The sequence below is a fragment of the Lycium ferocissimum genome, chromosome 10 (genome assembly GCF_029784015.1).
Source record: "Lycium ferocissimum isolate CSIRO_LF1 chromosome 10, AGI_CSIRO_Lferr_CH_V1, whole genome shotgun sequence".
NCBI lineage: Eukaryota > Viridiplantae > Streptophyta > Magnoliopsida > Solanales > Solanaceae > Lycium > Lycium ferocissimum.
In genome coordinates this window covers 16813253-16885341 of record NC_081351.1, presented here as the reverse complement: position 1 = coordinate 16885341, position 72089 = coordinate 16813253, and the positions used below count along the sequence as shown (strand labels likewise).

Genomic DNA, 72089 nt, shown 5'->3' with positions numbered 1-72089 from the left:
TTTAACGCAGTATTTTACTGCGTTAAGGATTTAACCGTAGCGGCGCGGTTAAGTCCTTTAACGCGGTAAAATACTGCGTTATAGGACCCGGCAAAAAAAAAATTCTATGACGCAGTATTTTCTTTGCGTTATAGAAGCAGTTAAAAAAAAAAAAATTGGTCAACCTTTTTTTTTTTTTTTTTGCAACACTTAATGTTTTTTTCCTTCATATTTTGACCAACGATTAGTCGTGTGTCAAGATTCCGAAAAGTCAATCTTTTATCTAGAACCTGATATTTTTTTCTGCGTACAATAATGTAGGCTCAATACATCAAGGATACGTAAATGTTCAGATCGTTATTGTAGGGTTTGAAAAGGTGCCCGAAGTAAGTTTTGTTTGAAAAATTTAGGTTAAGTATTCTATATACATAGACGTCCATTTTTGTTTGAGGACTTGTTGTCATTGGCTTAAAGTTTTCAATATTTAGGGTTTAAATTTAAGTGTGTTATTTTTTAAAGCGTAATTTTATTTCGAATATACGTGATTTTTTGCGCTCGGACGTCCGATTCACGCAATTTTTTTTTTTTTTGCAACATATTCGAAATAAAGTTACGCATTAAAAAATAACACACTTAAGGAACACTTAGTGTTTTTTTTTTTTTTTTTTGCATAAAAAGATCGCAACATCTTATTATTTTTAATAAATCTTTTTTTTTTTTGCAACATCTAGTGTTTTTTCCCATACTTTGACCAACGATTAGTCTTGTATCAAGTCTCCGAAATGTCAATATTTTATATAGAACCTGATATTTTTTTCTGCGTACAATAATGTAGGCTGAACACATCAAGGATACGTAAACGTTCGGATCGTCATTTTAGGGGTTGAAAAGGTACCCGAAGTAAGTTTTGTTTGAAACTTTAGATTTTAGTGTTTTATTTTTTAAGGTTTTAATTTAAGCGTGTTTTTTTTTTAATCAAGACATAACTTTATTTTGAATATAAATCTAATTCAATTAGATAAAAAAGTATTTAGAAAATATAGAAAGAAAAACTTGTTGTGAAATGGTCAAACTTTAGATGGTCATAACTTTGCGGGTTTTTTTATTACATTTAAAATTGTTTTTATTACATAACTTTGCGGTTGGATGTCCGTTTTACGTGATTTTTTTTTTTGACCTTCCGTATTTTTTTCGAGATCTACGCCGATAAATGGCCGCAAGGCGGTTTGGCCGAGCCGATTTTTATAAAAACACCTGCTATCCTATTCAATTTTAATTTGCCCCCAAATTGGCTTGAAGTTTTTAGTTTTCTTTACTTATAATATGATGATACGCAATAGATTTCAACGTAAAAATCCTGGGGCAATGTAGCTGTGAATGTCAATTTCACTTTTGTGGTTTCAATTTTTCAAAATAAAGCTGACTAATTTTCTCGACATATAAAGTTGACTAAAATAAGCTTCGGACACCTTTTCAACTCCTAAAATGACGATCCGAATGTTTACATATCCTTAATGTGTTGAGGCTACATTATTGTACACAGAAAAAAATATCAGATTATATATAAAATATTGACTTTTCGGAGTATTCATACACGGCTAATCGTTGGTCAAAGTATGAAAAAAAAACACACTAAGTTTTGCAACAAAAAAAAAAAAAAAAAAAAAAAAGTTGACCAATTTTTTTTTTTTTACTGCTTCTATAAAGCAGTAAAATACTGCATTATAGAAAAAAAAAATTACCGAGTCCTACAACGCAGTATTTTATTGCGTTAAAGGACTTAACCGCGCCGTTACGATTAAGTCCTTTAACGCAGTAAAATACTGCGTTAAAGGTATTTTATCACAGTTTTTTTTTCTTGGAATATTTTGGTTCAACCCCATTTTTTTGGGGGTATTTTAGTTCTGGACTCGACACAAGAGGCTACTTCTCACATGTACAGAATCACTCTCGACCCCTTCAAACGCTATCCTATTCCTCCTAGTAAGGCTACACCCAAGGTCATAATCCCTAGTCTAAGTAGTGGCATATTCCCACCACGTAAGTAGCACACAATGTAGCTCTAAATTTTGTTGATAGTGAATTTTTGCAAAGGTAGACACCCTGTATGCCAAAGTATAGACTAATTTTCAAATTACATTACCTAAAATTTTATAACAATAATAGGTTTCAATCATGAAGCTATGCTACAATATTTCATTGAGCAAACAAAATCTTGTTATGAGTAAAATATGCCACATACCCCAAGCTCTGAACCCGCACACAAAGCTTGTCTCTGGTTCCAGTAGATTTCTTCTCGGTGATAAAGTTCAAGAATTCATCTATATTTACTATTCTACTTTCATTAGCATCCATTAACTTAATAAGGAAGCACGTTATCCCCTCATTCTTGCATATTTCTGCTTCCAAATCATACAACTTGGTAATTCTTTGAACACCGACAAAGCAGTGGATGACAGCATTAATCTAAGAAACAGAGATGGGAAAATGAAAATTCGGAAAAGGCTCAAATATGTCATTCAACTATCGAAAATGGCTCATTTATGCCACTCGTCAATAGTTTGGCTCAGTTATGCCATCGAACTATAGGAAATGGCTCATTTATGCCATCGAACTATAGGAAATGACTCATTTATGCCACTCATCAATAGTTTGACTCATTTATACCATCGTCCGTTACCAAAATGACTCATCCATGTCATTTTTTATTAACGCTGGTTTTCTAATACCAGATATGACATGTGGCCTCCAATTAGAGGTTTACGTCATTTAATTAAACCAGTCCAATTTTAAATAATAAATTAATAAAAAATTCGACCTATACACCTTATCCACCCACAATCATAATCTAGTTGGAGGCCACGTGTCATATATGGTATTGTAAAATCAGCTTTAATGAAATATGGCATAGATGAGTCATTTAGGTAACGGGCGATGGCATAAATGAGTCAAACTATTGATGAGCGGCATAAATGAGCCATTTTTTATAGTTTGATGGCATAAATGAGCTATTTCCTATAGTTTGATGGCATATATGAGCCAAACTATTGACAAGTGACATAAATGAGCCATTTCCGATAGTTGAATGGCATATTTGAGCCTTTTCCGATGAAAATTTAGTATTTCACAAAATATATTTGCCCGGGAAAAAAAAACTTTTACATATAAATATGGGTAAAGGTGTAAATATATCCCTCAACTTTACGATCTAGAGTTGATATACCCTCGTTAAAAAAAGTATATGTACCCTTATCGTTACAAAATAGTGCAAATATACCCCTGCCCTTACACAAATAGTGCAAATATACTCTTTTCGCTAACGGAAACTTTTTTTTTAAAAATCATTTAGCTTATCTTTTAATTAAAAAAATGTCATGTGGCTTAAAAAAATAGTCTACTAATTTTTTTAGTAGACATATTTTTCTATCACAACATGGTAAATTTATTTTCTGGTGGGTTAGGTCTGGTTCGTTTAAAAAATATATCTCTGTGGCTTTTAAAAAAAAATAAGTCTACCCATTTTTTTAAACGAATCAAACCCGACCCACCAGGGAAAAAAAACCTATCACGTTGCTTTAGAAAAATATTTCTACCCATTTTTTTAAACGAATCAAGCCCAATGTCGACAGCCCGCAATGAATATCGGCAAGCCTCCAAAACCCAAAACAAAAAAGAATTGAAGAGAATAATTAAAATAAAGTACTACTATATAAAATAAAAAAGTGACTACTAAAATTGAAGAGAATAATAAAAATAAAGTACTACTATAAAATAATTGTGTGACTTCTAAAAATTAAGTGCCACACAGGTGAATGACCACGTTTCGGAAAAAGAATCCATTTTAACCATTTCCATAATAACTATTAACGCACTAGGTCGGCCAATAGTGCAAAAATTACTCAAGTTTCTAAAATAATGAAAAAAAATCATTTTACAACACAACAATATACCCAGTGTAATTCATGTGTAAATAGTTTTGTTCAACTAAACAGTTCTAAGCAGGTTTGAAAAGGAAATACAATAGTCCCTCCTATTCAAAATAAGTGTCCACTTAGCCTTTAGCACAACCCTTAAGAAAATATTAACTCGTAAAAGAAAATAGGTATTTTGACTAAACTACCCTTAATTAAATACTACTCCCTTCGTCCATAATAAGTGTCACCTTACCCAAAAACACGCATATTAATGTGAAGTTTACTAAATTATCCCTAAAAATAAATTACCTTTTTCCTCTTGATTAGAGCATGCACAACTAGTAAACCTTACCAATCATCATTTAGATGTTACTTTAACTTGTCAGTTTTTATCTAAAGGTAGAGTTGGGAAAACTAGCCAATTTATGTCTTGGTTTCCTAAGGTGACACTTATTATGGGACCAATTTTTTTTTTTTTTTTGTGCTAAGATGACACTTATTATGGAACGGAAGGGATACCTAGTTAATATAGTTTCTTAATTACCTAAAAAAACTCTGATTTTCAAATAAAGTAGGATAAATTTTTTTTATTTTTTTTTTAAAAGTGAATAATTCTCATGGCCAAACGGGTCCTAAAGAAAAGAAAAAATAAGAGGAAATTAGTTAAAAGGGGTCTTTACAAAATGAATAGAGAATAGAATTATATGACCCTCTGTATACATGGGCGATCCTGAAATAGCCAGAGGCGATCTTTTATAATTTCTAGTGGATCATTTAATCAATTCGCCTAACAACAACAAATACGAAAAACACAATTTACAAGAATCTATAAAAAAAAAAATAGAAAATGTTGTATCCCTACTTAGGAGGTAGAATGAATGCAGACCATACCCCTACCTTAGGAGGTAAAGAGGTTGTTTCTAATAAACCCTCGGCACAAGGAAAAGCAACTCAAAGCTGCATAAAAAGCAAAGGCAAAATACTAAAAAAGCATGAAAAAACTGTCTGTAAAAAAGAGAAGCTGTAACTACCGCAAATTAATACGACTATCGAAGTACAAAAAACAATAGATTGTAGCAAAAATCGATGGACAAGAAACTACAAGAATAATAGTACAACTACTAGTTTGGAAGGGTTAGCAGGACAACGCAAATAAAAAATAAAAAATAAAAAAAAACAAAAAAAAACCTCAATTTACAAGAATCTATACAAAAATGTACAAAATGTTGTGCCTTCCCTTGGGTAAGAATGAGGCTATGCAGGGACGGTATTTCTTGCATTTTGCAACCCAAAGAATCCCAAGAATCAGCATTAAGTATAACCAAAGCAGCTTGTGAAACTTTCCAAGGGAAAACATTTTTACCTGCCTTTATAAGCTCTTTACGTGCCTTAATTACAGCCTTATGAACTCTCTCAGTAACCTTGTCAACTACAACGCCCTTATTAGAAGAACTGGTGAATTGGTTTGCGCGATTATAAAACTCTTATTGAATTTATAAAATATTTTTTTAATAACTGAATATTTAAAATATTTAAATCCTTTTTAGTCTTCAAATTCTAATGAATTAGATTATGCTCACTAAGTTTTTTTTCCCTTTAATTTTGTAACAATTACGCTTTTTTAATCTTCTAGTAACACATGAATTTTATATTATAATATAATCTTTACAGACGTAACATAGTTTAAACGTAGTTTTACTTTATTCATCTAATATATGCTTGAAATATTAAATATAGTTTGTCCTTGTTCATCTAATATATTAAGCATCTATTTAACTTCTCTTATCTACCTTTCAAGAGTTATATTTTAGTTATTTCTCCAAAAACCTTTAAAAAGAAAAATGCATCAACAATAATGTCTACTATAAAAGTAATAAGGAAAGGGAAGAAAAGCCCATAACCATTCTTTGTATTAATTTTTGCCTTATCTTTTTTCTTCCTTTTCCCTTTTTTTCCCTTTTCCTTTCTCTTCTTTTTCTTCTTCTTCTTCTTCTTCTTCTTCTTCTTCTTCTTCTTTCTTTCTTGCTTCGTCGCTCATTTAATATTTACCTTTTCTTCTTCTTCTTCTTTCACTGGAACATGACATTCTTTATAACTCACAGCTTTACTCTAAAGCTACTCTTTTCCATCCTCAAGATTATCCTAACTGTACTAAAATTTCATAAAATCTAGAAAAATTGTTCATTTCTTTTAAAACATTTTTCTATGAATTCAATACACGACATCATCAAAAAAGGAGAGAGAATTAAAATAGCGAGAGAATTGAAAAATAGAATAGAATTTGCAAGCTTCTGTTTCATTGAGAATCCTTGCCAATTGAAAATTTTATCATTTACTAATTTTTTTCATTGAAAAGATGTAATTATTCAGTAAAGCTAATTGTAAAATAACATCTTTACTTACTACTGTTGATATATTACTCCACTGTAGCAATTAATAGCTAAGCAACAAAAGCATGCTTACATAAGCTATAAAAATACAAGATAGAGGGATGAGAAGTACAAATTGTATAAAAGAAAAAATAGAAAACAGTTTGTATAAAAAAATTTAGAACTCGGAAAAACATGCATGCTTTCAATTCAAGAAAGTTCATACCTATTAGAGATCAAAAAAGAAAGAAGAAGAGAATAACACAAATAGAAATCATGATAATCTGAAGAAGAAAAAAATATTAGTATAGTAGTCATAAAAGAAAGAAAATGAGATTAACGCAAAATGAGATTAATGCAAATAGAAATCATAATAATCCACCAAAAATCAATAGTATAACAAAGTTGGAGAATTTTCCGTATAAATTAATTACTTACCTTTTATCCAATCTGCAAAAAAATCACAGCCATGATAAAGTATAACAATATAATGTTCTAGAAATTTTTTTTAAAAAAAAAAAAAAGGAAAAATAGAAATAGAGAGGCTAGAAGGACTCACCTGGTGTAAAATGAATGATAAAAGTGTTTTAATAACTTCTGGGTTTATACCAAATCGACCGTAGAGAGAGTTCATTAGTATCTTGTAGATATATACCATAGCTGCATCATCCTTTATCTTTGCTTCTTGTCTTCTAGCGAAGATGTCTGATACATGGGTTAGGATTGATTAAATTTGTGTTACTTATCATACGGTTGTTAATATTTTTTGAAGAGAAGTAATAATAAGATGTAATTTAAGCTTAAAAAACCGAAACTTTAAATTACCATTTATGGCTTATTAGTAGATTTTGATCGTGGGCTGATTGATGGTTTATGTGGCTTTTTTGCAAACTAGCAATACATGCCCGTGCGATGCACAGGCCGAACATGTCTAATCATTTTAATTATCCAGTCTTTAAGGTTTGTATTTTGAAATAACTTTCAAAAATATTGCAATTTTATTATATATAGCAACATATACAAAATGTATTTTATGTACCATCACTTTAGTTATAATTAAAAAATGGAGTTGATGGAATTAAGTCTTTGAGATGGAAAGAGTCGGACTTTTTCCTCATTATCATGACAATGAAAGTTGTTCATCGATGTAAAAGAAAATTAGTAATAATATGAGGGAAAATTAATATTTTGATGCTAAAAAATTTCTTTTAAATTCTTTAATATTTTATATGTATACCAACAGATTGATATCCATTTCAGTTAAGTAACTGTTCAGATCCAAACACAAGAACCATTGTCGTATATATTGGATTTTTTAAAAGCAAAACTAATAAAATATTTTTATTAAATTAATTAAAAAATATATTATAATTTTTATGTTAACAAGTATAGATAAAACAAATTGTTACAAAGAAATCAAAATTAGAAAGATATATGTTATATTAATCACCAAATTTTAATTTTGAAATGAAAATATAAAGAAAACAGTAACCAAAGACTGTAAAGGAGAGTAAATAAGTAAAGTATTGACAATGAAGGAAAACGGGGATAAAAGTTACTCCCTCCCTTCACTTTTACTTGTCGACGTTAACATATCAAGAAAAAAAATTCTTCTTTTTATTTTACACTTCATATTAATTATTCATTTTCAAATCATTTTCTGAGGCTATTGAGACTATACACCAATAAATATGGATATTATGATAAAATATAGTATACTTTATTTATTAATTCTCAAAGAACGTGAAAAGTCAAAAGTGAACAAGTTATGTGTAGGAGAATTAAAATAAGTGTTGGTACAAATTTGCATTGCTATTGTACGTCATCTATTCACGTTTAAAGTATTGACAGAGAAGAAAAACGGAGATAAAAGTTACTCCCTCGTTTTATTTTTACTTGTCCACGTTAACATATTAAGAGAAAGAAACTAATATGGTAATTATTAATTAGTATGAAACTTCAATTATGTGGATTGTGTACAAAGATAACGACTATGCATATATTACAGGCATATATATTTGTACACATGTCATCCTTTTTCTTGTATTCCTTTATTTATCAAGGCGACTATCAAGCTAAGCAACGCAAGAAGAGTGGGGAGAATCATGCAGAAGGGGCTGGCCATTAATTTTCATGGAATTAATGAGTGAATATTTGTGTGTTCTTATTATTAATTTTACCTTTTAATTACTCATTTTCAAATTATTTTCGAAGGCTATTGAGACTTACACCAATAAATATGAATATTATGGTAAAATATATACTTTCTCTGTCTCATATTACTTGTCACTTTTCCTTTTGCACGCCCGTTAAGAAATCAGAAGTAAAAGATGTATTTTACTATCTTACCCCTGTCTCTTTCCAATAAATACATTCTAATCAAAATTGACTATTTTCTAGAACATTTATTACTAAGGGTAAGATAGGAAAGATTTAATTAATTTAATCTTGGTTTTGTAAATGAACAAGAAATTTGGACATATATTTTTAGTAATGTGGCCAAGTAATATGGGACGGAGAGGATAAGATGTAAAACATTTAATTAATTTTATTTTGGTTTAGTAAATGAACAAGTAATTTGGACATATATTTTTAGTAATATTGAGTACTTCATTTATGAATAAGTAAAAGTGCACGGACGAAATAAATATATGTCAGACAATTAAAATTGAAATGCTTACTTGTATACATGAGCAGAGAATAAATATTCAGTAAAAAAATAGTTTAGTAATGTGGCCAAGTAATATGGAATGAAGGGAATACTTCATTTATTAATTCCTAAAAAACTTGAAAAGTCAAAAGTCAACTAGTATAAGTGCACGGAGGAAATAAATGTGTTGGAGAATTAAATTTGAAGTGCATACGTGTATATATGAGAAGAGATAAATATTCAGTATTATGACATATGACCACGTGGGATAAAAAAAGTAGTTGGTTAAAATGTACAAATTATATAGCTTGTGATACAAATTTTTGTTCTTTGTGTTAGTCCTCTCTTCATACTTAGATATATTAGAAATAGAAAAGAAGAAAAATATAGAATAGAAACATAGACATATATTTTTAGTAATGTGGCCAAGTAATATGGACGAAGGGAGCACTTCATTTTTATTAATTCTTAAAGAACGTGAAAAGTCAAGTATAGTAATGTGACCAAGTAATATGGGACGAAGAGAGTACTTCATTTATTAATTTTAAAGAACGTGAAAAGTCAACTAATGTGGCCAAGAAATATGGGACGGAAGGAGTACTTCATTTATTAATTCTTAAATAACGTGAAAAGTCAAAAGTGAACAAGTAAAAGTGCACGGAGAAAATAAATATGTGTCGGATAATTAAAATTAAAGTGCATACATACATACATGGGAAGAAAATAAATATTCAGCAAAAACGTGAAAGTCAAAAGTGAATAAGTAAAAGTACACGGAGGAAATAAATATGTATCGGAGAATTAAATTTGAAGTGCACACATGTATACATGAGAAGAGAATAAATATTCAGTACTATGGCATATACTCACGTGAGATTTATTAATTCTTAAAGAATGTGAAAAGTCAAAAGTGAACAAATTAAAGTGCACCAAGGAAATAAATTTGTATAGGAGAATTAAAATTGAACTGCATATGTCTATACATGAGAAGAGAATAAATATTCAGCTAGAACACGAAAAGTCAAAAGTGAACAAGTAAAAGTGCACGGAGGAAATAAATGTGTCGGAGAATTAAATTTGAAGTATATACGTCTATACATGAGAAGGGAATAAATATTAAGTACTATGACATATGTCTATGTGGGATATAAAAATAGTTGGTTAAACTGTACAATTTATATAACTTATGGTACAAGCATTCATTGCGTGTATAATTTTTAAAGCCCATGGTACAACCATGGGAAGCTGTGTTCGTCCCTTTACCACATTTATATATAATAGAAAAGTTACTGCTTTGTGGGGTGAATGATACATTTATTGTAGGAGGCTTTTATTAGTCCATAAGTTAGTGTAGTAGAAATGAAGGAAAAGATGCAACAATAAATGAGAAAAAAAAAAAAAAAAAAAAGATAAATGTCAATGGAGGCCTGATAACGTCCAAATTCACTCCTCAAAGAGAAAGTGTATACGGTCGTATGCAATATAATTTACCCAATTATGAGTTGGGGTCGATCTCACATAGAACAATATACTAGGCGAGTAAGAAAGTAAGGAATTTTCACCAACTAAGCTAAAGACAAAGGATAGATAATATTTTTATTTTTGAGAAAATTATAACTAATGCGGAAATGTAAACTAACCTAGAAAGCAAGTAAAATGATCAATGGTCACAAGCATGGATAATAGGAGATTACACTCAAGTAATGATCCCAACATATTTTACGATATTACAACTAAGAACGAGGTTATGTTAATAGATAATGATTTCTAAAATCTCATTGAAAGTTTCTCAACCAAATCAATGAATTTCACTTTAAGCTTTCTCAAGCCTTAAAGTGTAATATTAGGCACAATCAATATAATCCCAAGTGACTTTCCTCTCTCGAGCTCAAGTCATTAGATGAGGGTTATGCCCTAAATCCTTGTTAACTAATCTTTCCCAAATTGACTTTCCTCTCTCGAGCTCAAATCAAATTAAATGGGCGAGTCCTACGGTTAGCTAATCCCTTTGGAAACATTCAAGAACGAGATTAATTAAAGAAACAATAACCCACTTCATTAGGAATAAATATCATTCAATACATAAGCAAAACAAGAGTTTCAAACCAAACTTTAATCAAGAATATTTTCATAAACAAGATTCAAGTAATGGAATAGAAAGCTACACACTTAGATAATCAATACATAGCAAGGAAAAGAAGAAATGAGTAAAGGATTAAGAAATTTCTTATCAAGATCTTCAAATCTTCAATCCCAAAGTGTGGGTGCAAAAACCTAGCTCTCCAAGCTTGATGAAAATGGCCAAAGATGAAAATGATATGCCCCAAGTCTCTCTTTTGTAGCTCCTCAACTTTCCCAAGTCAAAAATATGACAAAATAAACCCCAAAGTTTCAGTTTTGCAAAACTGTCCAGTTTGGCCTCTTTTTGACTTTATTTTCACTTGGTTTCTTCCGATCACTTCTAAATCACATAAAACTGAATAGAGCACCAATATTATACAAAAACACCCCTACGTGCGCAACGTGCGTCTCGCATGTTGAGTCGCAAGACAAACATGCGAGACGCGAAGCATGCTCAGCAGCCGCATGTTATGCTCTTGACTTCAGGCTTCCCAGATTTCAGACAAGGTTTGCGTTAACACTGTTGTCTCGCAAGTTCAACATGCGAGTCGCATGTTGATCTCGCAAATTGCGCAACCTTTCATTCTCTATTCTTCAGTGGCCTGTCATGCTATGCGGTGGAATTGTAGATCCGTAGACATGACATGCGGCTCGTATGTTGTGCAAAGTGTGTCCTTGACCTATTTTGCTTCATTTTGCTCCGTTATGCTTTCGAATATCTTTTCCTACAAAATGACAAAAACACACGAAAAGTAACACCAAAAGTGCTTGAAGAGTTACAAAAACTTAAGAAATTAGCATCGAATATCCCGTAATTTCACGGCACATCAACACCCCCAACTTAAAGTCTTTGCTTGTCCTCAAGCAAATCAAAACCAAAATCTCAATGAGGATCCACTTTAAGCACAAAAACATGACTTTGATTGGTACAAATAATTAGGCTATAAACATGTGAAACTTCAACCAAATAACTCTCTCATTTCAAAATACAATTTCAAGAATACAATGGAGTTTCAAAACAATCAAGCGACAACACTCAAGCCTCAATAAGTGACTCAAAACTACTGGCTTATTAGATATGCTCATTTGACTCAACTTGAAATTTTTCAACATCATCAATCTATCGTAATCCATATGCCCTCACAAGAAAAAAAAAAGTCCCAAAATCACTATATTCGCAACAACAACAACACAAGGGACATATACACAAAGTCACTCACACTCAACAAAGAAATTCTAGTGCTAACAAATATCACATCATAAGCTTGCCCTTATTTTCAATCATCACTAACTCAAGAACATTCGGTTGGAGATCACATAGGGACTTTTAAGCTTGTAATGTAGGCTTAGGGAAGGGTAGGATAAGTATTTGGGATACAAGTGACTACGCCCTCCTTGAACACTACACAAAACCTTTTGTCCACTTTCCTCTTCATTTCAAATCCTCCTTCCTTTGCATACTAGTTTCCCCAACTATTCCAACTTCTTTTTGTGCAACCATTTTCTTGATTTCTAATTTTTTTTTCTTCACAAAGATACATTTTTTTGCACAAAAGTTTGCAACCTTTTTGTATTTTTCAAATTTTCTTCATTTCTTTTGACTTTTTCACAGCATCAATCTTCACCACTTTTCAAGCAACACTAACACCCCCAACTGAGGCTTTTGGCCTCAAATTCACAATTTAACGTTCAAGGAGGGAAAGGTTCAAAAGAGAGTTTCATCAAGAAGAGTAAAGGCTTGTAATGTGGCAATCAAAGAAAATGTCATAGGCTCAAATGAGGTTATTAGTGATATTATTTATGCAATGGTAGGCTAGAAAGGCTAAAGAGGCTTTTTCAAAAATCACAAAGATAGCCCAAGATCATCTCTCCAACCAACATAATCAAAATTAGCATTGAAAGACTACCCGAGCAAGTTCTAGATGATAAAAGTAAGCATAAGAATTATTCAACAAACACTCACCACACATGGCATATGAACTAGTCAAGATGGAGCAATTTCACTTCCTAAGCAAGAACAACTAGAGCAATATCTCATAATCCAAAGTAAACCTAACTAGTAGGTAAAGAGTCACCAAATGAGCCAAAAAGTTGTCACAAAGGTCATTCTTTCCTATGCACCTTGCTTTTTAACTTTCACAAAAAATTTGGAGGGTATTCGCATTTCAACATTTCACATGCAAGAGACTAACTCTATTAGTACCAAACAAGCCAAGAGTTTCCATATTTTCCTCAAAGGAGCACCTACACCTAAACTACAAGACTAATGAAAGAAGCTAAGAAAGAAAATAAAATAACAAGAGTGACTAATCCACAACATGCCAAAAGAACAAAATTTTCAGAAGTTTGAGCAAGTTCCATTTGTAACGTGTATCCATAGCCACACCAACAGTCACAAAATAAGCCCGACAAGGGCACACAATCAAGCATAACCAAAATATAATGTGCTACCACATGTCACCCCCAACTAAAAACATTGCAGCGTCCTCACTGCACAATGACCAAAAAAAAAAAAAATGGATTTTGCAAAAACTGTGCAATTTTGCAAAAACTGTACAGTTTTACAAAAATTGTGCAAAATGATCCGATTAACGGTGCTACAATTTTCGGCGACTCTTTGGTTTAAGGCTATCGGAATCCGACTCCGCTCAAAACAACTCCAAAAATTCGAAACTTTGCAGATTAGTCAAAAACCATAAACTAAACTATTCTAAAAAATAAAATTTCAAAAACGATTTAAAATTTTTAAAATGATGGGTTGCCTCCCACCAAGCGCTTAAGTTAACGTCGCGGCACGACGGTTACCTTTACCACTTTTCCTCCATTTGGAAGATATGAATTTGCGCCCCAACTTTGAATCAAGATTCCGGTGATGCTCGTGAGGCGATGGTAGGAAAGCAAAGAGGCCAACTCTCGGGTGTCGCATTTTGCACTTCTTGGCCCGTAAGTGAGGCATGCCATTTTGTTTTCTTGGCATAGCAAACTTCAAAATGAAAACGCTTTCTTCTTCATCTCCAAAATTCTCCATAGGCTTGAGTTGTTCAACTTCCATATCATCAACCAAGCACAATGTTGAAAAATGGTTGGAATGTGGTCCAATGCGCTTCAATTTCAAATTCGCTTCATTTTTGACATCCTCACCCAAAAATGAACTAGAGACTTCACAAACCATTTCATGAACTTTTTAATGCAACTCGAGTATCATTTCTTCAATCTCGGCATCTTGCATTATTTTTGGATTGGTCGGTTGGCAATTCACCATTAGCTCATGAAAATCAATCTTGACCTCTTCTTCATTGGAAACCAACTCAAAATTACAATCCATGGCCCTTTGATATTGAGCATTACATGCTTCAATCTTTGCATTCAATTCGGCCTCCAATTTCCGGATAGCAATTTCAAGTAGCTCCACTTCTTGACTTTGCTCAACATGTCTTTTTAGAAATTCTTCCATCATCCGTGAAATGCCTTCACGGTGATCTCCATAGGCTTCAAGTTGTTGAGCTTGATCCATTAGCCAATCTTGGCTTGGCTCAAAATTTCCATTTTGTCAAGTTTTTCTTCATTGTGAGAGTCGTCCAACTCTTGTAAAAATCCATCCATGGTGAGATACACCTTTCGGATAGTTTCATCATCTCCATGTTGAACTTCTTCCCACAATTTGGTCAAGACTTGCCCATATTTTTCATTCCTACCCATTATGCTTTTCAAAATTTCCTCAACTTCTTCTTTTGAGAATTGGATTTCTTCTTCAAGATTTTGCTCTTCTTCTTCTTCAAGTTGAACCATTTCTTCAATTTCACAACTTTCGTTGTGGTCACAAGAATTTTCGAGCTCATCTTTTTAAACTTGAAATCTCTTCTTCAACCATTTCATTTTGAGGAGTCGACACTTCCATGACAATTGAGGAATTGGCATCCTCAAATGAATCATTCATTTTTTTCATAGCTTCTCCATTTTCTAAAATGGATTGTTGAACGAGTTTTCGCTCTTCCTCCATCTTAGCTTCCCGATCTAAGTATGTTTGGAGCATTGCCATGATGCCTTCAAATCCGGCACTTTGTCCTTCACTTGCCATGTCATTGTCCCTGTCAAACTCAAAAGCACAACTAGCATTTTCGTTAGAACAACTTAGGGGAGGGGGAGCAAAATAATTGGGACAATCACCCCAATGTCCAACTTGACCACCACATATATTAAAAATACTCTCATCATAGGATTGAGACGGTGCACACATCTCTCTCCCGGGAGCAATTTCACAGTCTTGCCAAAAGTGGGGTCCTCCACAATATGGACCAAAGCAAGCAAGCTTAAAATCCTAAACTAACCCAAATACGCCAAATTTTTTCCCGGCAACGGCGCCAAAATTGATAACGTCCAAATTCACTCCTCAAAGAGAAAGTGTACACGGTCGTATGCAATATAATTTACCCAACTATGAGTCGGGCTCGATCCCACAGAGAACAATATACTAGGCGAGTAAGAAAGTAAGGAACTTTCACCAACTAAGCTAAAGCCAAACGATAGATAATATTTTGGTTTTTGAGAAAATTATAACTAATGCGGAAATGTAAACTAACCTAGAAAGCAAGTAAAATGATCAATGGCCACAAGCATGGATAATAGGATATTACACTCAAGTAACAATCCAACGTATTTTACGATATTACAACTAAAAACGAGGTTATGTTAATAGATAATGATTTCTAAAATCTCATTGAAAGTTTCTCAATCAAATCAATGAATTTCACTTTAAGCTTTCTCAAGCCTTAAAGTGTGATATTAGGCACAATCAATATAATCCCAAGTGACTTTCCTCTCTCGAGCTCAAGTCATTAGATGAGGGTTATGCCCCAAATCCTTGTTAACTAATCTTCTCCAAATTGACTTTCCTCTCTCGAGCTCAAATCAAATTAAATGGGTGAGTCCTAGGGTTATCTAATCCCTTTGGAAACATTCAAAAACGAGATTAATTAAAGAAACAATAACCCACTTCATTAGGAATAAATATCATTGAATACATAAGCAAAACAAGAGTTTCAAACCAAACTTTAATCAAGAATATTTTCATAAACAAGATTCAAGTAATGGAATAGAAAGCTACACACTTAGATAATCAATACATAGCAAGGAAAAGAAGAAATGAGTAAAGGATTAAGAAATTTCTTATCAAGATCTTCAAATCTTCAATCCCAAAGTGTGGGTGCAAAAACCTAGCTCTCCAAGCTTGATGAAAATGGCCAAAGATGAAAATGATATGCCCCAAGTCTCTCTTTTGTAGCTCCTCAACTTTCCCAAGTCAAAAATATGACAAAATAAACCCCAAAGTTTTAGTTTTGCAAATCTGTCCCGTTTTGCAAAACTGTCCAGTTTTGACAGTTTTGCAAAACTGTCCAGTTTGGCCTCTTTTTGACTTTATTTTCACTTGGTTTCTTCCGATCACTTCTAAATCACATGAAACTGAATGGAGCACCAATATTATACAAAAACACCCCTGCGTGCGCAATGTGCGTCTCGCATGTTGAGTCGCAAGACAAACATGCGAGACGCGAAGCATGCTCAGCAGCCGCATGTTATGCTCTTGACTTCAGGCTTCCGCATTTCAGACAAGGTTTGCGTTAACACTATTGTCTTGCAAGTTCAACATGCGAGTCGCATGTTGATCTCGCAAATTGCGCAACCTTTCATTCTCTATTCTTCAGTGGCCTGTCATGCTATGCGGTGGAATTGTAGATCCGCAGACATGACATGCGGCTCGCATGTTGTGCAAAGTGTGTCCTTGGCCTATTTTGCTTCATTTTGCTCCGTTATGCTTTCCGAATATCTTTTCCTACAAAATGACAAAAACACGCGAATAGGAACACCAAAAGTGCTTGAAGAGTTAAAAAAGCTTAAGAAATTAGCATCGAATATCCCGTAATTTCACGGCACATCAAGGCCGTAGAGAGGTATCACATAGGATTGTCTATGCCTAACTTTATATTATATATAGATTAGGGTTTTGTAGCACATTTTCGTGTTCACGAGCCTTAATTGCAGCTTTATTACCCTTTAATTTAGAGGAATTAGGGTTTTGTTGCTGAAATTGAAAAGTAGGCTTTTGTTGCAGATTTTCGTGTTTGCCAGCCTTAAATGCAGCCTCATTATTACCCTTTGGGAAAATCTGTTGAGACTGTGAAATTGAAAGTTAGGGTTAGGGTTTTGTTGAATTAAGGAAATTAGGGTTTTTTTAATTTCATCACCAAGATACATATATTTCTTTTTTATTATTCCCTTGTTTATATTACCATGGGGGATTTTTTGGAAATATAAATCATTATTTCATACTCTCAGTTCCAATCTACGTGTTTATTCGTATGCTCTTTAAATATTTTAAGTTATTAATTATTGTGACTTATAGTACTTTTTATGTAGTTTCTACATATGTAAATTAATTTATAAAAAATTTAAAGATTGTATGTTCGAATTCACGATCAAAATAAAAAAGCTTGATTCTTAAAATTCGAACTATATCACATAAATTAGAACAGAGAGAAATTATATTAATTTCTAATATGAAAATAAAAATTTGATAAAACATATTCACAGTTAAAAACACGAAAATTAATAGCAAAGTGGTGCTGGAGTTCAAAACTTTTACAAGTAAAATTTCATTTCACTGTGCAGAAATTCGAACTTTACCTTTGAAACTCGAGCACATTGTACTAGAGTGTAATCATTAAATTATACAAGCGCCACCCACTAATTGATCCTTCCTCTTACTTTACTAAGTGTTACTCTAATTTATGTTTTAAATAAATTTTACTATTATATTGCATACCTTCAGACTCCGTATAGTTTCAATTCCGCTAGTGTTAACCAGGGCCGGCTGGAGGGGAAGCACCTAAAGCTAGGGGTACTCACGGTTCGGTTTGAATCAGTTTTTATTTAAAAAACAACCAAACCAATTAAGTCGGTTATTCAAATTATCAAATCAAAACAAACCAAACTATATCGGTTTTTACTATTCGGTTTTTATCGGTTTTTTTAATTTTTGTCGGCTTTATAAAATTCATTGTAGTCACTATTTGAAATCAAACTCATCTGAAATAGAAAACTGGATATTGCCACAAAAGCTTGCCATACCTTTACTAGTTATTATCTTTCTAAAAATAAAAACTTGCCACATCTTTACTATGGAAAAATGCCAAAGTAGCTAACAGTACTAGTGACTCACTGGTCTATAGATATAATACTCCTTGTCAGAGCTTGCTACAAACATGAAAATATGCCAAAGTAATTTTTTCAAAGCACGGTCCAAGAGTATAAAAACATAATATAAATTGTATTTTTTTCATAAAAAAAAAAATTAAAATACACACACATATATATACAAATATAATTGTTAAAATATGTATACATAAAGTCGGTTTGGTTCGGTTTTCTCCGATTATTTTAGACTTGAAACCAAAATCAAACCAAATACAGTCGGTTTTTAAATTTAAAAACCAAACCAAATCAAACGAAATAAATGTCGGGTTTTCTTCCGTTTTGGTTTGGTTACCGGTTTGGTTCGATTTTTCGGTTTTTTGTGTTCAGCCCTACCTAAAGCCATTGCTTTAGGCCCCATATTTTGGGGGGTCCCATTTCCTAGTACTACTAGTATGTGTATAACAGCAGTTCAGTATTTTACTTTTTCATTTGAAACTATACAAAAGTTTATAAAAAAGGAGAGAAATTTCTTGGAATAGTAATTGATTGTTACTGTCGAAAAATATTTAGATAATGAGAGTAACTCTGGTAGATCCTCACCTCACCTCTACATTCGATGTGGGAGTAAATTATGCTTCTCTTTTTTCCTTTTTACAAGAAAGCTGTACTCTTACCTTTTTCCTGTGTGTCCAAGTAAGCTATGCTATTATCTTGTCAAATACAGGGCATGTAGTGTATTGAATATCATAAATGGCATATTTTTTTTAATTATTGCAAGCATTGTAGCAAACAACTTGATGCAGTGAAATTTTGTTTTTATATAGGGCTTGTTTGGAAAGCCACCCAGGTAATTAGAATTGGGTGTAATTACACAGTTTGGTCTGTTTGTTTGACCAGGTAATTATACAGTTAGGTTAGAATTTGGTGTAATTGAGAGGGTATAATTACACTTTCCAATTCTCAAGGGAGGGCTGAGAATTGGATGTAATTACACCCTGTAATTACAGGATTACTTTTTAGTCTATTTCTTTTTAATTTTATTGTAATTTCTTTTCCTTTTTAATTTATTTTTTATTTCTATTATTTAATTTCTTTTTTATTTTAATTTCTTTTATTTTTTATTTCTATTATTTAATTTCTTTTTTATTTTTACTTTTTAATTATTTGTAATTTTAAAATATATTTTTATTTTTATAGAATTTATATTTCATTTCCTTTCTTCTCATTCCCAACCTTTGCTTTTTATGGTTCCATGTAATTGCTCATATTTTTTTAGTTTTTATTTTATTCATTAACTGTGTTAATATTCTAATTTTTTAAACTATATCTTTTAATATTAGAAAGAATGAGTCATTAACAAATTTGGCATATAATAAGTGACGTTATTAAAGTAGAATTTCGTTGTGAATGAGGTTATAGACTTATATTTTCCCTTTCTTTTGAATTATAGGAGTGTTTACTTACGTTACATTGAAACTTACTTATGTAACGTTGCAATTTGACATAAGAGTATTATGTTAAAAAAAAAAATTCTTTTGGATTTTGAATTTAGGTTATATTTTCAATATTTTCTTTAGTACTATTGGCTTGTTATTTTCACTTTGTATGTTATTTATTTTTCACTTACAGTTGATAGAATTATTGTCAAACATTTAAATAGTGTTATAGCATTATATTTATAGATATTCTTTTTTTATCAAACATCCAATCCCATGATGTTCTCACAAAAAAGGTATGCTTTTAAGTTTTATAATCAATTAAAATTAAAATATTATTAATTTTGAAACTATATATCAATTATTTTTTACAATATTAGTTACAAATATATGATTATTAATTAACATATTTTCAAAAAACAAATGTATTATTAAATAACTAATTTAATATCATTTATAAAGGCGCATATTTTTTAAATATTAATTTTAAATTTTTTATAATTAAATTTTATTTTTAAATTAAACTAACTATGTAATTACACTATTGCAACCAAACAGCACGCTTGTAATTACACTGTAATTATATTAAATTACAATATTGTGTAATTACTAGGCTGTGTAATTACTATTGTAGTAATTACACCAATTCCAATTACCAGGTGGCTTTCCAAACAGGCTGATAAAGTTATTATTCTAAGTTCTCCTATTCTAATTTTCTATTGTCTGTTTTAAATATAAAATTTGTCAGTTTTATATTTTTACTTCATAAGTACATGTTGCCTATACTATTTTTTTTAAATCTAAAAGCAATAATATCTCAAAAGAATTAAATGGATTGAAATTATATTATCAATTTGAAAGGAAAATATTAGAAGAAATCTATTATTAAAAAGTGCAATAGCTTATCATCTCAAAAGCTACATAAATATACTTCATATATATTTTTGTGTGAGCGCACGCATGGGGGTTGTACACAAACAGTTTTAAGAATTAGGGCCTATTCTTAAAAAATTGACTTTCGGCCTGCAAATTTGTTGAGCCGCACCTGATGGTAACACTTAGTGTTCAACACGTTTGACATAAAACGGAGATAAAAATTCGCATCATCGGAACTGGGTTTCATCATGGCCTACCAAGGAAACATCGCAATGGAAAAAGAATCGCTGAAAATGAGTGAAGCTCACTTTACCTCCCTTAACATATTGGGTTTGCGAAATAATACCCCCCTCACATCTTGGATGGGAAAATAAACCCTCTTGATTTTAATCAATGGCTAGAAATGAGTTTACTTATTTCATATACTTTTAAAATGTCAAAAACGACCTTCAATTAATATGAACTATAACATGTACTCCTTTAAATGCCTAAAATTTAAGCAATAACATTGTATAAAAATTAAATTTTGTACCTCTTATTCGATTTCCATATCATTCTTACATATCATAAACGTAATAATTTCCAAAAAAAAAAAATCATATAAAAAATAACTATCAATTTATGATAGACTTTTGTACGTCTTGCAGATCAAGAATGAAAAATTATCAAAATAATATTCATCAATATTGTATATAAATGTGTAATTTTTTTTAACAATCCTAAAAATTTGAGCTTATAAAATAATAGCTGGTCATCTCTTGTATTATGAAATAAAAACCTTTTTGAGTTAACATTTTCAGGTAATTTTATAGAAATTCAAGTATCATATTAGTTATTAACTATATTTATATTATAGATTATAGTTTTTTAATCAAAGTATTACCACTAAATAGCATACAAAATAATTAGACTTTGAGTATGTAAGTATAATATGAAAATAGAAAAATGCTTTACAAAAATTTAGTTATTATAGTAAAATTTAAATACTGATAATAATATAAATAACGAGATATATCAAGACATTTTTAAAATTTGAGCTCTACATAAAATACATATATGTTTTAAAACCAAAAGAAAAAAAAATGTATAAATTTAATATAAATTACCATTACTTAAATATTTTAATTACTGGAAATTATGTCACAATTTATACTACCGAGTACTGAGGGTTGTTTTTGACATTTTAAAAATATATGAAACAATTCAACTCATTTCTATCTATTGATTTAAGATCCAAAGGATTTATTGTCCCATTTAAAATGCGAAGAGGGTATTGTTTTCCAAACTCCAATTTAACCTTAGCTTTGGAGGTTTAGAGTATCGCAATAGCAGAAAACAAAAAGTCCCCTCTGATTGGTCAATTGTTCATCATGATCGCGTTTGCACCAAACCTAAATCTAGAAAATTTCGCACTTCGTTTCTAACCCAACAACCACAAACTGGAATACCAACTTATACGCGTGCTTAAAACATGAATTGGAACATAAATAGAAAACTTATATGCTTTCAATATTTACAACAAACTAATGAATGCAAAACACGTATCTTTCAGAATTTTCACATAATGTTAAAATAGTTCGATTTACACGTAAGTATATTTGCCAATAGAACTACTTCATCCGTTCCGATTGATGTGAAGGTTTTTGATTAGACACAAAATTTAAAAATTAAATGAAGACATTTGAAACTTGTAATCTAAAATACTTCCTCCGTTCACTGTTGCTTGTTCACTTTGGATTTTTCACGTTGTTTAAGAAATGATAGATGGAGTACATAATTTACCAATGTACCCATATTAATTGATGCATATTTTTATTGCATTTAAAAAATAATTTGAAGTGAGTAATTAATACGATGAGTAAAACAGAAAAAAAATAAAGTGTCTTCTCTTGATATGCTAAAAGTGACAAGTAAAAGTGAAAATCTATTTTTAGAATCTTTGGACAAGTAAAAGTGAACAAAAAGAGTAAATTATAAATATTTTTGTGGATATAAATTATTTCATTATGGATCAACGAGAAATTTAAAATTAAATTATTGCTAAAAGGAAAAAGTATAGGAAAAAGTAAATTTTCTATTGGGAATCATTTCGTGGAAATTTCCAAGCATTTAGTCTCTTTTGTGATGTTGACAGCGAAACAACCAAGAAACGCCCTACTCTTTTCCTGGGCATATCCAGTTTTCCACTCTTTTGTTCTTACGCGTTCTTGGTTTCCAATATATTAGATGTATACTCATAGAAGTAATACACCAATTTCCAACAAAAACTTCTTCACAGGACATTCAACACGATGAACGTAACAACTGATGATTCCAGAAAACAACCTTTTAATGCCAACAAAGATACATTTCCCACAAGCACAAACACTCAAGATGCACTATTCAGGATTGCATTTCTTACGGTTCTTTTACTTTTGCAACTTCCATCCGAGAGAATAGATGGGAACATAGTACCAACGGTAATATTCACAAGAAAGCCTGTTTTGTTTCAAGCATTTATGTTGTCACTACTATTTGCATTCTCAGGGTCGATGGCGTCGGAATCCATGAAGGAAAAGCAGCCAAAAATAGCCTTGTATTTTCGCAAAATCGCGGTTTTTTCAGTAGCAGTGGCTATGGGGGTATTTGCATTATCCAGTTTACTGTCCTTTTATAATATTGAGATGGTGGATGCATCAAGTGCCCGACTCTCTGGTGTCTGATTTGTTCAATGGATTTAGCCTTGTGTTTTGTCAGTACGTGTGTGTGTTTATTTGAAGTAATCAATGGGGGGGGGGGGGGGATTTTGTGATGGACTGGTTAATTATAAGCGTTATTAAATACATGCTAAAATCCATGGTGAATAATATACATGAGTCCGAACTAGTATAAACATATAGGCTGAATACATATGTGCCCCTTAAACTTCGAATTTTTCATTTATATATTCCTATTGAACATCTCACTTATGTTTAAAGTTTGTCAATTGGCCACACATTTTACAATTTTAAACTAAGTTCAGTGAGCTAATGTCACTCATTGTGACATAGCATATACACGACCTACTTAACTCAGTGGTTAGAATACTGCTTTCATACGGCGGGACTCAACTTAACAAAAAGATTAAAATGATAAGGAGTGATAGAGGCGGCGAATATGAATCTCCTTTTGAATAAATATGTTTGGAATATGGCATTATTCATCAAACAACTGCCCCTTACTCGCCACAATCCAACGAAATTGCGGAAAGCAAAAATAAAACACTAAAAGAGATGATGAATGACCTGTTAATAAGTTCTGGTTTACCCCAGAACTTGTGGGGGAAGCTATCCTAACAGCTAGCCGAATACTCAATCAAGTGCCCCATAGCAAAACACAATTTATTCCATGCGAAAAGTGGAAAGGAAGGAAGCCCAATTTGAAATACTTCAAAGTGTGGGGGTGTTTGGCTAAGGTGCAAATTCCTAAACCCAAAAGAGTAAAAATAGAACCTAAAATCGTTGATTGTGTTTTCATAGGATATGCCACAAATAGTAAGACATATCGATTTCTGGTTCACAAATCAGAAAATCTGGACATTCAGGTGAATACGGTAATTGAATAAGATAATGCTGATTTCTTTGAAAACATATATCCGTATAAAAGGAAATGTGAGTCGTCTGGCAAAGAATCTAAATGACCTCGGGAAGAAACAAAGGAAAATGTTCCTGATGAGGAAAATTCACGACGTAGCAAACGTCAAAGGACATCTACTTTCTTTGGACCAAATTTTCTAACATTTTTGTCAAAAAATGAGCCTCGAACTTTCAACAGAGCCATGACTTCATCAGAAGCTCAATTTGGGAAAGAGGCAATCAATAGTGAGATAGAATCCATATTGAACAACCATACTTGGGAATTGGTTGATCTTCTTTGAGGGAACAAACGTTTAGGTTCCAAATGGATTTTCAAACGGAAAATGAGAGCTCATGGCACAATTGATAAATATAAGGCATGACTAGTTGTTAAAGGGTTTAGACAACGAGAAGGTCTTGATTACTTTGATACATACTCACCGGTAACGAGGATTACATCTATTCGGGTGTTAGTAGCGTTAGCCACCATGTACGGCCTTGAAATCCATCAAATGGATGTGAAAACAACCTTCTTAAATGAAGATTTGAAAGAAGAACTTTACATGGAGCAACCCGAAGGGTTTGTAATTCCTGGGAAAGATAAGAAGGCGTGTCGACTTGTTAATTCTCTTTACGGACTAAAACAAGCACCCAAACAGTGGCATGCAAAATTTGACCATACGATGTTGTCAAATGGATTCAAGATAAGTGAGTGTGATAAATGTGTCTACATTAAGAACACTCCGAACCACGTCGTCATTGTTTGTTTGTACGTGGATGATATGTTAATAATGAGTAACGACATTACTAACATAAATGCTACTAAGCACATGTTTGCTAGTAAGTTTGATATGAAAGACATAGGAGCTGCCGATCTAATTTTGGGAATTAAAATCCCTAATACTCCTCAAGGTCTAGCACTGTCTCAATCTCATTACATTGAAAAGATACTTGAAAAGTTCAAGTATTTGGACTTTAAAGTTGCAAAGACACCAATTGATGTGAACCTTGCTCTTGCTACGAATAAAGGTGAAAGTCATTCCAATTGGATTATGCTAGAGTGTTTGAAAGTTTGATGTATATCATGAATTGTACGCGACCTGATATTGCGTGTGCTATAAGTAAACTAAGTCGCTACACTAGTAATCCCAACTAAAATCATTGGCTGGCAATGAAACGAGTTTTGGGGTATTTAAAAAATACTCAAAACTTTGCTTTGCATTATTACTGGTATCCTACAATTATGAAGGATACAGTGATGCAAATTGGATCACCGGATCAACTGAAACAAAATCCACAAGTGGATACATTTTTACCATTAGTGGAGGAACAGTGTCTTAAAAGTCATCCAAACAGATATGTATCGCCGCTCTACAATGGAGTCTGAGTTCATAGCTCTACAGATGTTCACTACGGAAAGTTCAAAGAGAAATCTACTTGTCCAGATACGATTAGTCCTTGCTTACGAATCACACGCTTTTTTTTTTTTTTTTGTCTTCATGCATATTTTTCATCATATAGACATTCCCCATTCATATGGGGGATTGTTAAAGCTAGTTAATGATTAAAGTTAGCTAAGTTAGTGTGAATGAGAAATGGAGGGAAAAGACAATGGAAGGAAAATGAAGTTTAAAGCAAAGTTCCTTTGGAAAGGAGCTTTGTACAGCATTTGTGGTAGAAAGGGAAAGTTATGTGCTTATATTAGAAAACACTTCTTCTAGCTCTTTAAAGGGTTGAGAAGAGGGACTCCCCTCGCGCCATCATCGTCGCTTGGCTCGTCTTCGGCTTTGGATTTGAATTTGGTGATCTGATTGATTGATAATCTTTTTAGACCAAATTTATTTAAATTCAATTTTCATTTTCTGATATTATTTTTTTCCATTTCCGCCGAAAATATTAATTAATAATTAAATTTTGCGGAATAAAAATAAACTCCCAACGTTCTTATTTTTTCGGAAAAGGCAAGGCCTTTCCGAACAGTCACCAACCTATTCTGAACAGGTATTTTCGAGGCTATATAAACTGAGGCAATGCCTCATTTTTTCAGCACTGAAATTTTTTCGCATTCTGCATTCGTTTCTGAAATAAAAACTATCGAGTCTGTGTGTGATTTGTTGCCCAATTTGAGTTCGATGAAGTCATAGACGTTTGAGGTACCGCTACATCTGCGATAGGTATAGCCATTTTATCCCGGGAGGAAGTAATCCATAACCTCGAGTACAGTGAGGGAATTAAATTCCTTAAGGACACACAGTGAATTTTGTAGTCTCGGATATTTTCTAGTTTAAGTATTTTTTCCAGTTTTTCATAGTTTCTGGTTTTTCTGTTTCTGGTTTTCTGTTTCTAAGTTTCTGAACACAGATTACTAACAGTTTCATCATGGCCAGCCTAGGAAACATTGTAATGGAAGAAGAATCGCTGAAAATGATTAGGGGAGTTGACAGCGACGGAAATAGGTTCGTCGTTGATTTGCAAGAATTCGCCTAACTCAACACTGATCGATTTTCAACTGCTCGATCCTTACTGATCCCGACAAATAACGCTAGTTTTGCTCCATTTCTAGCAGACATGGTTGAAAAATCCAAAATTACCCTTTAATTGAAACTAACTCAGTTAAGTTGTTTCAACTTTCGTTTATATTCTAAACTCGACTCTAGAAAATTTCGCTTAGTGTGTTGTAAATTGTCTGAAATAACCTCAAGCACTTCGTTTCCAACCCTGTCACACCCCGTTTTGACCCGGGATAAAGTAGTGTATGACATTTTGGTGATTCCTATTTGTTTATTTATTTTAAGGAGTCGCCACCTAATTATTTACGGTGAATTAGGACACCTAAAGTAATTTACTTAAAGTTGATTTTATGTTAAAGTCTGCGAAACTTAAGATCCTAGGTAAGGGTTCAATTAGTCTAAAGGGAAGGTATTAGGCACCCTTTAAGACCCATTAACAATGGTTAACCGACCGGACTTATGATTAGTTAGGCTAAGTGTAAATATAGTATTATAGGAAAGAAAATAGCTTTGTAAATATAGCTAAAGTTACAGATAGATATATAGGGATGTTGTTTGAAAATAGGATTTGTAGAAGGTAATAATTTATATAAAAGAGTATTTCCGATGTTATTTAAAAAATACGACTTATAAAAGTTTTTAAAGCTTTAAACGAAAGTATAATAGTGTTGTTTAAAATAATACTTGTAAAGGAGATTCAACAAACGTGAATTTTAGGTAAAGATTCTATTGTATGAGTATTGCGATGTAGAAAATCTAGACTGGTTTTTGTAAATAGGATGTAAAAGAAGTGGGTTTCCTTTCTCTTTCTTTATTAACTTTATTTAACCACTTTCGGCTAAAAAATATGTATAATTGGGTAAAGTTTGAAAATGTTCATAAAATATAATCGAATTCATATTTTGTGTGTTAGTGACGTTTTGAAATTTCTAAGATGGTAAGAATGAAAGATGATTCCTTTAACCCAAAATTATGTAGGCATTCTATTTGAAATCCAATTACTCAAATAAATGTTATAGATACCATAAATAGTTTAGAACCTAACTAGAAGTGAATATAAATTTATGGAATTAACTACCCATTACTAAACTACAACTATCCATACTAATTTCCTACAGTTCATCTAAGCTAAGGAAAAATCAAATAAGAAAAGTGTTAGTCAAATAATGCAAATTAAAAGCACAAAGATAAAGGAGCAAAGATGATTAAATGGGCTCAGCCCATTTTCTGGAAACTGCTGCACTCTGTTTGCTATTGGGCTTCGGCCCAGATTTTGTTCTTTAATCTGGCTGCGAACGGGGCTGACTCGATAAGGAGATTTTGTTGGGCTTTGGCCCAACACCGGATGCGGAGAATGACGAGTCCTCAGACTCGTATGCGATGTTCATGCATAAACGAAAGAAAAGGATTAGTATATGATCAGCAAATGAAGTTAAAACATATTAAATATAACCCAACCCAAATCAGTAATTTATGTATATACTGTGTATATTTAGATATGTTTCATGTATACCCATTCACAAGGATGTATAAAAAGAAGAAATGGGCAGCAAGCACGCACAGGAAGGGAAACAAACAATAGTACATTAATCTGGTTACTTTAGCTAGAGAAAAACAAAGATTAATTCATTTGATATATTCTCCTACTATGTTCAAAAAAAAAAAGAAAACATCAACTTATGTTAGTACAGCAACAATTTTTACCAACAATCAGCGGGTATTCTGGCCAAAAAGAAAAATTCAATAGCAATTCAAAAGTGCAACAACCTAAACTCAAAGATTAGTCATGACTCACATTCACAAATATAACTCATAACTACAGTCAACAGGGAACAACATTATAGCAGTTTAGTCCCCAAAATACACCAGCAAAATGGCTAAAATACCAGCAGTTCCAGAACTCATCGAACATCTAAAGGAACATCTAAATATAGTCTAAACACGGAACGACGTTTAATCTTACTTAACAACATGACAGAGACTTGATTCATTAGATTTTGAGCAAGAAACTAACATCATTCTCAGGACAAAGATGACTAAATGGGGGCTGAGCCATACGACAACCATGCTAACCAAATCAAGAATACCACACTAAGCAGATAATGCCATTAAACTAAACTTAAGCATGGTCCCTAAACCGAACAGAATCTGGACAATAAACACGTAACTGAGCTGATTTGTGAACTTTGAACAAGGAAATTATGCTACCCTTTTAAACAGATCCTGATGTTAAGCAGAGCAAATAATTAGAACCAAATATTATCAAGAAAAATCATCTAAACCTGAACATATAGGTTAATAACATGATTTAAGACTATCATTACCAGTTGACATCTAATGCATTGAACCATACTTCGACAATAAGCATGCTTGAAACTGAGCATATAGCTATAGATTAACATTAAACATAGATTCTTAATCAAACATATAAACGGATTTGATGCTCAATCTAAACCAACCATCATCAAACAAAATGATTAATACACTAGACGAACCAAGGCTGCACCGAGTAGAATTAAACTAAGTCTAACTAATCACAAGAAATAATTCACATGAACATCAAGTGGAGATCTTCAAGTGAAACATTACATATACTAACATGAACACTGACCAGTATCGAAAGCTGAATATGACCTTTCTATTTTACGACATCGAACACAACAAACTTTAAACATAGCGTCAACTTAAAACTAAGACACTCTAATCATACAAACATAGAACCCAAATACGCATTGAAAATCAAAACGAATAAAAAGAGTGGCACAAGGGAATTGCACTGACTTTAAACACCAAAATCACCTTAAGCGAAACCCATCAAACGGTTAAACTGATTCAAACAGGTCCCAACTAGCATGACTATGTCGAATTAGAAATCAGACACCCTCATCGTAATCATCCCTACGTGAACTCATACGAATATCTTAAACAACTAACAAACTGAAATTTAAACTAAACTAAAATTAAGACATAAGCAAATAGATTCTGTTAACTTCTAAACTGCAAAACCCGAACTAAATTAAGACACGAACATACAAGTGATGTTAACCTTTAAACTGAAATTAAACTGACTGCCACAACGACATACACGAACACATCGAAACTTTATGAGTCAAAATGAAGCAAAAGAAAACAGAGACACACTGACCTTTTGTGGATACAGTGAAGTGGGGCGTCGGGGTCTTGGATCTACGCTCGAACTCAAACAAATCCGAACCCGATTAAAGCAAATTAAAGTTTTAAACAGAAAACGAAATGGAAATAGAGTAATTGTTCGCTGTTTTTTGGTAATTAAAACTTGTGTTTTGTAGGGGTTTTTGTAGTTCCAGATCTTTCAAACCTTTCGAAAATCCTCCACTGTCCCTAAAAATCCCCCTTCTTTATCACGAATTCCCCTTCTTTTATAGGGCTGTGATTAGGGTTTAAGAGGGGAGAGAGAGGAGCGTATGAGAGAGAGGCGTGGGGGACAGAGGTAAGTGGAGAAGACAGAGGAGTGGGGAACAGGGAGAAGTGGAGGGGAGCGTGAGAGGGAGAGGGGAGCGTAGGAGGAGATGAAGGAGGAGAGAGGAGAGAGTAGAGATGGTGATGAAAGAGGAGGAGCGGAGAAGTGGGAGAGGCGGCTGAAGGGAGACGAGAGAGAGAAAAATGAGAGAGAGATGTAGAGGTTAGGGTAAAAAAATAAGGGGAAATGGGTTGGACCGGGTCAGCTTTAAAATGTGTAATGGGCTGGTCCGTTTGTAGTGGTGAGCTGATTTGGGCTGAAAATATGGATTGAAAATGTGGGTTGGGTAATAAATGTGGTTGTTTATTTGGGTAGGAAAATAATACTGTATTTGTATTTTGGGCCATTAATTTGGCTGAAAATTGTGGATCCTTCCTCCGCTATTTAATTATTCTTGGGCTTCTAATTTGATAAATAGTACAATATATGATATGTGAAGACAATTAATATGTAGAAAATAAGGATTTAGCAAAGTGTTGTCTTGTGGTTAATTTGACGGGTTAGACCCCGAAAAATGAAACGATGACTAACCGTTTAAAATTTGTGATAAAGTAATGCTCATAATGTTGAAAATAACAGTAGGGATATTAATAGTAGTAGAAATAAAAATAGTGAAAAATAAAGTATTTAGCTCATCAGTAAATTTAGAAACCCGATTAAATTAAATAAAGGAGGGACAAAATTGGGTGTCAACAAACCCAACAAGTCACAACCAGGAATACCTACTTATATGCATGCTAAAACATGTATTGGAACATAAATAGTCAAAACGATGAGTCGTGTAAGGGTTATTACAGAAAACTTATATGCATTGAATATTTACAACAAACTAATGAATGCAGAACAGGTGTCTTTCAAAATTTTCACATAATGTTATAAATAGTTTGATTTACACGTAAGTATATTTGCCAGTAGAACTATTCCATCCGTTCCAATTGATGTGAAGGTTTTTTACTGGACACAAAGTTTAAGAATGAAATGAAGACATTGAAACTTGTGTTCTAAAATACTCCCTCCGTTCACTTTTGCTTGTCCACTTTGGACTTTTCACGCTGTTTCAGAAATAATAAATGGGGTACATAATTTACCAATGTATCTATATTAATTGATGCATATTTTTATTAGATTTGAAGTGAGTAATTAATACTATAGGTAAAACAAGAAAAAATAAAGTGTCTTCTCTTGATATGCTAAAAGTAGGGGTGGGCATGGTATGGTAGATACCGATTACCATACCAAAATCGAAATTTTTTATACCACGATTTCGGTATTACGGTATTTAGTATGCATTTTCAAAAAGTTTAGTATTCGGTACAGTATTTGGTATTCATAAAAAAAATATCGAAATACCGAATACCATACCGAAGTATATAATTACATATACAATTCATGTATCTTAGTATTATAATACTAACAAATAAATAAACTAGTATTATTAGAAAACTAATTGTTTAAACGTTGGAACTTTGATTACTCTATCTTGATTTAAATGTCTTTTTTGTGTAATTGATTTATGAAGGGGCTGTTTGTACTTTCTTTTGAATATTTTTACATGTGTAAGATGTTTGGTACATAATAATCGAGACGTTTCTCAAGTAGCGGAAATCATAATTCTCCACGATATGAGAGTATATGTAAGTCGAAGTCGGATAAACTATGGTACCAATTTACCATACCGTAAAATACCAAAATCGAACTTTAAAATACCAAACCATACCGAATTAATTTGGTACGGTAATGGTATAATATTTTTAGAAACCGAAAATCGAAATTACCGTACTGACGTTTCAAATACCGTACCATACCCATCCCTAATTTAAAGCGATAAAAGAAAATAAAATTTATTTTTAATACCGAATGCTAGGTGTCAACGGTTTATAAATCATAAATATTTCAAGAAGTGATATAATTTTTTCATTATGGATAACCGAGAAATTTTAAAATTAAATCGCTACTAAAACGAAAAAGTATAGGAAAAAGTAAATTTTCTATCGGGAATCATTTCGTGGAAATTCCCGAGCATTGATTTTAAGTCTCTTTTGTGATGTGACAGCGAAAGGACCAAGAAACGCCCTTCTCTTTTCCTGGGCATATTCTGTTTTACACTTTTTTGTTTTTACGCGTTCTTGGTTTCCAATATATAAGTCATAGTAGTACACCAACTCCGAACAAGAGCTTCTTCATATGAATTTCACTACGATGAACGTAACAACTGATGATTCCAGAAAACAACCTTTTACTAACAACAAAGATACATTTCCCACAAGCACAAACACTCAAGATGCACTATTCAGGATTGCATATCTTGCGGTTCTTTTACTTTTGCAACTTCCATCCGAGAGAATAGATGGGAACATAGTACCAACAGTAATATTCACAAGAAAGCCTGTTTTGTTTCAAGCATTTGTGTTGTCACTACTATTTGCATTCTCAGGGTCGATGGCGTCGGAATCCATGAAGGAAAAGCAGCCAAAAAATAGCCTTGTATTTTCGCAAAATCGTATTTTTTCAGTAGCAGTGGCTATGGGGGTATTTGCATTATCCAGTTTACTGTCCTTTTATAATATTGAGATGGTGGATGCATCAAGTCCCCGACTCTCTGGTGTCTGATTTGTTCAATGGATTTAGCCTTGTGTTTTGTCAGTACGTGTGTGTGTGTGTTTGAAGTAATCAAGGGGGGAATTTTGTGATGGACTGGTTAATTATAAGCGTTATTATATACATGCTAAAATCCATGGTGAAAAATATACATGAGTCCGAACTAGTATAAACATATAGGCTGAATACATATGTGCCCCTTAAACTTCCGACTTTTTCAATTATATATTCCTATTGAACATCTCACTTATGTTTAAATTGTGTCAATTGACCACACATTTTACAATTTTAAACTAAGTTCAGTGAGTTAATGTCACTCACTGTGACATAGAATATACAAGACCTACTGAACTCAGTGGTTAGAGTACTGCTTTCATATAGCGGGAGCCATTGATTCAAATCCAATAGTAGATAAAACTTATTAGATGTCACTGACTCTAGTATGACCAAGGAGAAAAAGCCACGTCAAAATTTAAGACAGAAACACTAACTGAAAACGAAGAACTTAGCGAAATGCAAAAGAAAAAGGTAAAGGACGTAAAGTTGGAGAATCAAAAAATTTTGTTCAGGAACCAGTTCACACTTTCATTTACATACATATTTGTTGAAGAATCAAACAATTTCACTCTATACTAAACAATCAAAGCGTGAAGGTCCTAAAAATTAGCATGAAATCTAGAGATGACTAATTTTTAAAATCTGGATGACTATACGATGCCAAGTTGGCTCGGTTGCTAAATATATTGTTGTCTAAAGATGTGTCAATATCGATTGGGGATTGTATATGTGAGTCAGTATCCCTAGAATTTTTTATCGTAATTACCCCTTTTACCCGCTTGCGATCTCTTAGCCATTTTGAATTACTTCATTACTGTACCACAAATATTTCAAACGGAATAGGGTCATATTTGCCCTTGTACTTTGTCGAATCACATGGGCAAACGAACTGCAAAGCTCGAATACCATTGCAGTAAGCTCCATAGTGCAGAAAGAAACCAAGTATCAAAGCCATTCACAGCATACCAAGCAGGGAGTTGGGCTTAGTTTGATTGATGGGTCGGATTTAATTGGGTGGGTGGGTTAAAATGATTAAAACAGTGACTAGATTTAATTTGAGAAAAAAAAGAATATGTCACGCAAGCACCATGTTGAAAAATTATGGTGGAACATGGAGATTTAACGGTGTATGGGTAAATTTGGCTATTTTTTTTAGTACAAAGGCAAATATATTGAAAAAGTATAGCGAATGGCGAATATAACTTACTTGCACGACGGCGGATATGACCCTTTTCCGTTCTTCAAATGGACTAAAACTTTGTAATGCTACCAAAATTCTTTGCTGTGTAGTTGCTTTAGCCTACTTCGCATCTGTTTTATACACAGCAAGTCTGTAGTAGCTAATGGCCAGCACCGAAACAAAATTGAAGGTAAAACAAGGTAGCCTGCAAATCCAGCTAGAAAAGTGCCAACCTAAAGAACATAAAAATCTTAAGTTGGTGGATAACACCACAATTTTACTAGAAATGACCAAATAACAAACAAGAGTCTGAGAACAACCAAAGACGGTAATAATCCAAAATACAAGCAATAGGGCTTAAGGCAGAACACCAAAAAGCTAGACTAAGTTCACAATTTTCGTTACTAAGGACATAAAGCCCATTATTTGAAGAATCAAAGAGCAAGACAACTGAACGCTGTAATAAAACACTGGTAATTGAACTAAACGACCCTCAACACATCTCCTTTTCTTCTTTCTCTTCCTCTTTCCAGCAGCAGTCCTGCAGAACGGATTTGGGAGACCCACAGAAGGAACTCCAAGCGAACTTCTGGTAGACAATAGAACCACCGTTACCAAGTTCTTCTGGGCTCCACTCAGCAAGAGAGTAGCCCTTAACATCAAAAGAGCATATGCGCTCCAGTAGCTCACAATCAACATCAGCATGCAAAGCAATAGAAAAATTATCAGGCTGGAAACATGTCAGCACCCTCTTAACAAGCGGCCCGAGACTCGAGGAGTTGTTCAAGTCATATCCAACTGCTTCAAAGCTAGCATAACTAAAACCATCTTCCGGTGTAACGTGAATAGTAGAAAGCGCAGCTCCTTCAATAGAATTCATGGAATAACCACAAGGATCAAACTCGAAATCGCATATATCAGAGCTGGGGAGGATCTTCCTTATGCCGGAATCAATAGTCATTTTAGCTGCCGAGCTTGTTTCAGTCTTGTAAAAGACAGAAGCCTTCTCCCTATCCAAATTAGTCATGCACATCTCAAGAGTGTAGACAGGGTGGTTCTTAGTCTGAATAGGTTCAGCCGAGGCAGAGTAAACATGCCATTTCTGAGGTTTGCCGGGACTGCCCAAAATCACAGCTTTGCTTCCTGAACTAAGATTTCCGAAGTAACTATCAAGGACGGTAACTTCTTCAGAGAAGTGACGATGAGGAAATGATTGAGCCCCAGGGAAAATGAAGCTCCCACGGGTATACTTCACAGATAGTACTTTGAGTGAAAGGGTACCAGCCAACTTCAGAATGACCGGAATTGAAAGAAGCAATTTTGTGGTACCACAAGTCTTAATGATTAGCTTGTAAGAAGAAATGAAAAGGCTCGACTCAGAGAGGACATAGGAGTCAACACACTCATTAGAAAGAGAATCAACTATGGTGCATTCAGCAGGTCCGAGGAACTCATCCAACTGTGCTTTTGACAGTGATCGAAGTCCTTTTCCTTCAGGATCAGCAAAAAGGCCAGGCTCAAAAAATGAAATTTCAAGCCTCTTCTCATAACCTTCAAAACCTATGGCAGAAACTGGCAATTCCACTTCCATGATGGAAAACAATGTTCACAACAACTAACGATCTTTTAAAGGAATTGTTCACAGCCAAGGAGAGCAAAGAAGAAAGAAGCCGAAGGAGGAAAAGGAGGAGTGAGTTTTAACACGAACTAATTGACAGAAGAAACTTTTTTTGGGTTTTCTTTGTGCCTGGAGACAGGCGTGCTAGAGAGAAGCTTAAGGACTGTCAGGATGGTTTGCGCACGCACTGCACATATAGAAAATAAGAAGGTAGCAAGTAATCAGAATTATAGAATTCTTAATGCTCATTCTCAAGGGTTCATATCCAAAACAAATGAAATCGAGATACTTACGTTGGAGTAGGCAGCAGATCTGAACTTCTTGATTCCACCGTTTGGTCTAACGTCTTCGATACTGTAGCCGAGGGGTGCTTCGTAGAGTAAGGATTTACTACTAGACTTCTTCCCACCTTTAGACTCCATTAGAACATTCAATTGTATCTGCCAATAAAATAACAAACACTTTAGATAGAGTTGTTTTTAGAATGGTTTCAGAAAAAGAACAACTGAATAGTCACAATGGTGAAGTGAACAACAGCAAAAGTTTCACTGGGACTCTAAAATGCACAGGAAGGGTCACATAACCTAAAATGAAAGACTTTAGACAGTGTGTGAAGAATGCAGAATGGCATATTTCTTATTAGGATTTCCCTTTGTATTTTATGACATATAAATGAAACTAGAAATATATTAGAATCTAGACTGGTTATCCAAGAGCTCAAACAAAAAGAAGATTAAATATTATAAGAAACCAAACCAAATGCCAAGATGACAAAAGGATAAAAATATAGATAGACAATAACTAAAAAGCTCAAAATGTACTTGTAAATGAACAATTTAACTAGCATTTGTGATCAACAATACTAAAAGGCATTCTAAGAACTGATAACATCAATTATATTAGTGGAGCAGTACGTATTAAATGGACAGATATTTGATTTCAACACCAACACTCCATACATCCCCGTGAATAATGAATTACAGAGTAGTACGGCAAACAAATACCACAATAAATGGTTCACAATTTCATAGTACTAACAGATGAAACAGGAAAAATAAGCGCTAATTCAATAGCAAGTAAAGCTGAACAGAGTTGCTGAGGGAGATTGCAGCCACGATTAGTTTTACAGTAGTTGTGTCAGCTTACAAACAACATGTGATAGGGGGAACAAAAAAGAGCAAGTATGCACATAAGTACAGCATACTTCTGTGTTACCACACATAAATTTTTCCCTTTTAGTCCTAAGATGTGCAAGCTTACAAGTGAGAAAAATGCCAACTACGCTCAAGGTTTAGTCAAGCAAAATTCCTATCACTCCGTACCATGTAATTCTACCCTATGTTACTTGGACTCTCCTACAATGTCACCGGATGCGTATCGGATCCTTCAAAAGTAGTGTCTTTTTGAAGAATCCGACACGGGTGCGAAAACACTTTCGAAGAGTCCGAGCAACATAGCTTCTACCAGCCATGTGTAAAGAGAATAGGATAATACTCCTCGAAAACTGCATTTACTTCTAGAATTCACTAATACTTCAATAATAATATTAACACACTTAGTAATAGTCCAGCCCTTCCCCAGAACCCGCGCATAGCCGGAGCTTAGCGCACCGGGCTACCATTTTTTGGGTTATATCTACTATTTATTACTACAATTTTAAATTTTTTACACATAAATGTATGCTCTGCGTTGAAATTTAGGGTTTCCCTAAGGCTAGATATACCTTTTATGTAGATTCTAAATTTATAAATTATTTTATGAAAAAAAAAAAACTTAAAAATTGCATGTCTGAATTCACGGTCAAAATAATATGAACTGTACCACATACATTGGGAAAGAGGGAGTAATAAAACACCTTATATCAAATTAAGAGTTACAATTGAGAAACCAACAGGAATGATGATATAGAAAAAGAAAAAGAATACTCACATTATCAAACTTCTTGAAATTGTTTAATCTGACTTGTCTCCGAATTAATTAAAATCAAACCACCAAGATTAATAATAAATCCTACATCAACAAAACAAATTCAACAACAATATTAACCAAACAGAAACTACAAATTCAAATAATTAAAGAATTACTTACAGGCAAAATTTGATTATTGACAAACCCTAGAAAACTGTGGGGCCAAAAACCAAATTAATTAATTATTATTGTAAGGGGAATAAAGAGGAAATCGTTGGGTATTTATAGAAGATTCGTTGACGGATTTGGCCCCTGTAGTTTTACGATATTACAGTCAAGCCCTTCGCGAATTAAAATGGGCACCAATTAATGGTCATGGGAGGTGGGTCAGATTCTTATCTATCCAACTATATTCATATTACATCATTTTATTATTATTACAAATACAAAGTTAATTATATTAGGGACAATAATATTTTTAGTCCCTCAATTGTTGGTAAATTTTGATCTTGATCTATGTGATATATGATTTAGCATATTTAACTTTCACTTAATCAAAAGAAAAATGTTTTTTGTCTCTTAATTATCACTAAACATTGATTTGAAACATATTTAACATTCAATTTATTATATTTAAACTACTTTTAACATTATATATAGATAATTCGTTCTGAAAATGATACTCCCTTAGTTTCAATTTATGTGCACATAAAAAAAATGACCCTTTTTTAATATTTGAAAACAATTTATTTTTATGCAATGATTTATAGTCACACAAATATATTTTAACTTCTGCTAACACACAAATTTAAAAGCTTTCTCTTCTTTCTAAACTTTCATGGCCCAAAATATGCTCACATAAATCAAACAAAGAAAGATTTTTTTATATTTTTTAATTAAATTTTTTTATAACCACAAAAAATAATTTTATATTAAAAAATTTAAATTAAAAAATTTAATAGCCATAGAAAACGAATATTATATATTTGTAATCACACATAATTCTTTCTTTTCCTTTTATTTATTTCAATTGATTGGCTGATAATTAGGATATGCTGTATGAGAAGGCAATAATAGGAATAGATGGAGTGGGGCAATTATGCAGACAAAAAGTCAGATTCTCATATAGACAAGTGGCTTTATGGATATGGGTGGTCCTTCTTTAAGAGCTACAACGGTAAGATTTTTTTCTCGTAAAAATTTATCCACATTCGATGTTTATATTAATTTAATAAATATATAATAGTATATGTTTTAACTTATAATTTTATTGCTAATTGTAGTTATTTAATATATATTTTGACTCTAATTTTTAACTCAGTCAAATGCAACTTGTGACCTTGTTTTCTCTATGTTTCCAAAGGTTGTCTACTTGTCTTTCATATTGTTGTTTTCTTGATCAATTCCAACCCCCAAATTTGACTTGTCGACATTCACGTCTTATTACCTAATCTTCGTTTTACGTTTTAGTTTTTACTAGGGTCTTTTATTATTATCCTTTTCGGGTCACTAAATTAACAAATATTGCTTAGTGTGATCATCACTTTTTCTTCTCTTTCTAAATTCTACTATACAAATTTGATTAAATTATCTTTTTAAGTAGGGTTGTGTGGCGGGGGTGACAATAAAATCATAAACTAGATGGGTTTTGATAAAATGACAGAAAATTCCCTCTTATTAATGTGGTGCTAGTGTGCTGGTGTGTGTGTGTGTATATATATATATATATATATTGCCCTTATATTAAATCAAATATAATTAAAAATCTAAATAAATAGTAATTTTTCAATTATATAAATGTTGACTTAGAAGTCCAGCAACAGATGCATTTTAATTCTTCACAGTTAATTGCCTCAAATCATTATTCATAGCCTCTTTAAAAGTGCTATCAGGTTTTTGTCATAGAAGCTCTAAAGTCATGCCTTGATATGTGCATTTAAAATTTTTATAAATGACAGAAATTGCCATTAAATTCTCGTCCTTGTATGCTAACTTTAAATTATATACTCTCATATCTGCCTTTTCAAACTTGACTTTTCCTATTTCTATTAGTTAGTACTTGTATATAAAAATAAGAACCATCTCAACTTAATAGAAAAATACAAGTATGAGAAAACTTATCCGCATTCAGTGTTTACTTTAAGCCAATAAATACATGATATGTATTTGCATATAGACTGTTTGCATGTCTAAGGATGTTATCAAGGATACAACTCAATAATCAACGCCTCATTTCCTGATGAACAATTTAATTTACTTTCGATTATTTTGATTGACTCTAACATTCTTGAAATCTGTGGGTTTACATCATTGTGTGGCACTAGAAGACTCAGAGAGTGGCTACTGAGCATGAAAAGTACTGCGCCCATGTTTAGTCTATTAGCAACCTTATCTTGAACGCACAATGAAGTTATGTGGATGTATCTCATTATGTCACAATTCGGTCTTGAGCTTCCCCTCAGCATGCATGGGGTCTATCAAATTTGTAATTGTTCCTTCGCACCAATTCGACCAAGCCTATGATACTTCAATTTTAGGGTTAGAAAAATCATAAATGACACTACTTCTGATACATATTCTATGTCTTTTGAAGTATTTCATTCCTCTTGAGAAAGACATTTGATAGCACTAATTATATAAAGTGTTCATCAAAATGACAACTAGTGGTGAATGTGAAAACAAAAACTTAATAAGAATGCAAACACGTATCATGTGACAATTGATATGGGATGCACATGCAAAGCACGTGTCCAGACACTAGTTAGTCCAATAATTTGCACGTGTCCAGAGACTAGTTAGTCCAAAAATACAAAATCATTGATAAATCAGTCGCAATAATCCCTAAATAATTGGGTGGGTTCGGACAAATTGCAAAGTAGAAACTTCATAAAACGACAGGTAAAAACTTATCCGCATTCTGTGTTTACACCGAGCCAATAAATACATGATATGTGTTTGCATATAGACTATTTGCGTTATCTCTAACGATGCTATCAAGGATACAAATCCGTAATCAATGATTTATAGCCACACAAACTATATGTGACTCGGTTAACACCACAAGTTTAAAAGTTCTCTCTTCTTTCTTAAACTTTGTGCACAGTCAAATAGGTTCACATAAATTGAAACGGAGCAAGTATATTTTTATATTTCTATAGTTTTTTAATTAAATTTTTTATAACCACAAAAAATAATTATATATTAAAAATTGTAAAGTTTAAAACATTTATAGCCATAGAAAACAAATATTATATATTTGCAATCACATATAATTCTTTCCTTTCTTTTTACGACAAACCCATCGGCGGCCCCTTGTGGTCGTCAAGATCTTTCACTTAGACACCTCAACTAAACCTTGTTCCATTTAGACACTTGAGGTGGACCCTTATTGTGTCATTTAAACACTTTTCGCTGATTCAGCCAAATATCTAATGTGTGTATAACACACTCGCTGATGACATGGCAAAATGACAAATTAAATTATGACATGTGTCATTTGATCCCATAATAATATAAAAAATAAAATTTGAGTAAAACTAATATTTCAAAAAAGATTTTAAAAATCTATTTTCTAAACCCTACACATTATTAATAGACAAAAAAAAAAAAAAACACACACAATTACTAACAAAAGATAATTTTTGAAATCATGTTCTTGGTGTTATTCGCCATTTTCATGTGTGTTCTTGTTCTAACTATGATTTTAATCCAAAATTTTAAGAAAAACTCCTCCAAATTTATTATAGCTTCAACTAAAGATTCCCCAAGAAGACCCGACGATGAACCCAACATTAATTTTTCAAAATGTTCATCAAATAAAGTAACCATTTTAAACCTTCAAGCTTTCTAAAGAACCCTTTAATGGTGTTTCGATGAGTTCCTTTGCTTTTTTTTTTCTTTTTACTAGGAGAGAAAGCAAGAAATTGAGTTGAATTAAAAGTGCAACTGATTTTTTTTCGTGTAGTGATGTCAATGATGGTAGGAATATGGTAGAAAAAAAAATGAAGAAGAAGAGAAGGAAATTAAAAAAAATGATTTTTGGCCTTTCCAAGCGCCTGTTTGGTGTGAAATCCACACAACTTGCCAAGTCAGCAAAAAATGTTTAAATGACACAAGAAGCAGACATCTCAAAAGGTGTCAATTCAACAAGCAGTAGTTAAAGTCTACTTAGTGAAAGATTTCATTTACGATTACAAAGGGACCGCCGATGGATTTGGCCTTCTTTTTATTTATTTCAACTGATTGGCTGATAATTAGGATATTTTGTGTGAGAAAGCAATGATAGGACTGGATGGAGTAGGGCAATTATGCAGACAAAGAGTCAGATTCTCATATAGATAAGTGGCTTTATGGATATGGGTGGTCCTTCTTTAATTAAGAGCTACAATGATAAGGATTTTTTCTCATAAAAATTTAAAGACATTCGATGTTTATGTCAATTCAATAAATGTATAATATATGCTTTAACTTACAATTTTATTGATAATTATAGTTGCTTAATATATATTTTAACTTTAATTTTTAACTCGATCATAATAAAATAATGTAGCTTAATAGTAAGATTTTACCATTCTTCAGATTGCGGCAAAAATAAGAAATGCAACTTGTGACCTTGTTTTCTCTATGTTTCCAAAGGTTGTCTACTTGTCTTTCATATTATTGTTTTCTTGATCAGTCCCAACCTCCAAATTTGACTTGTCGACATTCATGTCTTAATTGCTTAATCTTCATTTTACGTTTTACTAGGGTCTTTTATTATTGTCCTTTTTGGGTCACTAAATTAACAAAAATTGCTTAGAATGTGGTCATCACTTTTTCTTCTCTTTCTAAATTCTACTATACAAATTTAATTAAATTTTCTTTTTAAGTAGGGTTGTGTGGTGGGGTGACAATAAAACCAGGAACTAGCTAGGTTTTGATAAAATGACAGAAAACCCCTCTTATTAATGTGGTGCTAGTGTGCTGGTAAGCGCATATGAGGAAAACACAAAATGATTACTTTTCTATCCTACAACATTCATTTGCAGTAAGAAACTTATATATATATATATATATATATATATATATATATATATATATATATATATATATATCATCTTCTCTTAGATTAAATCAAAATATAATTAAAAATCTAATTAAATAGTAATTTTTCAATTATATAAAAGTTGACTAAGAAGTCCAGCAGCAGGTGCATTTTAATTCTTCACAGTTAACTCCCTCAAAACATTATTCACAGCCTCTTTAAAAGTGCATCGGGTTCTTTGTCATGGATGCTCCAAAGTCATGCCCTGATACGTGCTTTTAATTTTTTTATAAATGCCAAAAATTCCCTTTAAATTCTTATACATGTATGCTAACTTTAAATTATATATTCTCAAATATGCCTTTTCAAACTTGATTTTTCATATTTCTATTAATTAGTACTTGTATTAATTAGAAGCATTACTTCAAGTTTTAATCCTTTCATCTTTCACGATAGTAATAAAGTACTCCAATAATTTTGCATTCTTATATTCCTTACTTCACAACTCACTCTATAAAGGTGAATAGTACTATTATATATTTCTTGGTTCCGCTAAAAAAAGTTCTTTTCTCCCAAAAGTTCATTGATTTTCCCGCTTGATGTGCTACTCTGGAACACATCACGGGTACATTATGGTCACTCTGTTATTTTGTTATGCTAAATTTATCTTCTTCTTTTTCTGTTATAAGAATGTTCTATAATCGTGATTTTTATGAAAAAAAAGCTCTGATATCTAATTTTCTTTAGATATTTAGTAAATTGTAAATGCATATGTTGCACTATAATTTCACTAAAAAATAATTTCAATCCTTTTATCTTTGCAACATCTTGTGACAATTGATGTAGGATTCAAGTGCAAAGCACTTGTCTAGAGGCTAGTTAGTCCAAAAACACAAAATTATTGATAAATCAATCGCAATATTCCCTAACTAATTGGGTGGGTTCGAACAAATAGCAAAGTAAATAAGAAACTTCATAAAACGATTAGGTAAAAACTTATCCGCATTCGGTGTTTACACCAAGCCAATAAATACATGATATGTGTTTGCATATAGAATAGTTGCATTAGGTCTAAGAATGTTATCGAGGATACAACTCAGTAATCAATGCCTCATTTCCTGATGAACAAATTAATTTGCTTTTGGTTAGTTTGATTAACTCTAACATTCTTCAAATCTGTGCGTTTACAACATTGTGTGACACTGGAAGATTCAGAGAGTGGCTACTGAAATGAGAAGTATTGCACCCATGTTTGGTCTATTAGCAAAATTATCTTGAACGCATAATAAAGCTATGTGGATGTATCTCATTATGTCACAATATAATCCTGACCTTCCCCTCAGCATGCATGGGGTCTATCAAATTTGTAATTGTTCCTTCACACCAGTTCGACCAAGCCCGTGATATTTCAATTTTGGGGTCAGATAAAATTATAAATTACACTACCTCTGATCCATGTTATATGTCTTTTCAAGTATTTCATTCTTCTTGAGAAAGACATTTGATAGCACTAATTATAGAAAGTGTTCATCAAGATGGCAATTAGTGGTGACTTTGAAAATAAAAACTTAATAAGAATGCAAACACATAGTATGTGACAATTGATATGGGATGCACGTGCAAATTACGTGTCCAGAGACTGATTAGTCCATAATACAAAATCATTGATAAATCAATCACAATATTCCTTACTAATTGAGTGGGTTCGAACAAATAGCAAAGTAAATAAGAAAATTCATAAACAACTAGGTAAAAACTTATATTCAGTGTTTACACTAAACCAATAAATACATGATATGTATTTGCATATAAACTGTTTGCACTATGTCTAAGGATGCTATCAAGGATACAAATCAGTATTCAATGACTTATTTCTTGATGAACAAATTAATTTACTTTCGCTTCGTTTGATTAACTCTGATATTCTTCAAATCTGTGGGTTTACATCATTGTGTGTCACTAGAAGACTCAGAGAGTGGCTACTGAGCATGAGAAGTATTGCACCCATGTTTGGTCTGTTAGCAATATTATCTTGAACGCACAACAAGACTATGTGGATGTATCTCATTATGTCATGACTGGGTCTTAGGCTTCCCCTCAGCATGCATAGGGTCTGTCAAATTTGTAATTGTTCGTTCACACGAGTTTGACCTAGCCTGTGATGCTTCAATTTTTGGGGTCACACAAAATCATAAACTACACTACCTCTGATCCATATTATATGTCGTTTGAAGTATTTCATTTCTCTTTAGAAAGACATTTGATAGCACTAATTATAGAAAGTGTTCGTCAAAATGGCAATTAGTGGTGAATTTGATTACAAAAACTTAATAATAATGCAAACATATATCATGTGACAATTGATATGGGATGCATGTGTAAAGCATGTGTCCAGAGACTTGTTAGTGCAAAACACAAAATCATTGATAAATCAATCTCAATATTCCCTAACTAATTGGGTGGGTTAGAAAAAATAGCAAAGTATAAGAAACTTCGTAAAACGATTAGGCAAAAATTTATCCCATTCGATGTTTACACCAAGTCAATAAATACATGATATGAGTTTGCATTATGTCTAGGGATGCTATCTAAGATACAACTCAACAATCAACCCTTATTTCTGGATGAACAAATTAATTTACATTCGGTTAGTTTGATTGACTCTGACATTCTTCAAATCTATGGGTTTACATCATTGCGTGACTGGAATGGGAGTTTAGGACTCCATTGGGAATTCCGAGGCCACGGGTGGATTCGTAGAGCGTCTTTTTGTATGTATGCATATTTTGTGTTGTGTTTTGAGGCCTAGGATGAAATGTGGGGTAATAGGGGAAAAGACGTGAAATTGAGCTATTGCCTCAAAAAATGCACTGTGGCATGGGAGTACCGTTGCAGCGGTACCGCTTTAGCGGTGGGCTAACCGCTTCCAACGGCCAATTTCTTGGGGCTGTCGTAGCGGCTTCTCGGTCATGCAATCTGCTCGTATAATGGCGTGACGACCGCTTATAGCGGTGAGTCGATTTATCTTGGGACCGCTATAGCGGTGGCATCGCTGGCAAATGGACATTGTAGCCGACATAGCCAGAATGGGAGAATAGCCGGGTTTTAATGCCTTAGTTTTATTTTCTCATTAATAACACCCCAACACATTTCCCAACAAACACTTAGAGAGAATTTTTCAAGCTAGGGCAAAACAACCTTGTGAGGTAAGTTCCATTCTTTGTTCATTCTATCATTCCCTTCCCCTTCATTATTATAATCATCTCCATGGGGCTTTAATGGTGAAATTGAAATAGAAATCCTAGAATATTAATAAACCTTCTAAACTTAATGGGTTATGGTTATTATCGCTTAATTATCATCTAAATACATTGGTTAGTTGCTCTTGATCATAAATTGAACAGTTAGAGACATAAACTAAGTGATTGGAGACCTAGAGTTCTATAAAAATGGTGTCTTTGCCATAGAAAACTATTGTAATGGGCATGTTTGATGGAATGTGGTAGAAATTGATGATTTATGAACATTAGGGGCTTTTGATGGGTTATTACACTTACTGAAAATCATTCACGCTTTAGAATGGAGAGGGAAGGGTATTTCTTGCCTTGGTATTTACAAATTGAGCAATGTGACTCATTGAGTCTTTTATTTCTAGACCATGAACGTATTGAGGCTTTGAGAAAAGGAAAGGCGTAGCGAGTGACAAGCGTTGTTCATTTCACACTGCGAGGTAGGTTACGGTTTACTTGAGTTAGACTTTGGTTAGTTGCGTGTATGTTTGTGACTTAAATTGGGAGAAAGCATGTCTAGTATTTATTACGTGATATTGTGTGGTTAAGCTCACACATGTGCTTGTGATTGGTCAAGTCTGGTAGGCTTCATGCCATTATTCCTGAGTGATTTAATCTGCAGTGGATATATTGTGACGAGAAATTAATATGGTCTTCTCGAGGATATTGTGACATGAAATGATGAGGTGAATGTGGATATTGAGAAGGTAAGAAACATTGTTCTGTAAAAGGTATGACAAGGTACACATGTGGCCTAGATTATAGGCTCATGGTTCGAGGATAGTTTCGAAAACAAGAGGCTTATTGTTATATCCCACGTCCGAGGTTCGTTCTAGAGAGGAGGTTATGCTCGGGTCCGAGGAGTGTTCCGGAATGAGTGGTACATGGACACCATGGGTCCCTTACAGGTCATGACTACTGAGCTATGACATCAGATAGCATGTGTGTACAGCGAGTGGGAGTATAGTGGTAAATTTATCTCCATTGTGGTTGACGTGTTTGTGATTCTTGGAAATTTGGTGATTTGTTGTGATTGTCCGTGGTTGACTTGTTGTGATGTATTGATATTCGTGTATCATTGACCAAGTTTATTTATTTTATTGATTTCATAAGATATCATTTAAACAAATCTTAGTCGGCTTTATGATGCTTACTCAAGTACATAATGTTTGTACCGATACTACCTTCGCATTCTTTGTACAAATTTCGATATAGAGACCGGCTACCAAGTTCCATATCTAGCGTGGAGGATAATTCGAAAATTTTAGGGTAAAGCTCTCATACTGGGCCGCCCGAAGATCTTCTACTTATGATGTCTTTTCTTGTCCCCGGACATTATGGATATTTATTAGGCGATTTACCCCGCTCTTAGACGTGTTTTTAGCTTAGAGTCTGTAGAGACGATAACTTTCGGATTTTAGGGATTGTAATAGCTAGAACTTCCGCACTTACTACAGTATTTATGGCATGATTTACTTGTTCTTTTATTGTTAAATAAGTAATGATTGATTAGCCTATTTTATCTAAAAACCGTACTGAATAGATTAGGTGTTATGTATGTTGGTTCGCTTGGATTGGGATTTAGACGGCGCCGTCGCGGCGGGCCGGGTCGTGAAAAAATTGGTATCGTAGCTTTAGGTTCGTCGATCTCATCGTACCAGGACATGTCTAGCGAGTCTTGCAGATCGGCATGGAGACGCATGTGCTTGTATTCGACAGTCACGGACACGCAAACTCCCTTTTCTTTCTTTCGCTACTTGATTCTAATTGTATCGCCGATTCAAATTGGTATCCGATCATCTCTTCATTCTCTCGCGTATGCATAGAACACGTGCATTACAAAGAACAGAGAAAGAAAGTCGAGGCAGTAAGAGCCGGCGCAGGGGTGGCCCTGCACTGGGAAGCATCCCATCGTCGACCCCGCGCCTCCAAAGGGTCCTTTTAACGAGGGCAGTTATGAGTTGCAACAAAGATTCTCACCTACCTGGAAGAAGCAGTATCTGCCCACTGTGACCGTGTACCGCTCGTGGTGTGCTCGACGCTGCGCGACGCAATAAAACGTCGAATTGCGAAATGTTGCCACGGCCCGGCTATACCAAAGGGTCCGGCGAGGCAGGGCGTGCGAGAAGTGCCTGCATCCCATTGCAGCACGTGCTCGCACGCGGCACGCGGCCCTCACTGGGACGCAGGTTCGGCCGAGGCCCTCTCCAAGGCTCGTCGTTAGTGATGCTGACGACCGTTGCGAACATGATCCGTTTTCGAGGTTCACAAAACCGGTTTCTCCGTGTTTTACGGGCACTTCAGCTCAGCACCATGCGAGTTCATCATCGACCGGCGCAATGCTCCGCGCACGGGGACCGGTGGACAAACACGGTGTAGTTTGCGACGTTCCGCTCGGGTGGCGCGGCCGCGGGAGGGCCGGGCGCGGGAGCCGAGGGCCACCGGGGTCTCCCTCCGTCGACTCGGGGGTCCGGCCACCGTGTTTTTGGACAAGCACGTTCCGGCCGACTCGAATCGGGCGAAGGACGAGTTTGCCACTATTTTCGACTCTGTGAACTACCTGGCGAGCCACAGATGCAGCCCCGTTTCTCTCCACTCTCATCTCGATACGCGTCCACGCGTCGCTCACCCATATGTGAGTGATACCATGGGGAGCCCACAAGGGTTGAACACCGGGCTTTCAGTTACCCGCTCTTCATCTCGCAGCCACCGGGGCTTCGTCTTGGGGAGGGCGGACAGAGAAATGCGAAACACGCAGAAAGGCGCCCCGGTGAGGGGCGGGATGCCCGCAACTCTTTCTCGAGGGGTCGAGTTCGCGCATTTATTCGGGCGGCCCGGCTCACTCCGGCGTGCAGCTACCTGGGCCCATCGGGTACAAATTATCAAAGCCTCCCACAAGACAGGCTATATCGCTTTCATCATCTTCTCGGTTTGGCCGCCTACGCCTGACCGTGCTTCGAGTATGGAGATAGGCATATTAAGAGATATTGCCCCCACTTGGGACAGAGCGGGCAGGGACTCAAGATTGCCCCCGAGCTCCATATGCACCAAGCCAATAAATACATGATACGTGTTTGACCCCACTAGTGGGATTACACTGGGTATATTATTGTTGTTGTTGTTGTTGTTGTGTTTGCGTATTACCATGTCCGGTGAGACGCATGATGTTTACACAACTTATTAACCAACGACTTATTTCTTAATGAACAAATTAATTTACTTTCGGTTAGTTTGATTAGCTCTGACATTCTTCAAATACTTGGGTTACATAATTGTGTATGTTAGCAGCAATATTCATTTTTTGTTTTCTTGAAATGCCCTTTTAAACACATTCCCACCTTTATAATAGTAGGGATTTTTTGGTCTTTTCAGTCAAAAAACCTAAACACCCAAAATTCTTCCTCTTCCCGATCGACCCCTAATTATCTCGTCCTCCACGCACGAATAGCCCTACGGTCTATTTCTCAATTCTTGGGTATGATCTATTTTGTTCCCATCAAATTCCTCGTAAAACATGTAACAGTAGCTTAAAGCTCTGTTATTATTTTCGTAAAAGAAAGGGAAAGGGAGGAATAAAATTGAGAGGAAAGAGGAATTTTGATATTTCATTCAAGATAAGAGTACCAATACACTGATAGCTGGCCTTGTAATATCCAACATTATGAAACAAAATGTAATCTACAACTCTGATAAAAGACGCTTGTCCAATCCTATTCTAGAAACCTGTCCACCTTACTAACAACCTTGAGGGACTTAGTTGAAATACATAAAAACTACTAGGCGTAAAATTGTAAATAACAAAATTGTAAATTAAGGACTAAAAACTAATTAATTCCTCTCTAATCTTCAGATCATGACAATCCATCCTTCTCAAGAACCTTGTCCCCAAGGTTCAAAATTTGGAAACTGGGACTTAATGAAAGTGTAGTCTTCCCATGTTGCTTCTTCTGGCATTAGATTAGCCCATTGGACTAAAATTTGAGTTACAGCCTTATTGCCTCTTTTTATCATCTTTCTATCTAGCAAAGTTAGAGGTTCCAGTAATGGTTGTCCATCTGAGGAGCACAATGGAAGAAACCACTTTGGACCGAACTTTTCTTTTGAGTTGGGAGATGTGAATCACAAGATGTATCTTTGCTGTTGGAGGCAGTGCTAATTTATAGGCAAGTAGTCCTATCTTCTTGATCACCTGATAAGGACCAAAGAATTTTGAAGCCAGTTTCAAGCTTTTTCTGAATGCAACTGATACTTTCCTATAAGGTTGAAGCTTCAAAAACACCCAGTCAATTCTTCAAATTCCCTTTCACTCCTCTTTTGTTATGCATAATGTTTTATCATATTCTGAGCTCTTTCCGGATTATCCTTCAGAATCTTGGCCATCAACTATCTTTCTTTGAGCACTTGATCAATGGTGGCAACTTGAGATTAAGCAATCAACTCAAAAGAGAGTTGAGGAGGATCATAACCATACATTACTTTAAAAGGGGTCATTTTAGGTAATGTGTGATAATTATTGTTGTACCAAAATTCTGCTAGAGATAACCACTTGTTCCATTCTTTACGTCTATTTCCAGTCATGCACCTAAGATAATTCTCAAGACATTTGTTTACCCTTTCTGTCTGCCCATCTGTTTGGGGATGATAGGCAGAGCTATATAATAACTGAACTTGTAGATTTTTGAACAATTCTCTCCAAAAATTACTAACAAAGATCTTATCTCTGTCACTCACAATGCTCTTAGGAAGTCCATGTAGCTTATAGATAGTATCTAAGAACACTCTAGCCACTTAGGAAGCTATAAAAGGATGGGACAATGCAATAAAGTGGCATATTTGTTGTACCTGTCCACTATCACTAGGATAGTATCATGTCCCTCAGATTTGGGCAAACTCTCAATGAAGTCCATGGAAATGTGCTCCCAAGCTCCATCTGGTATTGACAGGGGTTGCAAAAGGCCAGGATAAGGAACTTGTTCATCTTTACACCTTTGACAATATCACATTCTTGAACCACTTTTTTTTTATATTTGCTACCAATAAACAGTAAAAAAACAACCTTGAGTCTCTGATAAGTAGCCATGACCCTAGAATGACCTCCAAGCCCAGATGCATGTATAGTATTCACCAGTTGTTGCCTCAGATCACCATGTTTTCCCACCCATACCTTGCCTTTGTATCTGACCAACCCTTGTTGCAATGTTGTCTCATAATTGTCTGTAGGATGGGTACTGATCTTGGATATGGCATGAATTATGTCCTGATCACCTTCATAACTTGCTAAGACATCCTCAATCCATTGTGGTTGCAATTTGACAATCACTGAGCATTTTGGAGAATTGTCAACCTGCTGCTGGTTATCTCTTTTTGATAGGGCAAGGACAACCTTGTTCTCTACTTCTTTCTTATAGTGTATCTCATAACTTAACCCCATTAACTTGGTGATGTGCCGTGAATTTCGGCACATTTGATGTCTTTTCACTAGAAGTTTTACTTGTTTTTAAGTGTTTTTACATCGTTTCTTATGTTATTTTGATGTTTTGTAGGGTTGGTTAACTAAGGAACGAAAATGATGAGAATTACTGAAAAATGGACAACTTGGAGCTAAAGGACGGTCCGTAACTCGAGTTACGGTGTTACGGACTGTAAGGTGATCCGTAACCTGAGAGGAAAATCCAGATACATGCCGGCTCAAAAGGATAGTCCGTAACTCATGTTATGGGCCATAACGTGTACTATAATCTGAAGGGAAATTCCAGTAAGATGCCTAAGTATTGTCTATGTTACGACCGAAAAGACGGTCCGCAAAACGCAACGTAACGTGAGGGCGTAATGCATTGTCAACAAGAGGCGAAGGCATGATCTGTGGAAGATACGGACCGTAACTTGTGTTACGGTCCGTCGAAAAAAGCCGTAACGGTTGACCTAATAGCAAGCTGACAAAGGACGGAACAAAAGGACGGACCGTAACACATGTTACGGTCCGTAACAATCTTTGCGAAGGGTGTTTTTGTCCAGAATTTTGGCGCGATTTTTGGTTCTATAAATAGTTAAGTTTAGGTTTTTCAGCCATTACTCTCTCTCTCTAGAACGTTAACTCTTAGCATTAAATATTTTGTGAAGTTGTTGGAGCATTCAAGGCATCAATATTTTGTGAAGTTGTGAAGTTCATATTGTATTACCATTGTAAGTACATTATGTCAACTTTTAAGCTTTCTTTGTTGAACAAAAGCATGTGTAGCTAACTTTAATTCTAAGGTTGTGGACCCCATGATGGGTATTATGTGAATGGATTTCTACTATTGATATATGCATAATGGTTGTTGATATTCATTCAATATTTGCGTTTTAGTGTTGGGTAATGATTGCAAGCATTAGCCTAAGCCATTATTCTAACTTTTCTTGGGAAAGTGAGTTAGCATTGGTAAGATTGAATAGCAATGACTCGGGGCGTTAACCCTCATTTAATAGACTAACTTAGGAATAAGAACAAGTCTAATTGGCATTATTGATCGTTCTTCAATATCAACTCTTTTGTACTTGGGAAAATCATAAACAGGAAATACGGCCTAACTGTTGGGAAACATTAGGAAGTCTTTAAAATTTCAAGTGCAATTCCTTAGAACAACCATTAGAAGTATATCACATTGAAACCTGAAGCATAATATCTAATCAAAGCAGAGAACACAACCTTAGTCTCTCTCTCGCATTAATTACAACTCAAGTCAAAGTATTAGTTTATGTTACAAAACAAATATTACAAACTATTTGGAATAGGATTAAAGCCTTTAAAGACCAGTATCGCATACAATTAGTACCCTTTTCTATTCATATTCCCTGTAGGATTCGACCCCAACCTTATTTGGGTTACTATTTGACAACGTCCACTTTACGCCACTAATAGGTGTAATTTGAGCATATCACTTGGTTAAGCCTTTGTCTTTGCAAAGAAGTGTTAATTTTCTACTCCTGTAAGAATTTCAAACTGAAATGATCAGTCTTAATTATAAAATGATTAGGGTGTAAATAGTGTCTCCACTTCTCTCTATGAAGAGAGCTATTAACTCTTCTCTCATATGTTGATAAGCCTTGATGCCTTTTGCTCGATGTTTGACTCATGAATGCTAAAGGTGTTTTGTCTGCATTATCGCCCAATTCCGGTGCATGCATCCACTTCTAGCACAAAAGGTTTACTGAAATCAGGCAGTGCTAGATACATTAGACCTTATAGAATTCTGCGAAAGGTCGGGCTAGTAGCCTACGAACTTGAGTTGTCACAAGATTTAGCAGCTGTACACCCAGTATTTTATGTATCCATGTTGAGGAAGTGTGTGGGAGACCCGTCGTTCGTTATTCCAGCTGATACTATAACGGTTAAAGATGGTCTAACCTACGAAGAGATTCCTGTAGCCATTCTTGATCGTCAGGTTCGTAAGTTGAGAACTAAGGAGGTTGCCTCAGTTAAGGTTTTATGGAGGAGTCAGAAGGTTGAAGAAGCCACATAGGAAGCAGAAGAGGACATGAAGTCCAGATATCCTCACCTCTTTGAAGAGTCAGCAGAAAGCGTTGAAGGTGATTAATCTTCTTATTAAGATTTCCTTTCATGGTTTCCATGTTCCCAATATTCAGCCAGATTAGTAGTCAGCCAGTTCTGTAATCATTCATTTCAACATATAATTCAGTTCAACCCTTTTAGTTCAGCATTAATGTGCGCATGTCAGTTAGTGTGCATATGTCTTGGCAGTCACTCTTTACCAGAATCCATCATTCGAGGACGAATGATCCCAAGGGAGAGATAATGTAACACCCCGTATCGTTAGAGTTATAGTGGAAAAACTGAAGGTTTGAACGTTTTTTGAAAATGGTTGACAGGCCTGCTTCGGGAAACCATAAACCCTTTATTAGTTGGGAATTTGGGAAAGTACCCTTAATGAAAGTCGTAGTACGTAGAAATACCTTTCCAGGCATATAAGGATTAGGCCAATTGGGGTCCGAGTCAAGGAGATATGATCGTCTCAAAATGGCTAATAGAGAGGTGCTCAGATTCGATAGAATCAGCTAAGTTTTCGATATGTCTGTCTTCCAGACAAATTTTGTGAAAATCTGTTGGGAATTTGAGAAACCTTAAAACATAAAAGTCTTTAAATTATCTTTCCAACGGTACATTATGAACCCAAAACGGAGTTCTGGGTAAGTTTTATCATGATTCTAGGTTAAATTCAAGTCCCTAATCCCTTTCTAACTTGAGTAAACCCTTCTAATCCATAGAGTTGTGATTGGAACATTATTGTTGGATGTGGAAACCCTAGAACCCAAATTCAAGAGGATTGAACGTCAAAAGGTAATGCTTCTACACTCTAATCATTCATAATAGTGAATTGATGAGTTCTTGGGAGAATAGTAAATGGGTTTAGTAAAGAGAATTACACGAACTATAGTAGGGTTTTGGATTGTTGACTTGAGATTGTTATAATCATATGGGTGATGGAGAATGATGTTAATTACACCTAATTGAGATTGTAGAATCGGCTAGAAGTAATAGAATGGGGATTGGGTGAAGAAAACACCATTAATGAAGGTTGTGGAGCTTCACGCCCACCAAGTATTTGATAAAATGCTTAGATGACCAAAGCATGGATATTATTGCTAATATAGAATCTCTTTGGCTTGTATTGATATAGATCAAAGTTGAAAGGGTTGACGAACGTTGTATTATGCTCAAAGGCTGGAATTAAGGTATGTGAGGCTAACTATCTACGTTAGTGAATGTTCATGATTCTCCCTACGCCTCATTCTTCATACTTGTCAATAATTTGACTCAATATACAGTTTATCCCTAGTTTCATGATATGTTGTAGAACTGTTATCTTCTAGGGTTGCAGTTACAGAATTTTTTCATGGTTGTCAATTTGAATATCATAAACTCAACATGTAATCTTTATAGACTTATGTATTGTTACCACATGAGTCTCAGTCTAGAAATTCAGTATGCTCAGAAACAGTCAGTGGTTCCAATTCAGTCCAGCATGTCTATTTCAGTTCAGCTTTGTTCATTATTATTGTGGTCTCAGTCCTTATTATTAATTTACCATAATTAAACATATGTGATTTTGTCCAAGGGCACAGTACAGTCTTGTGTATATGTATACATGGCCGAGGCTATTGACTGACGCACTACTAGGCCGAGGCCATAGTGAGCATTTATTATTGGGTCGAGGCCCCACATATACAAACACGGATAATATAGATGATTCAGATACAGAGCAGGGAGTATTCATATCTCTACTTCCTTGCTATTACAGTTACATTTATCAGTTTCAGTTTCAGTTCCAGTATTTTATTGCTTCAGTTGCTTTACATACCAGTACAATTCAAATGTGCTGATGTCCCTTTTTATTGCTTGGGGGCCTGCATCGCATACAGGTTGACGATCCAGCTACTTAGGAGTGTTCATATCAGCTACTTTGGTAAGCCCCAGTTTCCTTCGGGCGATATCGATCATTCTTCTGACTTTCTAGACAAAGTTAATTTTCGGTATTCGTTAGAGGTTTACAGACACGGACAGTACAGTCGATATTTATTATGTTAGCCTTGTTGGCGCTTGTTCGGATTGTTTTGGTTTAGCCATGTTGGCTACGTTCAGATATTTCAGATTGTCTAAGTATTTCCACATTATAATTTCAGTTACACCTTTAGTATATCAGTATGTGTTTCGTTGTTTCCATATTCAGTTACGTTTTGATATCACATGTTGATTGAGCCAGCCAGTTGGTTCACTCGGTCACATACAATCAGGCATCGGGTGCCGTGTTACGTCCAGGCCCAGGTTCGGGGCATGAAAAATACGCTCTGTCCCCTTAGATTTTCTAATCTCAGCAACTCTTTTTCCCTTTTTGAACTTCTCAGTTGGAAGAACTAGGTTCCTTATCCATGCATGACTTTCTTCTTTTTGAGGATCCAACATCTTCCTTTTCACGTGTTTTTCTTTTCTTAGGTGTCTTCCTTATCCCTAGTTTTCATATTTTTAATGCTTTCATCAACATTATCAGCTGTTAAAGACACAATCACTCTTTCCTTACACTGAGTGTTTCAAGAACATCATCCAAATTTTCAAATATTCCCTCAATTTCTAGTTCACACCTAGCATACAAATAATCCCTGATTAATGAACTCATCTACATTTACTTCTGAGTCCAAGAGATTTTGATTACCTAATTTTACTGCAGCTTCATTCACTTTTTCTGAAGCTTTCACACCTCCTTGGTTGTGGCTTTGCTAGTTATCTCCACTCCATCATCCTTTTCAACTACTTCCTCAGTGAGCCCGAAAAGTTTAGAGGTGGTGACAGAATTGGCATTATTTTCAGGGATGGGTTTTTCGGACTGAGAGGGATGTGAGGATTCACGGGCACAATCTTGTGATTGTTTCTCCTTTTGAGTTTCAGAGGGACCAGGAACGGTTAATTTTGCAGCAGAGCTTATTTGGTTTTGTTCATGGGAATTTTGGGTTTCTGACTCGAAAACAGAGGACGATTGGTCAGTTGGAGGAGGGGCTTGAGAGGATGAATGTGTAGGGATGGCTTCAGTGGCATTCGAGCAGGTTAAAGCTTGGTTAGACATGGCAGGATTTTAGTATAAAGAGGTGAGGTAAGGGAATAGGGAAGGGTTTTGATCGAAAAAGAATTTGTGAGGTGGGGAGAGAAAACACTTTGGTTTAAATACTAAGTGAGAAACCTCCCTTTTGATTGGTCGAGATTATCGAATCAAAACAGGTCTGGCTTGAAGAATGTGAAACGATGAGATGTTTTTTTTTTCAAAAGGCGGGAGAAAGGACTGACAATGCATTCAATGACATTAATGATGTATGTAAATGCTCGAAAAGACTACTAACCTGAGCAAGTAGGATCGGGTCCCTTGGATTTTGAAATAGCTTAGGTAGAGAAGTCTAAGGAATGCAATGTCTCCAATATTTGTACTGTCCTGATGAGGTTATATAAGCAAACTCTCAACATAGCTAGCCATTGAGGAGATGTAAGTGATTTTGGACAGTCTCAGTTTCAGTTGGTTTCTCTCAAGGTACCCTTTGCTCGATACTTTAAGAAGAATATAGGCACTATAACTCTTCATCATCCATGACTTCAGATGACTTGACCTTTCCTTCACATCTTCCCTCAGAAAGAGACTATTCCAAATTGTTATGACTGTTGTTACTCTCGTGTTCAATTTGCTATAGATTAGAGCAGTACTCCAGATGATAGCAAGATCATTTCAGCTTCAAACAGGATGGATTTAAGCCATCTATTTGAAGTCGATTTCAAAGAGGGATGATAGGGACAAGGTCCTTTACCTTTAGGTTATTTCTGAACCCTCTTAATTATCAACGAGAGAAACTTCATGTTGAACCTTGATAGATATCAGAAGGCTCAGTACCCTTCATTTAGAGCAATGAATACGTTTGAATTACTCAGTCGAAATCTTTCCCTTTTAATGGCAAAGAGTTGTCACTTTCTTGGATTTAACTCACTGGGTACCAGATCCCTTGTAGCTGAATCCTTCGGTCTTGGTGCACGCTTTCACAGAGGAGTGCCTTGCAGTTTTGCTTATATAAGAAATTTCATTTTCTGCATTCTTGACACTGACACACTCCTGTGTTTTAAGGCTTTGAGTGAGAGACTATTCATTTCTTCGATCTTATGCTCCAAGCAGTCAGCGTTTCCACTGCCCTCTCTCACTTCAGCCCTTTTCTTTGATCACCCGTTCACCCTAGGGACCAAAACCAGTTTGGATCCCAAGTAATAATAAAAAGGATATGCTTGATCTTTGTTTACCCCTCCTTGCCAGTTTCCCTTCTTCTTCCAGGGACCGGGTGCTTTGCCTCTTGGTTTGATTTCAAGCACTTTCCTTCTACTCTATTTAGCCCGAGCTCCTGCTTTACCCCATGTATCATAACAATCAGCGTGGTCAGGATGAACGTAACTCTAGTTTTCATAACCAGATCTGCATTTGCCACGAGCATTGTGTGATTTTGTGGCTCTTTTTGCACATATGCTCTGTTTCACATCGTAACTAGCACGGACTGGAGTAGGTTTACCAAAAGGCCATGTCCAAAGATATGACATTTCAAGATCTATCTTTTTCTGCTTTACCTTCTCCTGAAAGAGCTTATTTTTTCAAGCTCAGTGATGAGATTTGCCTTGGCCTTTTCAAGTTCTTTCTCAATCCTAAGATGAATCTCACAGATCTCTTGTTTTAGTCTAGGAGAAATGTTTGTTAGCTTCTTCATCTAATGAGTGTTCAAGGCATTTTCTTTGATCTCTCCTCTAACTTGATTATTTGGATTTACCGGGGACATAGTTTCGTTGTTTCTATTTTGCTTGAAAACATCTGCCGCCCAGAATACATACTAATCGAGAGATCGACAAGAGATATCAATTTTTTCTGAGAGTAGCAGTCCAAATCCTTTTGAGTATCAGTAGAAATCACTTTTTTGTCAAGAATCTAGTCTTTCCTTTTTACTTTTTCATTGCCATTTTTAGCAACAAAGCTTGCCTTGAGTGTAAATGTAGATTTAAGTTCATTGTCAACACTCATCGTAGATATATCATCTTATTTATCTTTATACATGGTGAATAAGTCTTTTCTAGTTGCCATGACCTGCTTCACAAGATGATAAACATCATTTCTTCTGTTGGCATTCTTGACAAGGACCTGGATCCATGCAGCTTTATCTTCATTGTGATTTTTATAAAGCCTTTGAATATGAGGAGAGCATTCCTCCAAGAGATGTTCAAGCTTTCCGCACTTGTGACAACAATTATTTTCTTTGTAATTCATGCTGGATCTTCCTTTATTAGAGATTCCATTATTTCTTCGAGACATATCCTGGAATCTTTGAGTGAGAGATTTATTTCGTTGCTAATGGAATGAAATATTTTTCAATTATTATGAACCTCTCGTATTGGATGAATTATTTTAAATATTATATTTATTTTTTCACATGCAAAAAGTGCGGATTACACAATACAATAACAAAATAAAAAAGACATAAAAGAAAAAAAAAACTAATACAAAGCAGAGTAATTTTTCTTTTCTATCTTTCTTGAACCAAAAAAGTACTTTCATAGCTTTGGGAGTAAAACAAAAGAGATTAATCAAAACCCTATAAATATATGGCACTTAAACCTAAATATAACTAGTTTTCAAACGTACTTCAGAGCACTTTACAACCCCTAAAACGACGATCTAAATGTATATGTATACTTGATGTTATTGTACACCAAAAAAATATTAATTTCTATATAAAATATTTATATTCCGGTGTTTTGAAACGTGACTAATCTTCGGTCAAAGTATGCAAAAAACCATAATTTTTGAGTTTGATTTTCAAACAATAAAGGTTGGGTCGGGGGTTTTTAGGGAAGGGTTTCACGCACAGATTCTGTGCATGAAAGGGCCAAAATGTTAATGTACACTTTGGCCCATTCACGCATAGAATCTGTGCGTGAAGCCTAGTTTGGTTCTTTTTCTTTAATGGGTTAGTTTGGTTCCAAATTTTTTTTTTTTTTTTTGGGTTACAAAAGTGCCGGGTCCGCCCAATTACTTGTTCCTTGTCCCAGTAATATTATGAAAGCCATGATGAACCTGCCTAGGACATCTTTGACTACTCATCCCCTCCACAAGTCCCATCAGTATTTAGTTTACCAAAAATTAGAGGTGGCTTGATCCATTTGACCAAAGTAGTAGAGGTCTCTATCAGTTTGAGCGCCAAAAAAAATGCATGTGTACATATATTTAATGTCACACCCCAACTTTTGTTAGGGCATGATGGGCACCCGACCCTTACTTAGGGCCGAGTGAACCCGCTGATCCTCGTGATACTCATAACCTTACTGGACTCTTAAATCATGAAATGAATGCGTAATGTAAGCTTTAAAAAAAACATGCTTTTCGTCCTTCTCAAATCAAGTAAAATCTGTAATCATATGAAATCTGTAACATAATGCATAATGATACATCGGCTTACAGAGCCGCTTACAAAACGTACACATGTTATATACGTGACTGCGTCCGCAAAGTCTCTAACATAAATCAAGATGCCATAACATAGATACTCCGACTCGGCAAAGACTCCGGAAGGAAATGGAACTCGCCAATCCAAACCTGGAAACATCTTCTACTAATATCCTCGACTCATCCGTATACACCCTCGCGTACGAAACGGCACCGAAGAAGGGGTCGCATTTTAATACGTACCGAACATGTAAAGCATGAAATACAAGATCGTGAAGATATCCGAAATGAGAAGTACAGTGAACAAGTACATAGACCAGAATACCAAAATGCTTGCTTTTGAAACACAATTATGCATAAGAAGTACAAAAAACAAGTATAATAGCCAGAATGCCAAAATTCTTACTCTTGAAATACAAATCATGCACATTAATAGTAGAAAACATATCCGGCCCATTATAGGGCTCGGTGAACATGGTCGCCACCCCGTCATTAGCGCCATAACACATCATACCTGCAACACAAAGATACTCCGCAACACATCATACCCGTAACACAAAGATACTCCGTAACACATCATACTCCAGCACACAGCATACTTCGTATCACAGCATACTTCGTATCACAGCATACTTCGCAATTCAATATAAACGGTGACTTACGATTTCACGGCGCAGAAGATATTTCCAAACCTCAGGTAGTACTGCTGTTATGCTATCCATAAGCATACTGTTTTTTCTTTCTTTTGACGATCATTGAGATTCTTATAAGTATTTCTCTTTTAAAACTCTCATCTCTTCTAATGCCGCGATTTTTCTTTAGTAATCCCGTCTGTCCTGATATTGCTCCTTGGTTACTTGTAGGCATTTCTCACTTCCTCCGTTACCTTTTTGGAGTATGCTCGCTGCATATCTACTTGCAACAAAATTTCGCTGCAAGACGAGCCGATTCGAATCATAGCCCGAACACAAACGTATCGTTTGACAAACTTATTTCTTTCGAGTCACTCAACCTCCATTATCTTGTCATGCCTTCTTTCCCCCTGTCTGTTTCATAATATACATGAATTTACTCCAAATTCACTTTTCCTTTTTTTTTTTTTTTTGCATATCCTTGCTATATTAGTTCCTTTCGAATTTTGACTCTTTCAAGTGCCGGTACATTTCCTTTTCTTCCGTACTTGAATCATTCCAATTCTGTCTAATAATGTTGTCATATACCAAGAATATTCGAGTATTGATTGTTTTGGTAGTCAATTGGATGAGTTTAGCGATTCTTCTAACTCCTCTAAGTCCATGTAATGTCGTGGTCACCTCATCGACGTGTCCGACTTATTTCCGTTTTGCTACTTGAATTCTTATATCAAGTCAAATATCCACATATTTTGGACACAATTCAAATCACTTCCTTCCTCTATGCCGTATAATAGCGCATTACGTTCATTCATACGTATATACCATTATGGGTCTGGACCGAAAAATAAAACTCGATTGTGATTCGCGTTTTTTATACTTTAGTCGCATAGGTCACATCATATCTTCGGCCAATTCCCTATTAGGCTTTACTTATTTTCACGACCATCCTTACATTCACATCATATCCTGTTCGTAATCAATCCTATAGTGTAACACTTCTTAACCTTATTCACGATTCTTACTATGGGTTGATTACACTCAGTGGAGTAAGCGTACTTAAGCTTTTACCTTCCCTTTTAATCTTCAACTTTACATTTCGATCGTACTTCAATACCTTATTCGACATATACCTTTCGTACCTTTGCTTACCTGTGTGCTTTGTAACTTCCAATATCGTCAGTCACTTCCTTCTGTCGACGTCGTCCTTCTGCTAAAATTAAAGGTCAGTATGAGGAATCTCATTTCCTATGACTTGGCTCTATCGCACGAACTTAGAAACATAATTAGATAATCATCTTGTAAATATGCATATACATAACGTGTCCCGGCCCCAGCGAGGGAGACCTCGGTAAATAAAATCATCATATACATGTATATATAACGTGTCCCGCTCCTCTGCGAGGGACTCTCGGAACGTGAATCATCATATGCCATCCCCGTCGCCTATCCCCCGTATCATCACATCATCATATCATCATATACATATACATATAACGGTGTTCCGGCTCCTAGTGAGGGATTCGTGAATAACGCAGTTGAGTTGTGCACGAATACGTGTCACAGCCCGGACTCGGTGAAAGAAGTAATAAGTTAAGCACGAGCAGAGTAGTGAGAAACCATATGCACATAAATCATCTTTTAAAACTCTATGGATAAGTAGACAAATCAACGCTCAAGTATCAAACTATAGTCATGTTAAATCCATTCTAAATGCCATTAGGACTACGTTAAAGAGGGTCTTAGGGATCGTAGACATGTATCAAACCAATCCGAGCCCGCCTATGAAAGTTACGGACATTATTCCTTATAGAACCTTCTACAAACGTATCGAAGCAATCCGAGCCCGCCTATGAAAGTTACGGACATTATTCATTATAGAATCCTTTAGGAATAGGATCTCTCTATGCATCATGTACTATCCAATCATACAAAAGACTCAAGGGCAATGGCTCGACCATATTAAGAAGGCTAATATCAAGAAGTGAATAAGAATCGTAAACATGCTCGGAACTTACGAATAGAGTTACCCCAAAGCTCGTATCGTATTTTACTTACATCTAAGACATGCCAAAAGAAAGAAAGGATGGGCTTTACATACCTGTTCCACCTCTTATTAGCTACGCTTATTCGTCCAAGCTCGTAAGCCTACACTTAAAAGGATTCACACTAACGTTAGGCTCTTTATTGCACACTTGTTCCAAATCTCAAATCAAACTACTCTATATTCTCGCCGAAAAATCGGACAGCATCTCCCCCGCTTATATGCCTAGCCCAAAATTACAAAGAAGCAACCAATCAACAACAACAATAATACCAACATCAACAACACTATTATTCATACTAACATATTCCATAAACATCCCACACGACGTTTTTCAACATACAACAATAATATGCACTTTCTTCCATCCCAATCAAGGAGTATAATCTCATCAACACGCCAACAATGTTAGATACCATTTTTGTATGCATAAATCAGTCCATCCACACGGCCACAACACGTTCAAAATGCCCCCATAAACACAACAACTACAATACAACACTCTATGACCTTTTTCTCCATAACTAGTTTCATTTTTAAGGCTTTAGACCTTCAAATAAACTCAACATAAAAGATGGGATAAATAACATACCTTATACTTGAAAAAAAACTCAGCCACATCAACCTTTTCCAACACCAAGCTTAAGTAAGCAAGAACAATCACCTTTCACTGACTAGTTTGGCTTAATCTTGTCAAATTCTTGATTTATCGGACTATAATGCTTGGGGGAGGTGTAGAGAATTTTCTAGGACCCTTTGAAATGTTATTATGCTGAAAAAATAGGGTTGACGGGGTATAAACCTCCTAGGTCGGTTTCACCGACCTTCTCACGTGGGCCCGTGAGCTATTTAAACTTAGGGTCTTGCTCTTAAAATAGCCATAACTCTTGATTCCAACATCTTGTGAGGGCCCACGACCTATGGTTGGAAATCTATTTCAATTATATACAACTTTTATTCTTGGTGGTTTTCCAAATTCCAAACTTATAATGCCATTTTTGCCCCTCCAAGTCAACTCATCCGAAAACGTTTCCTTAAATCGTCCTTTTGGAGGGCTTATGTCCATATTTGGCTTATGGGTCCTTCTTAGGACTTGATCAAATTTCCATGTACTACTTGTATCACTTATAATATATTCTTTACAAAATTCTGACATGTGGGTCCCACCGTAATTCATGGTTTCGAGGGCTATCATCGAGTGATCATGTTAACCGATTTACTCCATACACTCTCCAAATGCCATATATATGTTCTTATGCTCAAATAACATAATCTCCATCCATAATCCTTGTGTAACTCTGCTCTCCCCTTAGCTCATACTAAGCCGTCCACAGCCTTGATAACGCGAAATTTTCCAAGGTGTAACATTTAAAATGATCAGTAGTTGATGGATTTTTAAAATCATACTTAGAACTGTATCTATACCTCCACAACTCCCATATACAATAGGACGCATGACCTTTGTAAGAACATATGCAACAATGGAGTTTTTGGCCTTAATTTAAAATTCCAGTAGTTAATCCAGTAGTTAAACAATAAAGTCCTTAATGTAGTATTGGTGTATCTGATGCCAAATTTGTCAACAAAGTAACTCCATATTTGCTGAACATATTGACCATTACAGAAGAGATGGTTAATTGTTTTCATACCTAGCTCATACCTGTATCAATGTAGCAACATCATTTGGGTACAATTTAATGCCAATATCGATATTATGTCATATTTAGGGATCTTGTCATGATCTGCTCTCAATGCTGGACATCTTTTTGCCAAATATTAATGTCAAATTGGGAAATCTATCTCCTGTGACAAAAAACACTCCAAGCAGTAGAGACAGAAAACTTTCCAAAATAGGTGCAAGTCCAATATTAAGATTAACCTCAGCTTCTTGAGAAATGTTTACAGGTAGCATAAATATCATATCTTTGATAGACTTAGAAGGTTGAGGTTGTAGGCAAAAACTTTGTACACTCCATGAACTCCAAGTTGTTTTATAGTGGTCCCTGACTAGTCCAGTTGTCAAGCTAAAAATTGATGTTTTCTCTTTTTTACCTTCCCCCAGATATTATAATCTACTTTGATCTTCAGTTCACACATAACTTTCCAACTAGTGTGATTAACCTGCTCTCTATTGTATGTTGACGGGTTGAGCATTTCTGCAGTATTTAGCTTTTAGGAATTGAGATCACACTGATAGACTAGTAAGCGTTTGGCCATGAAAACCAAATATTTTTCACTTATGGAATTTTGAAGTTAGAGTTGAAGAACGAGTTGTGTTTTGTTATAGTTTTTTAAATAATCTTTGGTCATATACTGAAAGTGAAAAAAGTGAACACAGGGTTTTAGGTGTTTATGAGATGCTCTTCCTTTATTAGAAATTCCATTATTTCTTCGAGCCATATCCTGGAATCTTTGAGTGAGAGACTCCATGTCGATTTCATCACATTCTGAGCCATTTATCTTTGACTCTCCTTTCTCAAGATCTTGAATAGGCTCGTTGTCCTTCATTTTTTTAACCTCTCGCACTCTTGCCTCCACCACCTATAATATTCTCTATTGAGTCTTGGTGGTCTTGTGCTAGATTCTTCCTTGTCTAGTTTTGGTGAACTGGCCATAAGAGGATCCTTTCTAGGTGTTACCCTTTTAGAAAGTCCAAGCTCTGATACCAATTGATAGAACCTATGGGTTCACTGTTGACTAGTTCACAGCTTGAGAGTTTACTCAAAACAGTCTAGGAGACCTGGTCCCTGAACTGTTTTCACAGATAATAATGGAAGGTAAATGAGGCAAGGTATTTACGTGGAAAACTCCTTGCTCAAGGGATTAAAAATCACGACCTACCCTAGTAGTATTTCCAACTTCACTAAACTGAGCAATGTTCAAGTTACAACCTATTGCAACCGAGGAATTAAACTCTTCATTCCTCTCCCTTACAAATGCTCTATTGTAAGCAACTCTCGACTAATTCTAGCCAAGTAAACTAATACACCTTGCCTTCACTTAGAAAAATGTACCACTCAAGAGGTTAAGTGGGTGAACAACCCGCAAACACCTTATGAGAATTTAAACTAATACACTTAGACTAACTCTAGCCTAGTGTACCTCTCAAAACTTGTAAAGATAACCTTCTAACAAGCAATCCTCTTTGAATTTAAGCACCTACAAATAGCTTCTTAAAAGAGAAGAGTGGGTTTACAATTTATAGAACAAAGAAACAAAGACTCAACAACCTAAGGATTTAAAGCATCATCAGTTCAGGGATCTGGTCCTTTGGTTTGTTGAGGCTTGTTCTTGAGAGCACCTTGATAGGGGTGGCGGCTGCACTTGAGAAAAATATATCTTTTTGGTTTGTAAATGTTAGGTTAAAAAGATGTCCAACATGTTGTATAAATATGAGACCAAATAGAGAGCATGTGGGAAACATGTGACATGAATAGTGACTTCTTCAAGGGATTTTAGTTTCCATCAAACATACAATTGTCTTGCAAGATTCTGCTGGCAGGATTACGGTGACAAAGAGCTTGTACGTTAGGTACCGTGTAATACTCTCGTGGACCCTAATGGAGGACCTGGTCCTTGGATCGTTTGTCAATTATCAAAACTTATGAGATGCTATAACTCATTAATTTCCCCTTTTTTGATGATGACAAACTTTTACAAGATATTCCCCCTGAGGACAAGACAATGTAGCTTGTTCATACTGGACCTTCAATCTTCATGTTGAACCATTTCACAACTGTGAACAACTTCCCCCTGAGAACATGTCCCTCAACATCATTTTACCATATCAAGACTAGGTACCCTTGCATAGTCAGCTTCAGCAAATTGTTGAGCGATGAGAGACATTCTTCATCTTCTAACGACACTTGAAAAACATGTCATGTACATGTTCCTCAAGGAAGAGATGGAGCCTGGTTCAATATCAGTCAAACTTCCATGTGGAGACCTGGTTCCCTTTCTCTATTGGACCAAGGGCAGTTTTCCTCTTGTTGACTGCCTACATACCCTCTGAAACAAGGTATCTAGTATTAACATCTTTGAATCTCTGATCAATATATTATTTCCCCCTTTTTGGCATTATCGAAAAAGGACTATCAACGTCACAAGCAGAGATTATCAGAAGCAACCATACATAGACTAGGGAAAAACATATACAGAGACATAACAGTTAATATATGCATAAACATACATAATAAAGTCCCCAAAAACATTGTCAGTATTACAGTTCCCAAAACAAAGTAGGATTAGGAAAAGAAAAAGATCAGCAGCAAGGTGATCAAGGACTTGATATAGCAAAGAGGAAGTCAATGGGTGGTTGTTTTGTTGGAGTTGAGAGTTGCAATCAGCATGTCCACTCTAGCGTCTGCTGCGTGATGTGCAACCAAAAGTTTATCTTGGATCTCTTCAACCTTTCTCCTTAGTTTGGCATTGTCTTCTCTTAGCTCATCATTCTCAACCTTCAGCACTGTACTGGGCTATTTCCTTCTATGTTTATTTGCATTTTCAGTCTTCACCAGAGCATTTTCAACCTTCAGCATCTCTATATCTGCTAGAGCTTTATCGTTTGCCTCAATCAATCGCGAAATAGTGGAAGTACATCCCACTCCTCCTTTCTTAGGAATGATTTCACATTCTTCTAACGTACCCAGAGAGAACATCTGTTTCTTGATTCCTTTAGTGACATTTCCCAGAGCAACCTTGAAGTGTTCAAACACTTTCGTCAGTAAGAATCCATAGGGGAGTCCATGTACACCATCTTTAATATTAACCACCTTCACCATGTGTTCAATCATAAGAGAGGGTAGACTGACTCTGTTTTCTGCATCCAAGATTTCCATAAGGACCAGGTCCTTCTTAGAAGCAATGCATCTTTTCTCTTTTTGGGGTAACAGGACTTTGTTGACTAGTTCAAAAAGAAGCTGATAGGTAGGTTTCATCTATTTTTTATAGAGAGTATCAGTGGCGATCTCTTCACCAAATCTGACTAACAAACTTTTGAATTCGTCAGAGGCCTTGTCCTCTCCAAGCTTCTTCACACCTTCAGTGGGTACTCTCAAGATCTCATCGATATGAGTCTCATCTAAAGTAAAATCAACTTTTCCAACTTTGCACACCAGAGTGTTATCTTCCTTGTACTCTGCTTACTTTTGGACTGTGAGGCAAGTTGTCCTCTAGTCCTTGGTCTGGAAGGGGGTGGACTTTCAAAGTGTTGAAAAGAGGTCTTCTTCTGTGCAGTAGACTTACTTTTTCCCAAATTTCCTTTCTTGAATGTTTTTACGGTACCATGTAACAGACCCTTTAGTGGAACCACAAGATTTTCGCACTTGTGACAACAATTATTTTCTTTGTAATTCATGCTGGATCTTCCTTTATTAGAGATTCCATTATTTCTTCGAGCCATATCCTGGAATCGTTGAGTGAGAGACTTCATGTCGATGTCGTCACTTTCTGAGCCATTTATCTTTGACTCTCCTTTCTCAAGATCTTGAATAGGCTCGTTGTCCTTCATTTCTATAACCTCTCGCGCTCTTGCCCTTCATCACCTATAATATTCTCCATTGAGTCTTGGTAGTCTTGTGCTGGATTCTTCCTTCTCTAGTTTTGGTGAACTGGCCATAAGAGGATCCTTTCTAGGTGTTACTCTTTTAGAAAGTCCAAGCTCTGATACCAATTGATAGAACCTATGGGTTCACTGTTGACTAGTTCACAGCTTGAGAGTTTACTCAAAACAGTCTAGGGGACCTGGTCACTGAACTGTTTTCACATATATTAATGGAAGGTAAATGAGGCAAGGTATTTACGTGGAAAACTCCTTGCTGAAGGGATTAAAAACCACGACCTATCCTAGTAGGATTTCCAACTTCACTAAACTGAGCAATGTTCAAGTTACAACCTATTGCAACCGAGGAATTAAACTCTTCATTCCTCTCCCTTACAAATGCTCTATTGTAAGCAACTCTCGACTAACTCTAGCCAAGTAAACTAATACACCTTGCCTTCACTTAGACAAATGTACCACTCAAGAGGTTAAGTGGGTGAACAACCCGCAAATACCTTATGAGAATTTAAACTAATACACCTAGACTAACTCTAGCCTAGTATGTCTCTCAAAACTTGTAAAGATAACCTTCTTACAAGCAATCCCTTTGAATTTAAGCAGCTACAAACAACTTCTTAAAAGAGAAGAGTAGGTTAACAATTTATAGAACAAAGAAACAAACACTCAACAACCTAAGGACTTAAAGCATCTTCAGTCCAGGGATCTAGTCCTTTGGCTTGTTGAGGCTTGTTCTTGAGAGCACCTTAATAGGGGTGGCGGCTGCACTTGGGAAAAATATATCTTTTTAGTTTGTAAGTGTTAGGTTAAAAATATGTCCAACATGTTGTACAAATATGAGATCAAATAGAGAGCATGTGGGAAACATGTGACATGAACAGTGACTTCTCAAGGGCTTTTAGTTTCCATCAAACATAGAGGCTTGTCTTCTTTAGATTCTGCTGACCGATGCGGCGGCTTTACTGTTGTTAAGTACCGTGCAATTGTTACATCTCCCATTTCAATACGTCTTTAGTTTATGGTACATTAATCATTTTGTCCTCGAGTTTTGAGGTTCGTCTTCTAAGTTATGGGATGTCGGACATGTTTAACCCTTATATATGAGTTGCTAAGTTTAAGTATTGTAAGTATTGAAAGGATTAGAAATTAAATGAATCGTATAAAATAAGTTTCGTTAAAGTTCAACATTTATTTGAATGAAATACGATCCAAGCTATAATACCCCGTATTTTTGGACTAGGAAGTTGGACCGTCCAACATGAGCAAATTTACCTGAGCCCGAAGGATTTGGTCATATTCAAGCTTGAAAATTAAGAACTCGGTGTATACAAGAAATGAAGTCCCGAAATGATTTAAGACGAAAAGGTGTGACGACGATGATGATTGCAAATAATATTTTATGGTGGCAAACGAGATTATGGACTAGTGCTATGTCACATGATTATGATAATGAGTATATGAAGTGTGTTAAAAAGTGATCAATATTGAGTGAACGGAGATCAAGAAATCAATTACGTGTGTAAGTGGTTAAATATTGGTTTGTAGTGGAGATAGAGAAATTAAATACATTAGATGATAAGTGGCAAGTGACACCACCCTTCTCCCACGTGGCAGCACTTAAAGAGCCAACAAGTACACATTTACATGTTTATAATAGTGACACCTACTGGACAAATGTTTTATTCCAAAGGAATGTCAAAAGGGGTGGACCCCATGGTCCATAATGATAATTTATATTTATCATCTCTTCTGTAACATGAAGCCATGATTAAGAGGGCTAGGAAAGGGACTTAATTTATGAGATTTTGATTTCTTACTTTTAAATAAAGGGAATTGTTGATAAAGTGCAAAAGGAGCTTTGGCTTATACGTACTTACATTCACGAGAATGAAGGACATATGTACTCAAGAATTACTTGTGGGAATCAACTTCACGTTCACTTCAAGGTAAAGTAATATGGATCTACTCGAGATTTAAATCCCTACGCAGAAGCAAACACAAGGAACGACGTAGAGGTTATACCCACGTCGGTAATCTCCGGGTAATAGCAAAATCGAAAATTTCTTCGAAGTGAAGTAAGGTGGAAGAAGATCATTTATTGACATATAAGGTAAGAATTATCCTCTTCTAGATATATTTAAGTTCATCCAGGTCATAGCTAAATTATGGGATGAGAAAGATAGAGTTAATAGCGGGAAATCATATTTTGACGTTGTTGTTGTTGTTGTATTGACAGTTTGGTAATATTCTAAGTTGTGTTGTGGCTGGAAATTATTGGAGTAACTTGAGTATATTATTGTTGTTGTCATTGATATGTATTTTGAAGGAAAGAAAAGATTGGAGAGGTGTGTTTGCTAATCGTATCCGGGCTAGTCGCCCGTCGTGAAATGTTTATGACTTGTTGTTACGACATGGTATCTTGTTATTGATGTATATACTTGCTGGATTGTTCTGGTTGTTGTTGTTGATATATAGAGTTGGGGGAAATGAGAAGAACGGGGGAGATGCTGCCCATTTTATTTTAGGATAAGTTTAATTTTTGTTATACGATTAAGAGAATCGTTGCATAAATAATGATAGTATTATTATTGTTATCATATAGGTCGTGAAGCAAATACGAGTTGAGTTCTTGAGCCGCTGAGCTAAGACCAGGTATGTTAAGGCTATCCCTTTTATTCTTTTGGCATGAATCATATGAGAAAGAATGAACGAACGAACGAGCATTATCCATAATGATTCCATTCTTAGAAAGCTAGAAAGCTCACGTTTCTTTGGATTTCTGATAATCTAATTGTTTCATGTTCATGATTCTTGAATTTGTCTCATGATCATTGATCTAGTAGAAGTGAAAGATGTTGACGATATTAGATCCATAGTGATATTCAGAGGTTACCAACTTTACGTCACTCCGAAGGACTCAAATGTTATCTTTACGGGTCCTTCATGCACATATATATATATATATATATATATATATATATATATATATATATATATATATATATATATATAGCTATTTTCTCACGCCGCGCCGCGCTATAGTCGGCCGGGAAGACCCGTAGATATGCACACTGCTGCGGTGGGCAGATTATGATGATACCTCGAATGCGGGATGATATGATATATGGATCGGGCTGCACGTTCCTCAGCACTGACATTTATGTCAGCACTAACATCTATGATATATGTATATGACTTTTGAAAGAAAGCATGCATATCATACGCCCTCAGAGGCACTTTCAGTTATATAGAGTTGTACAATCACTTTCAGATATACAGTCATACAGATACATTCAGATACGTATTGACTCTCATGCATAGATTCCTTTCATGATTCTTGTGTATATGCTATTTTCTTGCCTTACATACTTGGTACATTATTCGTACTGACTCTCCTATTGCCTGGGAGGGCTACGTTTCATGCCCACAGGTCTGCAGATACAGGTTGGTGATCCATCTATTAGGATGTCAGCTCAGCGGATGAAGTTGATGCACTCCGTTTGTTCCGGAGATGCCAGGAGTCAGCATGGTCTTATGTATACATATAGATATGTACGCTTATATGTATGGGTATGGCGAGGCCCTGTCGACCATGTTGTATTATCTTTTCCAGTAGAGGCTTGTAGACAGTTATGTACAGTCAGTTGAGGTCCAGACTTAAGATTTCATATGTCATTACAGTTGGTCATGATAGCCTTACCGGCTCCTACAGTATGTTCAGTATTTTCACAGATGAGTCTTCAGAACAGTTGATGCATGCACGTTCCTTATGAGTTTATTGAAGGTCATATGACGGCCCTATTGGCCCACCTATGTTTATGTTATTGTCATAGATGTAAGTCAGTTGGTACTTGACTAGTATGGTCAGGTGTCCGTCGTGGCCCTTCAGTTTGGGTCGTGACAGCAATACTTTCGTGGGACCTGATGGAGGACCTGGTCCTTGGATCGTTTGTCAATCATCAAAACTTATGAGATGCTATAACTCACTGATTTTGAAATAAAGTAAAAAAAAAAAATCCGGAAAAAAAGTGAAAAAAT

The 72089-nt window shown here is 35.0% G+C and overlaps 1 protein-coding gene across 1 annotated transcript; it reads right to left on the bottom strand.

The window, feature by feature from the left end:
- Positions 1 to 34224: 34224 nt before the first annotated feature.
- Positions 34225 to 37733, bottom strand: LOC132032626 (S-adenosylmethionine decarboxylase proenzyme-like). The gene is made up of 3 exons (XM_059422278.1): positions 37680 to 37733; positions 35885 to 36031; positions 34225 to 35778 (listed from the first exon to the last, which is right to left on the bottom strand). The coding sequence occupies exon 3, from the start codon at positions 35562 to 35564 to the stop codon at positions 34467 to 34469; it is 1098 nt and encodes a 365-aa protein (XP_059278261.1). The 5' UTR covers positions 35565 to 35778; positions 35885 to 36031; positions 37680 to 37733; the 3' UTR covers positions 34225 to 34466.
- Between the last annotated feature and the right edge of the window lie 34356 nt (positions 37734 to 72089).

Excerpts from the sequence above, each read along its gene's own strand:
- LOC132032626 (XM_059422278.1), bottom strand. The coding sequence starts at position 35,564 with ATGGAAGTGGAATTGCCAGTTTCTGCCATAGGTTTTGAAGGTTATGAG.